General features: G+C 40.3%; 7 protein-coding genes across 14 annotated transcripts in view; 2 read left to right on the top strand and 5 right to left on the bottom strand.

Annotated features, from left to right (window-relative positions):
* eml1 (EMAP like 1) overlaps positions 1–9,281 on the bottom strand; it is a 37,236-nt gene extending 27,955 nt beyond the window's left edge. Inside the window, exons 1-2 of one of the 3 annotated variants that reach the window (XM_077621058.1) lie at positions 9,245–9,281; positions 4,357–4,525 (exon numbers count right to left, since the gene is read on the bottom strand). The gene's annotated coding sequence lies outside the window, so the exon portion shown is untranslated. Of the gene's footprint in view, positions 1–4,348; positions 4,526–9,244 lie in introns of all 3 variants that reach the window. The other 2 variants (XM_077621057.1, XM_077621056.1) reach the window with 2 other exon arrangements.
* A 13,653-nt stretch (positions 9,282–22,934) lies between these two features.
* pkdccb (protein kinase domain containing, cytoplasmic b) lies at positions 22,935–41,491 on the bottom strand. Of its 4 annotated transcripts, none has more exons than XM_077621192.1 (11): positions 40,758–41,491; positions 38,875–38,935; positions 36,355–36,435; positions 36,207–36,268; positions 33,685–34,407; positions 32,455–32,568; positions 29,185–29,456; positions 28,314–28,393; positions 27,381–27,488; positions 23,953–24,129; positions 22,935–23,867 (listed from the first exon to the last, which is right to left on the bottom strand). In XM_077621192.1, exons 5-11 carry the CDS (start codon positions 34,222–34,224, stop codon positions 23,776–23,778), a joined length of 1,383 nt encoding a protein of 460 aa, XP_077477318.1. In that variant the 5' UTR covers positions 34,225–34,407; positions 36,207–36,268; positions 36,355–36,435; positions 38,875–38,935; positions 40,758–41,491; the 3' UTR covers positions 22,935–23,775. The 4 variants fall into 4 exon arrangements, with proteins under 4 accessions (XP_077477318.1, XP_077477319.1, XP_077477320.1 ...); XM_077621193.1 differs by having other exon boundaries at positions 33,685–34,438; XM_077621194.1 differs by lacking the exon at positions 40,758–41,491 and adding an exon at positions 39,014–39,050.
* On the top strand, positions 37,587–46,779 carry disp2 (dispatched RND transporter family member 2). The gene is made up of 10 exons (XM_077621190.1): positions 37,587–37,829; positions 39,442–39,586; positions 39,734–39,990; positions 40,069–40,098; positions 40,792–40,915; positions 41,465–41,580; positions 41,748–41,839; positions 42,201–42,298; positions 42,684–42,842; positions 42,929–46,779. Exons 1-10 carry the CDS (start codon positions 37,738–37,740, stop codon positions 46,151–46,153), a joined length of 4,338 nt encoding a protein of 1,445 aa, XP_077477316.1. The 5' UTR covers positions 37,587–37,737; the 3' UTR covers positions 46,154–46,779.
* Positions 46,780–46,955: 176 nt separating this feature from the next.
* On the bottom strand, positions 46,956–49,738 carry rpusd2 (RNA pseudouridine synthase domain containing 2). Its single transcript, XM_077620959.1, has 3 exons — positions 48,948–49,738; positions 48,154–48,450; positions 46,956–48,075 (listed from the first exon to the last, which is right to left on the bottom strand). The coding sequence occupies exons 1-3, from the start codon at positions 49,683–49,685 to the stop codon at positions 47,323–47,325; spliced, it is 1,788 nt and encodes a 595-aa protein (XP_077477085.1). The 5' UTR covers positions 49,686–49,738; the 3' UTR covers positions 46,956–47,322.
* Positions 49,739–50,153: 415 nt separating this feature from the next.
* Positions 50,154–52,550, bottom strand: pcmtl (l-isoaspartyl protein carboxyl methyltransferase, like). Its single transcript, XM_077621619.1, has 9 exons — positions 52,460–52,550; positions 52,124–52,279; positions 51,550–51,654; positions 51,448–51,479; positions 51,241–51,345; positions 51,029–51,149; positions 50,782–50,867; positions 50,484–50,653; positions 50,154–50,419 (listed from the first exon to the last, which is right to left on the bottom strand). The coding sequence occupies exons 2-9, from the start codon at positions 52,239–52,241 to the stop codon at positions 50,407–50,409; spliced, it is 750 nt and encodes a 249-aa protein (XP_077477745.1). The 5' UTR covers positions 52,242–52,279; positions 52,460–52,550; the 3' UTR covers positions 50,154–50,406.
* Positions 52,551–52,562: 12 nt separating this feature from the next.
* On the top strand, positions 52,563–54,546 carry ccdc32 (coiled-coil domain containing 32). Its single transcript, XM_077621620.1, has 4 exons — positions 52,563–52,730; positions 52,812–53,066; positions 53,866–54,019; positions 54,091–54,546. Exons 2-4 carry the CDS (start codon positions 52,823–52,825, stop codon positions 54,254–54,256), a joined length of 564 nt encoding a protein of 187 aa, XP_077477746.1. The 5' UTR covers positions 52,563–52,730; positions 52,812–52,822; the 3' UTR covers positions 54,257–54,546.
* A 1,481-nt stretch (positions 54,547–56,027) lies between these two features.
* Positions 56,028–70,143, bottom strand: part of bahd1 (bromo adjacent homology domain containing 1) — a 31,834-nt gene continuing 17,718 nt past the window's right edge. For 2 of the 3 annotated variants that reach the window (XM_077620981.1, XM_077620983.1), the window contains exons 2-7: positions 65,651–67,326; positions 63,983–64,386; positions 62,640–62,799; positions 62,398–62,477; positions 62,208–62,299; positions 56,028–61,634 (exon numbers count right to left, since the gene is read on the bottom strand). In XM_077620981.1, the coding sequence (XP_077477107.1) occupies positions 61,442–61,634; positions 62,208–62,299; positions 62,398–62,477; positions 62,640–62,799; positions 63,983–64,386; positions 65,651–67,202 (2,481 nt within the window). In that variant the 5' untranslated portion in view covers positions 67,203–67,326 and the 3' untranslated portion in view covers positions 56,028–61,441. Of the gene's footprint in view, positions 61,635–62,207; positions 62,300–62,397; positions 62,478–62,639; positions 62,800–63,982; positions 64,387–65,650; positions 68,268–70,143 lie in introns of those variants that run through there. The other variant, XM_077620982.1, reaches the window with a different exon arrangement.

The raw sequence follows: 70,143 nt of genomic DNA on the forward strand, positions 1-70,143 counted from the left end.
AAAATAATCCAGTGGTAAAAAACATATGTTCAGATGATAGTTTAAGTTTTTCAGTCACTCTGCTCCTCACATTTGCTCCTGTTCCCAATTTGTTTGGTGATTTTTTCCCCAAATCCTGTTTTTCAGGACCCAATACCTCCTCAACTTTGTATTACAATGCATCGCACGATAAAGACGAGTCTCAACTACTGTTTTCCATTGAGTCAAACACCCTCTGCCAGATCGTGACCTTTAATTGCGTTACCAAGGGTGTCAGACTCGGGTTGGTTCGCGGGCCGCGTTAACGTCAACTCGATTTCATGTCGGCAGGACCATTTTAGATATAATATTTAGATTTTTTTTAATAAATGGATTAAAAGAACTGGATCTATACTCTTCATTTTAATTTAATCCTAAAACAGAAAGTCGGCACTCATGATTTACTTTCCCGGGCCACACTAAATGATGCGGCGGGCCAGATTTGGCCCCCGGGCCGCCACTTTGACACGTGAACTATACGGAGGCAAACTATTTGATTGATTATTTTTCTTAAACATTTTTGATAAACATGCATCTTTGAGTCTTGATAAATCATTTTTTCCAAAATACTTGACAAGCTTCAATCATTTAATTAGTGTGTATAAACTCATGATAGTAGGTTTTTAAGCATTGTATATCAGAGAGATTTGTTTATTAACTTACTTATTGCCTATCTATTTATGTCTAAAATGCCTTTCCTATTTCTGCATCCTCACCCTCTTGCTACTGTGACAACGAAATTTCCCGAATACGGGATGAATAAAGTTATCCAATCCAATATTATTCGAGTTGGTCACCATTTTCATATGAACAGAGAGTTTTAAGGGGAGGACATACTATATATTTTTCCATTCCATGTGTGTATATGGCCTCAGTGACATAAACGTAGCAGATTCAGGAAGCATTTTGGAATCACACGAGGTCGGCACTGCAAGTCTATAGGTCACATTGCAGCCGGCTGCCAAACGTTCAAGCGCGACATTTCCGGGGTCACTGCCCGGCCTCAACGAGATTACCATTCTGTCGTTTGTCTGCGAGTCTTATCGGATGTCGCAGATGCCTCAAACACTGAGGAATCCTTAAAACAAGGACAAGAGGTGGGAGGGAAAAGTGAAAGGGAAAGTGAAGGATAAAAGAAAGAGAAATAAATGGGATAGAGGGGGAGGGGAGCGAGGCACAGGAATAGAAAAAGAGAGCTTGGGGGGGAGCAGGATGTTGGGAGAAGCAGCAAATTAAAAAGTGAGCTGGGGGGAATTTATTGAGGGGAAAGGGTTTGAACTGAGTGCTTCTTAATTCAGAAAGGGGGTTCCACGTGCACACATGGGGTCTGCATTATTTATAATACGTACAAGCATGCTTGAAAAAATAATCAAGTAGGCTGTGTCTGTGGCCTATATTCCCCTTTACAAATCATTTTCAACCTTGACTGATTGACTACAATTAAGTGGTAACATTAAAAATACTTAAAGGACAGCTAGCAGCGCTGAATACACTTCAAGCTTATTTCTATTTTAAAACAGTGGTAACAAGCACACAGTGGTTGCTCAAAGATCTGACGATTATGACGTATTTATGAGATTTTTTTTATGAGACCTCACCAGATAATAATGTGAATTAGTGCATCAATGTCATGCAATTGCCATTTGCGCCATATTTTTAAACATGATTATTGATTTGTTAAATGAATTGATAAACGACAAATCTATCCTGCTTAATTGTTAATTTATTTCAGTTATCCTCCAAGAAAATAGGTTCGAAGTCGTGAAGCACAACCAGAATGTATACATAAAGATCATTGGTTAATAAGGCACATTGTCAATTTCAGAGAAATTTAAAGGATTTCAAGTGTCTTTTAGTCTGTGAAATACGATACACGTGATACTAATATGTACTAAATTATGTACTGAAATTCATCAATGATTGTATAAAAATGGGTAGATTTACAGTGCCTGCTTAAGACCACTTAAACTTCTAAAATATCAGAAAAAACACTCCACCCTTTTTTTTTTAGAGAGAATAGATATACATGCCTCTATTTCTAAAATAAATGATCATCCGTCACCAAATGTTGTGTAGACATATTGACTCAATATGAGGGTTCACAATAACAAGTGTTGCATTTTAGAGATTACATTGATTAGATTTATGAAGGCATTCTACAATAAAATGTATTATTGGTCTTCTGCAATTTTAGAAAAATGCATGTTAATATTAACATTAATATTTTACATTTCTCAATGTTTAAAAACTCTGTTTTAGTTAAACTAAATTAAAAAAAAAAACACATCTAACAAAACTTTACCACCAATAAAAAAATAATGAAAGAACAAAATGTTAAATGTAGGGGTGTTTTACTTTTAAATCAGTGATTTGTGGTATGATCTTTGGATGGAATGACAATTTTATTGTAAATAAAGGCAAATGGCTGACTGGTCGGTCGGTATGTTATTACACAATGTCATCCAGACGTTCACTAGCAGATCTATTCAGCTGTGAGCAGAGAGGATTATTCGGGGGAAACAAGGTATCCTTTGTACTTGGCTGCATTTACTTTTGGGTGTTACATTTGAGAAGCCACATGAAGCAAATCAGGATTAAACTTTGACTGTTACAACATTTCAACAGACCAATGAAGCATCTAGACTAGAGACATAGTGGAATACATTACTGGAATGTGGTAAAGCTTCCAGCACTATATAGTAGAGCTCAACACTGAGAATGGAATGAAGTTATTTCAGATAGCTTTCAATCTCAAAAACACAATAACCTTCAGTGTTCAGATTCACATTCATGAGTTTAATAGAATTGCTCATCTCAATAGATCATAGCACAACCATTGAATGCGCCATTGGGTTTTTTTTTTGTACGAGCCATGAAAGGTGTTTTGTTTAAATGGGCTCAAGATTATTGTAAATCTCTTTCTGGTGCACATTAGGAATCGGGATAATCATCTGATCTACTCTAGCACTATTCCCAGCACCACCCTTGCTTGTCCCCCAACCCACATGAAGAACACAGTGGGTGGCAGGTGGTGGGACCGAGGCTGCTCCGGGCCCTTCCCTCTGAAGGCCTCCCCTCCCTACCGTTTCCCCTCTGGCTGTCCCTCTCACACAAAAACAAACACGCGTGCGCACACACAATCAGAAAATAAATATGTGTGATGATATCCCAATGATAACAAATAATGAGTGCCTGGCCCATGTGTAATAAACATCCAAGATCAAGAGCATCCAAAGCCATTCAATTTGAACTAGATGCAACACAAGAAATGTTGGAGTTGTTTGCTGTACCAGCATTTTCTTGTGTTATCAAACATTGTATCTGGTTTTGCGTGACTCGGTATGAATGCAAGACCCCCTTCGCCTTTGTATTATGTCTAGAAAGAACAAATGAGCCCAAACAGGAAATTTTTCTTTAAAAAACAAAATCTGTTTGCTTATCCTCACAAGGATTGCGGGGGTGCTGGAGCCCGTGTGCATTCGATTGGTCGCCGGTCTTTTGGTCGCCCCGACCGCGACAACGGGCGACCAAAAGACCGGCGACTAAAAGACCGGCGACCAAAAGACCGGCGACCAAACAAGGTAAAACAACACGGTCTACGCATCAATAAAAGCCAACAATGGCCATGAGCAGTTTCACTGAGCCGACGTGTGAGTGTATAAGAGTTTGTATGTACATGCATTGTCCCTTTAAGAAGCTACGTCAGTCAGGGTCTTAACAAGTTCTCCAACAAAAAACAATAAAAGTCCGGGAAATTTGGAGCTTTTCTTTTGCCTAATAATTACTAGGGCATTAAGTATGACTAAATGGTAATTCGCAGTTTGTATTTAGGGAATTTGAGCAACGATTTAAATGGTAATTATCAATAACCTTCCGGGCGACCAAAAGACCGGCGACCAATCGACCGTGTACCCTGGAGCCTATTACAGCTGACTTTGGGCACGAGGCAGGGGACACCCTTAATTGGTGGCCAGCCAATCGCAGGGCATGAGGAGACGGACAACCATTCACACTCATACCTAGGGCCAATCTCACTAGCATTTGATCTAGTTACGAATATAGTAATATTTTACACTTATTTCCTTGATTATTCGAGCGATGAGGGGGAAAAAAAAGAGTTTTGCACTATTAAAAAATAACTCACGTGGGGTTCAAACTTGATTTTTACCCAATTGAAGTCACCAGCTCACATTCTGCTGTCGTAACTAAGCTTGAGTGGGTTACGCATTAAAAAAAAACTGGTCCTGGTGAATGATGTGTGTCAGGTGATGAGCCAATCAAACTAAACTAATGTTTGTTTGTTTTTCTTAAGGGACAAAAAAACAACAACCTACTGACGTTCTTTAAATTCCACAGATGATCAGTCAGTCTGCCAGTGGACCAGGATTAAACACAACCAAATCCTGAACGAGGGAGGGAACAAGGTCAATCCTCTGGATGATCCAGCCACCATCTGTGTGTTGTCCTGGTTATTGGGCCGGTTTACACCGATAATCATTAATCCAACCTGGACACAAAGTGATTCATTTAAATAGTGAACTTGGGCGAAGCCTGTTGTACAAATTTGTTTTCAACTCCTAACGAATGTTTGTGGGCAGCGCAAATCTTTAGCTGATTCAGTCATACACAGCATGTCTTGCTCATTTTTGACAAAAAGCCAGAAAAAAATAAATAAATAAAAAAGCATCATCCTCCATCATTTACATCACGTGTCAAAGTGGCGGCCCGGGTGCCAAATCTGGCCCGCCGCATCATTTTGTGTGGCCCGGGAAAGTAAATCATCAGTGCCGACTTTCTGTTTTAGGATCAAATTAAAATGAAGAGTATAGATGTATATTAAATTTCCATATTTACCCCCTTTTAAATCAATAATTGTCATTTTTCAATCAATTTTTTCAGTTTTCAGTTAAAAAATCATTTTGTAAAATCTAAAAATATATAAAAAGGCTAAAATAAACGTCGTTTTAGATCTATAAAAAAATGAATATTCAGGGATTTTAATCCAGTTCTTTTAATGTGCTTCATATAATGTTATACCAACGCAACATACCCCGCCTACATGGAAAGCTCTTTACCGGAATGCTAAATCTTGGGTATGGAAATCCGCAATATTTTCAGTTTATTATGTGGAAATGGTATATATTATATAAAAAAATAAATTTAAAAAAACAAGAAACAACTTAACCAAAACGACACTAAAACATGATGACAGTGTTTCACATATATATTGGAATTTTTTTCCCTTAAAAAATGCACTTCCAAGTGAAAATTTTATTTTTCCATGTTTTAATGAAACTGTATAGTGCGTGGAATAAAAAATATTTTTTAATAAGGAAACACTAAAGACTTGATTTATTTTAAAATATAATATCTCATTATTTTAAGTAATTGTATTGCCTCTATGCTTCTATGACAACAGTTTGGGAATAGGGCTGCACTGTAAAGGGCTCATTATATGATCTGAAAAGAGGAAAATATCGTTGTAATAAAAATAAATCATTTACTTACTGATAAGTTTCAAGCCATCCCCGTGAAACAAATGAGTATTAATACATTTCCTCCTCACAGTAAATTACAGGTATGGAAGGTATCGAGTTCTCATGACTACAATCTGTACGTTAATGAGCCTTAACCACAACTCAGGAAATCGTACAATATTCAACCCCATCTATAGGAAAAAAAACTGAATGCAGCCATAATTCAAAGCAAGAATACACACACACTAACTTGTAATGTTTGCCTGTTTGGAGGCACCACTGAGTATATGTCGGAGTGTACAAGAGCGTGCTCTCTCAAGCGGCGACAACATTAATCACATCTGACTTGGCTGCTGAAACATCCATGTTCACCCTCCCCCTATTTCCTGAACAACCTTTTTTCTCCTTCTCCCTGCTAAAGCTGAAGCTTGCATACCCTATGCAGCAGCGTCCAAATATACATTGCTTTCCTTTCACTTCTTCTACTGTTATAAATAGATAGGCTGTTTGATTTTATGCGCCCTGCTCTTCATCCTTTCAAAGTCAGCTTGAGTTGGACCTTAAATCAATAAAGCCTAAAGTAAACTGCTGTTGAAACCATTCACCTCCTCCGCTGTAGCCTAAACACAAATTCCATCAATTTGGAGGAACTGCCTCACCAAATGTCTTTGGTTAACGACAACATAGCATGCTCACTTACCGCCGTAATTTTACAATATACATAGCCTGTACAATTCATGTAGGTTCAAGACACCCAAACTTGAATTATAGCAATTGCTGACATTTTTCTATTTATCAGAGTGGAAATGTACTATATATAGTTTAAGATTTTTTTGAAAAATAGATCTATCATTACTACTCAAAAAGTAATTTGGACTAATCCCCCCAAACAAATGTAATACAAGTATACATAGATATATCCAACAAACATGCTACTCCTTCTCCACTCAATAAAAACTATATAAAAAATATAAGTTGACAATCATACCGTCAATCACAGTTCCAGACTTTGATGTAAATAGCCAAAACTTTACCATGTAACTCATTTAAATTCAAATCCATTTGAAAGTAAATGATTATTCCCAGTTTAAATGGATTGTGCATCTTTTACCATCAATGGCAGCCAATTAGTTTGAAGGTAAACAAATTAGATTAAATAACATATTCATGTTAGAACTGTGCAACATAACTTTGGTGCAATAACACTAATGTAAAGATTGTTTTAGTTTGGGCATTCAAAGTGTTGAGTTTAAGTGTTGTTATTTTGCCTTCTAAAGGAACACAAGTGGGTCAACATGCGTAACTTTCAGCACAATTTTTGTGCAATTATTTTGCACATGCTGCAAACTAGTGGACAGTAGTAGAGGTGCACCCACGGTGTTATTTATATAAACCAAAAACCCACATATAAAGATTGTTTTAGACAGATTTGGATTCAATGCAAGGATTGAGCGATGTAATATCCCCATTGATCGCAGAATCAATTTTTTAACACCCTTATTAGGCAATTACTATCCTTTGCTCCCGCCGGGGGCCAAGCCTCCCTTGTCCTCAGAAAACCTATTGACGCCCCAGCTACCAACACAAGCAAAGACCTACTATATGTACCAACTACTAGTATGTAAAACACAGTCCCTTACTTCTTTTTTTTTAAATCAAGTGACGTCCAACACATTTTTAAATGGTTTCCCCGAATTGGACTCGCTTTATAAAGCCTTAATCGTGCAGCACGACTATACACACAAATTTAGCTTACACTGCCATCTGCTGAAAAACAAATTAACTGCAGGGGCAACAAGCCTCAAGTGGGTGGGTAGGTAGGTAGCTTGGTGGGTAGCAATGTTCCCTCTAATTTTTTGTTTGTCTGGGCAGAAAGACAACCTCCCTGAGCACACTGAGTACCGGTGTGAGCAACATCATCATTGCTCGCTATGGGCCCACACCAGTATCACACCTGCCATAATCAGGTGTATGTCTACTACACATAAATGATTTAGTAATAATAAAATGTAATGATTAATATCTATGAATGGGCGGCCCGGCGGTTGACTGGTTCGCGCGTCGGCCTCACAGCTAAAAATAAATAAATGAATAAATAAAATTAAAAAGTTGGATTTTATTTTGTGCGCTCCATATGATTTGCTGCGCGCAGAGAAGACGAGAGTAGTGCGCAATTGCGCACGCGCACAACTTAGAGGGAACATTGGTGGGTAGGTAGATGTGTAGGTGGGTGGGTGGTTGGTTGGATGGGTGGCTGGGTTCATTTGAATGGGTAGGTGGGTCGGTATGTGAGTAGGTGAGTAGGTGGGTCGGTATGTGGGTAGGTATAGTTGATGAGGTTGCTATGGACAGACTGCTTTTGTCCTTAAAGGTTAAAAGTGGAGGATAAGACAGGCTACAAATGGAGTTGGAGATGGATGGGGTAATAGAGACAAATGTTAACAGAAAGAAACGAGTCAATCCTGGAGTGAGAGGATGAGAAAAACAATAGGGAAAGTTTCTTTTCACAAATGATTGTTGCTGTGAATCTGTCAGCCATAGCACGAGGTGATTTAGTTCTCCGTTTTCAACTTGGCTGCTCTCTGCAAAGATTGAACCTTTACGCTTGGTCAGCTGAGACACACAAGCAATCACGTGTCAGTGCAGTTCATCTTTTCACACATATCTAAGACGGCGTGAGAGCTGCCAAGTCAAACGCATAAGTCTTCCTCATGGTTTAGTCTGGCTGACAGCATTTAATGAACTTCTGTAGATAAGCAGGAAGTCCATCTCTATTCTGGAAAAGCCTTCAAGTGTCCATATAAGGGGCCAAAGCAGCAAAAATGAATACCTTCCTGGGGAACTGTGCTGAAAACAAAACAGGCCCACGAGTACCTCCTCCCCTCCTACTTTAAACACTTAGAATATAGTTGAAAAGACATACATGAAGAAAACTATAGACAGTTTCACACTTTATGCCCCGTCACACACATTCCATAAGGATCTGTGCAGACTTACCCATTGGAAGTCCTTCACCGTCAGACATGGGCGCAGAAAACACAGCCACTTACTGTTGTTTTGGCCTTTAACTTTTAATATCTGACTGCTACTACACGGTGTCACCACCCTTAGTCTGTTATAACTTTCTAACTATACCATCCCCTCTCTCTCTTTCTGTCTTGGCACAAAGAATCAGCAGTGGCCTGAAGACATGTCAATCAAATATCCCATTCTACGCTATTGGGCAGTAAATATGTAACCAACAAGCCCACCCGCAGGATACTGTTTCCCTTGGATGTGACAGATATAATTTCACTTGCAGCTTTTCCAAAAATATTCACCATCCATTTGTACGCATTGCATTCTTATTCAAACATAAAGACAGTTAATACGACTTTTTTTCTTATCAATTTAGTGTAACTATTGGAATAGTTGGGCTAAAAATTTGCTATTCTTTTACAGTAAAGCACAAAAATCTGATTGTACTAACTATAATTTCCTATAAGAGGCGCTCAAACTTAATAAACAAGCAACCTCAGATTACTTCTCTAGTGCTTTACATACCAGCAAAATACACAAGCAACATTTGAACAATTAATCCTAATGGTGTTTTTTATTTAATGAATTAAGCAGCGTTCAACATAAAAACTTGTTTACCATATTCAAGCACAGCTTTAAAAACAAGACTATGAAGAGAATTCTCACAAAAAAATAGAATTTCACATTTGCTGAATGACAGTCAATTGTATTTGTTTCTATTTACTACTTACCAGTGTCATACTTGAGTGTATCAGGCACACCTAAAAATATCTGAAAGACACCAGAAGAAAGCAAAAAAAAAAAAAATTCATAATAGTATTTTGTTTCTTATAATATTAACATAGATGACTAATTTAACAGGTTCATGCACTGCTATTAAACAAGAGGACAACAACATGAGGTTGGAAACTACTAAATAACTTTTAAAAATCACAGTCAACCAAATTGGTTCTAATATATAAAGAGATCATGAGTGACATTTATAAACAAGCTCATGCACAACTAGAAAACAAAAAGTCTGATAAAAGAAGACTTTTATCTGCTCAAAAGTGTAAGATCACAAACAAAATAACAATGCATTAGAATGTACTTTACCTTCTTTTGCTCCTATTAATAAATCAGTCAGTCTAGAAAAGAAGGAGACTATAAAGAGAATTCAGTTATGTTAGAAAGTAAACTTTAAGAGATTTTAAAACTAACACATTAATTGTAGCAAATGATCTAAGCGATGTAATATTAAAGTGTGGCCCAAAAACACAAGAGGGAACAATTAAGGCGAGACACCAGTGAAATCAGCAGGTGAAATTAATGTGTCATCACACAGACAAATTACACAAAGGAAAAAAGAATACTAAATAAATAAATAAATAAATATAAATAAAATAATACTAAATAAATGAATATAAATAAAAGAATACTAAATAAATAAATTAATATAAATTAAAAAGAAATCAAAATCAATAAATAAATATAAATAAAATAATACTAAATCAATAAATAAATATAAATAAAAGAATACTAAATAAATAAATATAAATAAAATAAAGCACATAGGAACTCAAAAATAAGACAATAGGTTTTAAAGCCTTAAATCCTTTACTGCCATTGACAGTTATAGACATTAAATCCAATGAAACTGGGAAAGATGAGTGATTATATTTCATTGCCATTCATAGCAATAGGGCTCATTCAATCGCTACTACTTTCTCATTCAAGTTGGATTGGACATCTATTGCCGTGAGAGCAGCCAATGAGTTAATACTTAAAAATAAAAACTTTAAAAAAAGACTTTTTTATACCCAATTTCAATCTACAAATGAAATTGGACATATTTCAAGTTGGCTCTTGCATCCATGATTTTTTTCCAAAAGCAGCCCTAATAGCACAAGTCTAGTAGTAGACTTGTAGTATTCTTTTGTCCTCACCATCTTTCACAACAATCAAGCAGTGAGTCACCAAAAGTACTCTGCTACTCTCCCTTCACCGGTTCTTGAGGAACTCAGCTGACCCATTGTCGCTTGACTGGGAGGATTACGGCAAGAGTGAAAGGTCTGGCATGTGACTGGAGAGGGGTCAGATGGAAAACACGTCTGAGGAATAATGCAAAGTCGCAGAGGTTAGGTCTTAAATGCTGCCAGACAATGCTAATCTTGAGATTCAACACCAGCGAAGAAGAAATGTGTAGGAGGTAGGGCTGGGGGGCCTATTATCTGCGACCGGACCTGCCCCCCACTTTCCCCAAGCCAGAGCTTGGATGTAACACAGCACCCTGGCACTGTTTGATCCCCTGCTCTTGTTTGCAGAGGAGCTGGAGGGTCTTTCCAAACATAACCCCAACCTTCACCCTGTCAGGACCCTTCGACCTTTCTTACCAAGGCACGCAGACAAGTCTGCCTGTGTAAATATTAATACTTTAGTTGACCTCATTTTATAAATTAAAGGAATGCACTAAATATTGAAGGACACTTGACTATGAAAAGGACTTGAGCAGGCCATATGCAGCCTTAAATTTAGCAGATGCCAATATATATATAGAGAGAATTTGACTCAGTTTGGAGTAAAAGTGATTTGCATGACTCACAGTTGAGAAGTTAAAGGGTCTTATCTTTTTACCTTGCTATGCTTGCTTTAGCTGATTAAAATCCAGAGTTTGCAAAAAGTCAGCTGGGTCAGCTCCAGTTACTTGTGATCATAATGAAGACAAGCACAATAAAACAAGTTGACTGGATGTTAGTAGTGACTAACTGTTATAGTACCTGTAAAATAAAACAAGATTGTTAAACACGTGTCCCGTGAAGAGGATCTGCAGGATGTTCACATTACGCCAGTGCATTTAAACTTAATAGTCAACAGTGTTGAACTGGCTTGATATTAACTAACAGACAGCATTTTAAAGAATGTCAACAGAAAAAAAATGATTGGGCATCCAGTGTTATCAATAGGAGCAAATACGTTTAAGAAAATAAATAAATAAGCACTTTAGAACATATCTGCAACATGAAAATGCCTTTCCTCTTTCTGCATCCTCATCCTCTTGCTACTGTGACAACGAAATTTCCCAAATACGGGATGAATAGTTATCCAATCCAATCCAGTCTGAAGTGACAACTCAGAAACAGACAGATTAACATAACGGTGCAGCAACACATGTAGAATGACAATATGACAATATTCAAAATCGATATTACCATCGCTCTCTGAGAAGTTGGGATCCCTCTGTGTTATCGCTAACTATGGGCACGTGTGCAGTCGATTGGTCGCCGGTCTTTTGGTCGCCGGTCTTTTGGTCGCGCTCTTTTGGTCGCGCTCTTTTGGTCGCGGTCTTTTGGTCGCGGTCTTTTGGTCGCGGTCTTTTGGTCGCCCCGACCGCGACAACGGGCGACCAAAAGACCAGCGACCAAAAGACCGACGACCAAAAGACCGGCGACAAAACAAGGTAAAACAACACGGTCTACGCATCACTAAAAGCCAACAATGGCCATGAGCAGTTTCACTGAGCCGACGTGTGAGTGTATAAGAGTTTGTACGTACATGCGTTGTCCCTTTAAGAAGCAACGTCAGTCAGGGTCTTAACAAGTTCTCCAACAAAAAACAATAAAAGTCCGGGAAATTTGGAGCTTTTCTTTAGCCTAATAATTAATAGGGCATTAAGCATGACTAAATAGTAATTCACAGTTTGTATTTAGGGAATTTGAGCAACGATTTAAATGGTAATTATCAATAACCTTCCGGGCGACCAAAAGACCGGCGACCACTGTTCCCTCTAAGCTGCGCGCGTGCGCAATTGCGCACTACTCTCGTCTTCTCTGCGCAGCAGAAATCCTATGGCGCGCAGTAAAAAAAAAAAAACAGATTTTTTTTTTTTTTTTTTTTTTTTTTTTTTTTTTTTTTTTTTTTTTTTTTTTTTTTTTTTTTTTTTTTTTTTTTTTTTTTTTTTTTTTTTTTTTTTTTTTTTTTTTACCCCTTTCTTCATGATGGGCTCGGTTCTAATGTCCAAAGAGCTCCAGTATTTGTATTTAATCATTAAACGCTGTTTTCGGCTGGATTTGACCGAATTTGAGAGCATTTTGAGCTGTTTGGCGAATGGACGTATATAGACGTTTTTTTGCCTCCATCGCGATATCATCACGACATTTTACCAAGGAATTCACTTCCCTGGGCTCGGTTCTAATGTCCAAAGAGCTCCAGTATTTGTATTTAATCATTAAATGCTGTTTTAGGATGGATTTGACCCGATTGCTGTCATTTTACGGCTCGGTTCTGCTACATCTGCCCGCCCAAGAGTGCTTATTCCCGGGCTGCCATTGATGGTAGACTAACATTGATTTTTACTATAATTTGGACAACACCGGCGGCGGGCCGGATTAAAAATCCTAACGGGCCGTATATGGCCCGCGGGCCGAGGTTGAAAAACTTGTACACACACGATCCGGGGGCGGGGCGAGCGCGCGAATCCCGTTTCGGCGAAACCTCCGTTCGGCCGAATGAACGTTCGGCGGAACGTCCATTCGGCGTCCTGCCCGTCTGTCAAACGTCCGTCGGCGAAACGTCTTTAGGCGAATCATCCGAGTACCGATGATGTCGCTCACACTGGTACTCAGTGCGCTCAGGGAGGTTGACTTTCTGCTCAGACCAACGAAAAATTAGAGGGAACATTGCCGGCGACCAATCGACCGTGTACCCTATGGGCATCTGGTGGGAGACACCCTGAATTGGTGGCCAGCAAATCACAGGGCTCAGGAGAGACAAAGAGTGCAAAATGGAGTGAAAATTAAGCATAAAAATAACTTGGACTTCAATGACTTAGAAAACAGTCCCCTCTGATTGACCATATTTCACTGAGAGTTTATAAACAAAGGTGAAAAGGTCAGGAAAGACACAGGCAGTCACAAGGAATTCCAAGTTTCATTTGTTGTGGCGGAATCAAACGTCGTGCTTTAAATGTTGGCGAAAAGCCACAAAATGGCTCCATTCAGCGCCTTTACATTTGTTGGTTTCAAATAAACCCCAGATAATTGTTAATCTGCTCCTATTTTGGCTGGTTCTTAAATGAAAAACCTGCAGTCTGTGCTAATTGGAATACCACATGTAAGAATGCATATAAAATGAAAGAAAAAAATCCCATTGTGCTTTTACAGGTCATAGCCAAAGGGTACTTAATTCATCTGAATAAAAGGGGGGCCTGTTTAATAGCTCTTTGTTAATGACCTTCTCAGGGCAGGAGCACCCGCGAATGCAGCAACTAATGAACTCTTAATAGTGTTAAATCTAACAGTCTCTGAATGAATCCGCTAACTGTTTTATGACGCTGTGGGCAGAACCCTAATTGGGGACTTGTGGCGGAGAGCTCAGTCGCAGCGTTCCATGCGTTTAACAACCTGAATGGGGGGGACGGGATTGTTGATGCTGCACCTCATTGTCCCCAAACACAGACCAGAGTACACAAACAATTGCTGCTTTTACAATCGCAGTGAGCCATTAAGTTAATTTCTAGCACTTGGCCATTCCAGACATTCAGGGATCAGCAGATAACAAGCCAATGTTAAGTTGCAACTATGCAAGTGGACAGCAAGCAAGTGCTGTTTTATAGTTTAAAATAAACAAGATGGCTCTGTTGGTTTTAGTATGTAGGATACAATTAACATTTACAAGACTCTTGTTAAAGGCACTTTTGATTTCTACTCAGACATTTATCAAAGTGTTTGCTCATTCATTTTCTTTAAGAGCATATACCCTTTTAATACAACAATGGAATTCATTTTTACATGTAAAACAGGATTGATGTGGCTTCAATTGGAAATAAATTTGGATTTCACACTTTTAATTGAGATTAATGATTTGTTTTTCATTTACGGGACACTCATTGAACTCATTTACTGCTCTTAAAGTCTAGTCGTTGATTGCATTTTGACGAGGAGGGGTGGATGAACGTTCACAACCGAAGGATAAGAGGGGGGACGATAGGCCGGATAGGGGGGTGATAGGGCGAGAGGAGTGTGCAAGTAATTCCAGTAGTGGTGGACCATCAGGGCCTGCAAGGCCTTCTCTGCTGGCGTAAAAAAAACTATCGGAATCACAGAATGATGTTAATTAATCCTTTGTCTATGAATACTTATCAAATAATTCCAAATTGTCTGTCAGCTTCCTTTCATTGCTTTTCCCCTGGTCTCATCTCATTTTCTGAAATGCTTTATTCTCATTAGGTTCGCAGAGGTTGCTGGAGCCAATCCCAGCTGTCTCCAGGCCTGAATCGTTGAAAAGAAGACGGACAACCATGCACACTCACACCCATACCTAGGGACAATTTGGAGTGTTCAATCAGCCTACCGTGCATGTTTTTGGAATGTGGGAGGAAACCGGAGTACCCGGAGGAAACCCACACAGGCCCAGGGAGAACATGCAAACTCCACACAGGTGGACATGACCTGAATTCGAACCCAGAGCTGTGAGGCCGACGTGCTAACCATCGTCGGGTCGCCGAGGTTATTATTGATGCTTTTTTTTATGTGTTGCGGCTGTAGCTGCAGTAAAGGTTTTATAGCCATAAAAGTAGGGATACTAGGATCAGGACAAATCACAATTCATCGGTTTACACCATACTTTTTGCTATACCAGGGGTGTCAGACTCGGGTTGGTTCGTGGCCTGTGTTAATGTCAACTCGTCTTCATGTGGGCCGGACCATTTTAGATAAACTTAGATAGACTTTTTATAAATGGATTAAAAGAACTGGATTAAAAGCCCTGAATATTCAGTTTTTTTTATAGATCTAAAACAATGTTTATTTGAGCCTTTTTTATATATTTTTTAGATTTTACAAAATGATTTTTGAACTAAAAACACAGAAAAAATGGATTAAAAAAATTACAATTATTGATTTAAAAGGGGGAAAATCAGGAAATTTAATATACATCTATACTCTTCATTTTAATTTGATCCTAAAACAAAGTCGGCACTCATGATTTACTTTCCCGGGCCACACAAAATGATTCGGCGGGCCAGATTTGGCCCCGGGCCCGCCACTTTGACACATGTGCGCTATACGATTGCTTTTCCTGGCACCAACAATTTTATAATATGAGTATCAGCTTCCGAACAGCTGTAGTGACCACTGTCTCTGAAAGGTTTAATATTTTGGGGGGGGCAGGGAAAATAAATTGACCAATTTTATTCCCATGCTTTCCCATTAAAAAACACATTTTCCACATTTTAAAATGAACCGTGGTTAACACTGCAGTTTCACGCCTTGCCATTTCAAGCAATCTAATCACCGCCAGCAAATCTTAATACCAGAAATAGTAATTGGTTTTGTCAGGATAAAAAAAAAAAAAGTCAAGCCACGTCAAACCTAGTCGGCCTCTAGCAATGGAAAACCGGCCCATAATTAAATTCCTGCATCAATTTCGAACACCCCTTCCAGTAACCAAATATGGTTCTTTTGACAGAAAATAACTAAACTTTGTGGCTTTTTCGACCGCCGCAAAATCCAGAATCCACTTCATGCATTTTGTGCATAATTCTGAAACACATAGGGGTTTCACAGGATGTATTTCTAGTAGATTAACTGTGGAGGAGGAGGAAGTCCCCCTCTGGCTGGGGAGCGAGAGTTCCCCCACCCCGCCACCCCCAACAGAGAAAAGGCCGAGGTGTGACGGAGGGGATTCCAGAGCACGCAACAAAAGGCACTTTGATTTGAACAGCAGTGGTAGGCCTACACACACAAACACACGCACACACACACACACATGCACACGCACACTCTTGATCCTCAACAGGCCCTGCCCTCAGGTCCCAGCCAGTTGAAAGAGGGGGGGGAAACTCCAGATTCCAGATGCTCCACAGAAGTTGTGAGCTGTTGCAAGAAAGGGAAGGGCAAAAAAAAGCCAGGGAAGAGTGACTGGAAGAGGAGGACACCCGCGGAAGGTTGGAATTAAGTACAAAATGGAAACGTTTAGCAGCCGTGGTGAAGGCTTAAATGAATAGTAACGCTATTTGTGGGTTTTTTGGCCTGCATGGAGCGAGGATGGGGGCAGTGACCGGCAAAAAGAAGCGCGAGGGCGGGGTTAAAAGAAGACAACCCCAAGATCGGTTGGGTTATGATAGATGGACTGTTGAGGGACTTCAAAAGAGGGGGTAAATAAAGAGCCGTGACAGAGAATGCGAAACAGCGGCACATATGGGAATCTCGCAACCAGAACGTTTCGCACTAACACCACAGTGTGGCTGCAAGACCAATTTATCCAAACACAGGCTCAGTGGAGACTAAACAGAAGTGGATTATTTTTAGTCCTTCTTTCTTTTCTTTTGAGTCAAACGTGCTGTAAGGCTACTGCAGCTGGATAATTGAGTAATCGCTGAGGAATAACAGAGGCAGTTGAGTGGCTTACGGGTTAAATCATTTGGAACTCAACACTCATTGAAGAAAAGACGACCATGTTGTGCTATTTTGAGATGTTGTTTAACTAAATTTGCTGATTATTCGTTGCTCGCCCCCCAAAAATTTGGTGCCTGTATTTCTATTCTATCTAATTCCAATAGTGGTGTGTATTACAATTTATTTCCTGATTTACAGGTCCAATCCGATTAATCCTGATACTACATTTAAAGATAATTATTGGAAAAATCTCATCAAAATGCACATGAAATTACATTTACATCAATTTAGCACTAAACCCTCATTAAACACTAAAGTAGACGTGTTTTGTTTGAACAGCATATGACCCTCATTCTAAGATTGTCTGTTATTAATCCAGAATTGCTTTAGTGAAAACCAGCTTTTGTGCAAACCTGATTGAAAGCAGGATTCTAAATATGAAAAAAAAACATTTAAATGAGGGACAGCACTCAATAATAAATAAAAAAATCAGGTCAAAACATTAGCTTGAGCATTCTGGGTAAATTAACCATCACAGGGCCAAAAGACAAAATGAAGTTCCTATTCAAATTAGAACTGTGCCATGCGATTGGCTGGTCAATGATTCAGAGTTTTTCCCACCTGGTGCCCATAGTTTGCTGGGATCGCCTCCAGCACCTCCCGTGATCCTTGTGAGGATAAGCGGCTTGGAAAATGAAGGAATGAAAAAGTTAGAACAGAGGTAGTAGATACTGAAAATTTGTTTTGGTGGGCATTATTGTAGCAATAAAATTTGCTATGGAATTTGTTCTGCCCAAAAAAAGATGGTTTGAGATGGAATTTGAATCAATACGAAAATTGTGCAACGTGATATCGCCAAATCAATTAAAAAAAAGAATTTCTAATGTGAAAATTGGTTCAAAACATCAACATTAAAACTGCAGTGTTTCCTTGCCTTTCTCACTGGATTTCAGACCTCCTTTCGGAGGGCTCTGTGGCTTTTGTGGCAGGCATAAACCTTTGGACTGGGGTTAACTTGGGGGCTTTTAAACACGATCCAAGCGCCACTCGGCCCCCTCCCTTCTCCTCCGTTAACACAGCTCTCGTCACACTGCGTTCGCCGCCTCCTCCGGTCCCTGCGAAAGCCATTATAGCTTTAAAAGAGATTGTATCGGCTCCAGGCAGACTGACAAATAGTTAGTTAGGTATACAGACAATGACCTGTGTGTGCGCTTCGAGGCATCTGTGCCGGGAGTCTCGGAGGACGAAGATTGCTGGGACGCAGGAGCTAAATGTTTGACTTTTCTTCAGACAAACTCAGGTGTGACCGGCCTACCTCAAGACAGACAAAGAATTGTTCCAGAAGACCCGACCGGAATGAATATCTGATCTCACGCGGTTGCAAGACCTTCTGACACATGACAGATCTGCATTTATTGCAGGACTGTCACCCTTTGGCGGACATTTTTAATCTGAGCCAGGGTCAAAGTGTTTGCCAAAGAGCTGCCTGTTTCTCTTTGGATTTTCAGAAAACATTTTCATGATTAACTTTCCAGTTGAATGCATAAATTGCAATGCAATGAGGTTTACAGACAGGATATTGGGGCATGGAAATTTCCCTTGACGAAGACAAGCACCATTGAAAAGCTGTCATATGTCTGTCAGGTTTTTTTTTTTTTTAGAATGTAGAATGAAGGGTTTAAAAGTACATCCATTCATTTTCTCTATTCTTGGGGTGTCACTCAAGCTTTGGAACTGGAGGGTCTCATACCGTAAATCTTGTAGATGTTGGGCAAGGGTTGCTTCAGCGTGGGAAAACAGGATGTTATTTTGGGATCTTATGTTACGGCTGTGAAACCGCAATTCTGTGGATACTACTTCCAAAGTTGGTAAATTCCAGGGGTAGAGGGAGCAGCACACTAAATCGGCTTGCAGAACTAACTCATGGTGCACAAACTCTCCATATTTATTCATACTATTATTCAGCGTTTTTTTCAAAAAATATTGAAAATCTTTTTAAATAGACATAAGCTGTTTTCGAGTGTATTGAAGGTACAAGACAACTTCTTTGGAACACAATGCATTTGTTGGTCATGAAATTTTGCGTATTCAATTTATATACCGTATTTTCACGACTATATAGCGCATCGTATTTTAAGCCGCAGTATCAGTAACGAGTGCTATTTCTGTATTTGACACACACAAAGGACGCACCGTTTTTATAGATGCAGCCAGGCATGGCAAAACATACACCAGCTTAAACATACATGCTACACCCACACGCTAAAAACAGTTATACTTTATTTAGCCATTTTATAATGTACTCACATCATCATCACCCACAAATCCATCAAAGTCCTCATTTTCTGTGTCTGAATTGAACAAATGTCCAAATGAGTAATCGAAAACGCCAAGTTTTATACGTTCGTCCAGGCGGCCACAATCCATTCGCAAATAGTAGCTAGTGTAACTATTCCAGCGCTGCCTTCCACGCTTCGTAAAGCTGGGTTGATGTCGATGTCCAGGTCATAATCCATTGGGTGTATTGACAAAAGAACTATATATCCCAGCAGTCACTGCGCGGTACTTTTTCTACGGGGAAAATAGTAGAGTCGGGGGCTGCTTGCCTTAGTTGTGAGAGCTGTAGAGGATGGTGTACCCTATCGACTGATTTATTTTATTTTATCGTGATAACAATTTTAGTAGTGGTCCATATATAACGCGCACTGGATTATAAGGTGCCCTGTCTATTTTGGAGAAAATTTAAGACTTTTAAGTGCGCCTTATAGTCGTGAAAATACGGTACATTGCATTGCAATGCAAAATGATCTAATGTAATGCATTTGTGCATTTTTGATAACCAAGTTCAAATAAAGAATTGAATCAATGTCTCAAAACAGCAAAACAAGATAAAGGACTTGACATGCATGGTGAAAGGGGCTAATGTTAAACCTGCATAGGAGACCCTAATGCGCCCCCTCTTCACTCACACATGTACACAAACGATGCACTCACACGCATGCAACTCTTCCCTAAAATTGCTGATGGCTTGTTTTCATGGACATATATTATTTCCAGATGGAGGTCATGAATAAAAGTCGACGGAAACATGTTGGGTGAAACGGGAAACCTAAAAAAAACAGAAACGGGGTCTTGGACTGACTTTTGTCCTCCTCCCCTTCTCTTTCCCTGAACCTTAAAAAAAGAGCTTGTTGTCAATTACACGGTTAAAAAAACACAGAGTGCCACACACACACAAACACGAGCGTGTTGTGACGATAGATTTTGACCGCCTGGCAAAAAATGAAAACTTCCCCAGCGCAAAAGCGACCTTCATATCAAAACAGAGAAAAGCTTGAAGCGGTTGAAGCGTAAATGCACCACGCACATTTCCAACTAAATAAACATTGCCGGGAGAAAAAGGTTGAACTAGGAACGTAAAACAAGAGCCCGAACTAGAGGATGAATATACACGATATAATCTTTTAAATGTACTTATTTCAGGAAGGAAGGAAGGATCCCAATTAAAAAACCCACAGCTAACCAAATGCAAGAAACCGTAACTGTGATGATGTATAAGAACAATATGACAATATGAGTTAGCATAACATGGCTTGCACAGTAACATAGAACACCCATTAAGTCGATTCTCAAACAAAAGCCAAAACAAACTAGACGCCAGACTTTTTCTCCTCTTTGCTGATGTGGAGGAGGATGAACCGCAGCTGCAACTTCCATAAATCACCACTTATTACTGGAAGAAATATCAGAATGTGCGTTTTTTTCCCCTCCAAAGAAATACCTCAGATTTTTTCCATTTAAAAAGGGAGCCACGACTAAGTCTGGGCGGTCATTAACGGAGATGGACGTGGAATCCATTTTAACTAGGAGGAGTTGACATGACTGCATGTCATGATAACGTTTAGCCGCTTACCATTTTCTTTCTTTATAGTCCGAGTTAGATTCACTCTTACCTTGTGCAATAATTGTAAATACTGTAAAATATTTTATACACAAAACAAAACCCTTGTAACATCAGTGTTGTTTTTCTTTTTTTTTCTAAGATATCACAAATTGAAAATTGATCTGTAAGTGGAGCCGATCAAACATTTGTTAATTATTATTATTGATGTATATGGTGCAGAAAATCTGAAAAACACATTTAATCCTGGTTTTAACACAAGAAAAGTACAGGTCTTGCACTTTTATTGCCGTTACAGTTCAATTAAGAACGTCTAAGTAAAACTAAATAATCCGAAGACAGAATGCACTTCCAGTTTTTTTTTTCTACCAATTAAAACGATACATGATTGACCTTGTTTTAAATGTCCTATAATAAACAGGCTCAACACTTATTATTATTTTTAATTTACAATCTTTTTAGGATGGGAACTTGACCATTAATTCAAACAGCTATTATAAACTAAATAGTGAACATGCGTAAAACACCGCAGAATGACTTTATTTTCCTGTAATCGTGACTTTATATTTCACGAATGCCTTTAAATCATAATCTTGTATGGAGATTTTCTGTCAAATTGATTTTTTATTTTTTCTATCAATAATTGATTCCTTTTTATTTGTTGTAGCAATGAGGGAAAACGACTTCACCCCCGTATTTTGTTAATTTGCTACTACCATTCCATTAGTCCTCCAGTTTGTCTTGCTGAGTTGCTCTGTTAAAAAGAAAAAAAGAAAAAAAAGACTTCTTATCTTAATGGCAATCTCACTAATCAACTTGCTTTGTCCAGACAACAAGGGGCCAATGAGAGGCTAAAAGAACCTTTGGGGCTTTCTACTGACGCCACTAGAAAGTGTCATTTCTGGGTCAGACTGGCCTTTTTTTTCACTTCAGTGGTAGAATAAACAGATTTTTTTTTTAAATCCTATTTTTGAACCGTGTGTTTAATTTTGGGACAGCTAGCTGCTGTGACAAAACCTTCCTAATGTGGTCACCTTTGCCCTTATCTCAACCTCCGAACCATTCTTGTGCAAAGATTGCCCCCCTGCAATCATGAGAAAGAGACAGTAGGTGTGCTCATTTACATTAGTATTAATTAAGGCCCATAATGAGCTCAGCATGATGCGGCATTTCAATGCATTCCTGAAGCTTTGTGCAAACTCTGCAGCACTCCAAAGTTGGGCTAACTGAGCCTATTTGGCTGTTACTTATTGCTAAAGCTCATTGAATAAAAATGCAAATGAACGGAGGAGCAATTTAAGTAGAAATTTATGAAATAAGACTCTGCTGTTACATTTGGTGCAGCATTTAAAAAAACAAACGACATAAAAGTGACTCATTTTCCATTGAAAATAAAAGTTTCACCCACAAGGTGCACTTATAACACTAAAAGCACAATCGTGTAAGAACAATTAGATTGGAACTTGGTGAATTAATTTAGGTCATTTACAACAAAAAAAATGCAACAAACTGGAATGATTTGAAATAATTTTGGCTGTAAATTTTTGGTAGTTATTATTCGTCCACCGCCTTCCTTCAAAAAAGAAAATCTGATTTGAAGATTTGAAAAACGGTTGTGTCCAAAAACAGCGGAGTTCAGCATTTAGTCTTCGAACGAGCCAAATGTCAAAAAGATCACTTGGCTGCAATGTTCCCTCTAATTTTTCGTTGGTCTGAGCAGAAAGTCAACCTCCCTGAGCGCACTGAGTACCAGTGTGAGCGACATCATCGGTACTCGGATGATTCGCCTAAAGACGTTTCGCCGACGGACGTTTGACAGACGGGCAGGTCGCCGAATGAACGTTCGGCGGAACGTCCATTCGGCGACCTGTCCATTTTTCATGTAAAACATGCTGTAAAACACGAAAAACATAAGTGGACAGAGCTACTGCCACTTGCTGCCGCTTAAACGGCGCCATCATGGGGAAAGGGGTAAAAAAAAAAAAAAAAAAAAAAAAAAAAAAAAAAAAAAAAAAAAAAAAAAAAAAAAAATTCCGATTTTTTTTTTTTTTTTTTTTTACTGCGCGCCATATGATTGCTGCTGCGCAGCGAGGACGAGAGTAGTGCGCAATTGCGCACGCGCGCAGCTTAGAGGGAACACTGCTTGGCTGTGAAGCGCTGCGGTTGTTTTTCCTTTAATTTTGGTAACATATTGGCCAGAAAAGGTGCTTTTTCTAAGGGTTTCCCCTTATGGCATCGATTTCACTCTTCAGGGATGTTTCTTTAGAAAGTGACATTCACAAACTACTGGCCTGGCATGCATAAACTATAATAAACTTTACATATAAGTAAAGAAAAAAAATTACTAGGTAGTTGTTGGGACTGATTATTCCCAGGGGTAAGGAATAAAAATCCATGCAGATTTACAAAAAAATCCTAATCTGCATTGCAGGCAATTTCACAAAAAAAGATATGAAAAAACCTGCCTGCAAACTGACTGGATTTTTTTTGACTCCCCAAGTTAAAAGCGATCTTGTAAAGGTCCCGTTGACATCACAGTGCAGCTTAGCTCCAGAGCCGTGAGAAAACAGTTGGCACCTCTGCGCATCAGCCTGAGCGTGTACTTGTGTAAGAGCTTTGTTTTCTTTCCTGGTCCTCAGGCTTTTTTTTTTTTTGCACTGAGCTGCCACAGTTGCAATTCTTACCTCCCAGCCATCGGCGGGGGAGCTGGCTTCACAACAAGCAGCAAATAAAGTCAAGGTAGCAAAGTAAAAAGAAGAAGAAAAAAAAGCACACGGCTCTCCTTCCTTAATTCTTCCTTAAGGGAAATCCCTTGAAATAGCAGTTGGCAGAGGTGCGAGTGCGAGGGCTAGCAAATCGCCTGGGCCACGACTTCTCTCCCGCTAATCCACCGCGGAACCCGTCTAATTTAAGCGCAACGACTTGCTTTTTGCTTCACATCATCGGGAGTAAATGAGCTCGCTCTAATATTAAAGTCCGTGCGTCGTATTTACACGGCTGTGCTTTTCTTCACGTACACCTCAGAGGTTTGGTCGGGCACCAGAAAACTGAAACTGCTCCTGAAAGTGGCCAATGGGCGACCTGTGGGCAGGGGAAACATTGATTTTTTCAAATGTTTTGGACATAATGGTAAGAGAAATGAAGTTGGAAAGTCGACTTGACTGACCAGCCCATGTTTTCTGTCCAGTCAGAGTGAAGCTGGTGCACTGCGAATGTGAGTTGCAGATGTGCGCTGCCTCCGTGGCGCTGTGGACTGACAGCACGCAGCCTTGCTGGCTGTAGGACGGCCAGCAACGGTAGTCCTCGTCCCCCGACGTCGTCATGCCTCGCGTCACGTTGTAGTCTAAACGCATCGACGTGACATGTTGTCATGTAAGTCTTGAGCAACACCCAAAAATGGATGCACTTTTCACTGTGTAATACAGGGCACGGCAGCCTTTGGTGTGGCGAGTATGGGTTCAATTCCCACTGGGTGAGAGTGTGATTGTGAGCATCCAAATTTTGTCTTCAAGACTGCTTTGAACCGTGTGCGGTCGATTGGTCGCCGGTCTTTTGGTCGCTGTTTGTATGTACATGCGTTGTCCCTTTAAGAAGCTACATCAGTCAGGGTCTTAACAAGTTCTCCAACAAAAAACAATAAAAGTCCGGGAAATTTTGAGCTTTTCTTTAGCCTAATAATTAATAGGGCATTAAGTATGACTAAATAGTAATTCACAGTTTGTATTTAGGGAATTTGAGCAACGATTTAAATGGTAATTATCAATAACCTTCCGGGCGACCAAAAGACCGGCGACCAATCAACCGTGTACCCTGCTTTGACCAAAAGACAGATGACGTGTGGCCAATGCAGTTGGATTGTTTTTTTGGGTTAAATTGCAGTCAAATAAACCAGTGCTTGAATTTATATAAGATTTTAAATGATTTAAAACATGTTCTTTTCTCTGGCTCGGCTCTCCCAGCAAGTTTGACGACCGTGGAATTCCTGGGTTTCCGAACAAATCCAGACATACAAATTCTACTATACTTAAAACATTGCCTTTGTATCCAAAGCCGTTTTTGACTGCAGTACAACTAAATGACAAATACCACATTTGAAACAGATTGTTCGAATGCGGTTGCCATCTGACCACCAGAAAAAAACAAACTACAATCAAAAATAATTCTTAACTTATCTCCTTTTAAGTGGGCCTTTTTCATTCCCTTTACTCAACATGTCGTTAGCCTTCCACCACTTTTTTTGTAATTGCGCCATGCCTCTCCGGAACATCTTGAGCTCTCCTTTCCCAGTACGCCGCACCACATTGAACGCATCACCCCAGTCCGACCTAAACATTTGCCTTACATTAATCATTCTAATTCTTCCAGTCAGGCAGCCTGTCTTAAATCATCTGCTCCACATTAGCCATGAGAAACACACATACTCCGTCCGGCACAAAGCGAAGTCTGAGAGTTCACAGAGAGGAGACGCTGTGTTGCAAACTGTTAACCTTTTGAATAGTAAGTTATGAGTGTGTTCATGGTCGAGGAAGAAAAAAAAAATAAGGACACGAGGATCAGACTTCGGGGGATGAAGGGAGAAGAAGAACAAGGAGCGTTCAGAAAATCGAGGCCCTGTTGTGGAGGGGGAAAGGTGGCCGACCTCAGCTGTTTGGGCACCAGAGACGTATAGATGAAAGCTCCCTTTGTGTGCCACATGGACGGCTGGAATTGGTCTAATGTATAGAGAAGCCGTCTTACAACGCTTCACTTAAGTTCTCGTATTAGCCTCAGTTGCGGATCTCATCTGCGAGGAATGTCCTTACATCTGCGAGCCATTTCAAAATAAGACTTATTACCTGTTGACACTCAGCCTGTCTCTGTTGAACACATTGGTTATTACACTGATGTCATCAGGATTTGCTGACTTGCTTCATTGCCAGGAAAAGTGGGTATATTAATCGATAGCACAGCTTGAAGTAAAATGATGTGTATTATTTGGCGATAGAAGCAGCTGTGCTGTTGATTTAGTTCAACTGAAAACAGACGCTTTTCTGTTCAAATGAAATACGTTGACGACGTGTGTATTTTTTCCTGATTTTGGGTGATACCTTAACGCCTTATAGATCAAGTGACTATTTTTGCTCATTTAAAAAAACATTCTGATTAATTTACATTATGTTTACAAATTTCAGCTGCTAAATGCAGGTACCTATCAGAGGGCTAATGTTTCTTAAATGATCAAAACGAGGATCAAAAGTCTTTGAATAAAACATGGTTTCTAAGGACTTTTGAAAGGTAAACATTTCTCATCTTCATCCATTTACTCCGATTTTATTATCTTGAATTTCCTCAAATTTGAAGGACAAAAATATGATTAGTTCTCTAATTTTGTCAAATAATTTGTCAAAAGCCCCAAAAGTATAGAATAAAATCTTATTTTTTCTATTTTTGATACACAAATTCACTAATATGTAGTTAAAAGTCAGAGTCTAGCTAAAAAAAACCAGGAAACTAGGTATATATTTATATAACAATAATCCACTGAATGGACATGTAAGTAATAACCCTTATATACTGTCAAAAGATGTGATATTACAACATGCATAGGCAATTTAGATGAACTTATGATGCCTATTTTAGAAAAGTTGGAGAACACGTATTCAGACATTGTGTAACGACAAGGTAAATTATTAATAAGAAATATTAAAAAAAACATTTAACACAAGACAGCATTTAGGGTTAAGTGAATGTGGCCAACTGGGTGTCATGTGACTACTTTCGACCTTCTCACCTTACTCACGGAAACAACCCGCTCATTCAACTTTCCCACTGCTTGCCCTATTATTGAAAAAAAAAAAAAAAAAAAACTGAGCCCGCATAATAACTTGCTCCAGACACCCCTGGTGCAAAACCTCCCCCACAAAAATGTGAAATAATATACACATTTTTCAGGCTCTCTTATCGCTCTTGCAATCAGCCGAGCAGAGGCTTGACTTGTAGCACCTCCCTGCGAAGCTAAAACATTCCCCGCGGGTGTTAGCTTCGGCGCCCGCGGCCTCTTTCCCTTCAATCTGCGATTAAATTCACAAAGAACTGCTATATAAACAGTCCGGCATCTGGGGGTGGGGTGTGCTTGAAAAATTTCACCACAGGAACCCTGCCAGTCGTTCTGTTATTAATATTTCATAAACTACGTGGAGGGATGGCCTGCAGCGGAGTTCAATGTTTACAGCGAGGGGATACAACAACAAAAAAAGAAGACTTTATATGGCAAACTAAGTCACGGCATAGACTTAAGTGGTTGTTATTTATTTAAAAAGTGGCCAAACTTTCCGTGTATCCCAGCAGACTTTCTGAGCCGGAGACACGCAGGATTAATTCCACTCTGTTGGTTTTGTCCTCTCATTCCAGCCGCCTAATAACCTGTCAAAACAACCCAAGCGAGCGGGAGACCACCGGACCCCCTCCCCCTTGCGCACACACCTCTCTCAACCTCCGAAACAAAATGAAAACAGTGGTGGAGCCTACGTCGAACTTTTCAAATAAGGCCCGGCATTGTGTCCGACGAGTGGGGAGGGCGGAGGGGTCAGCGTAGCATAGAAGAAGCAGGCTTACCTCGGAGTGCGGATGTAGGCAACTTGTCCAGGTGCAGGCCAGACTGGTAAAGTTGCAGGATGTGCTCGAAAGCATCTAGCGTCTCGTTGATGTCGGCTTTTAGCTCACCTGCAGAAGGACGATGCGTTAAACGCATGCAGGTAGGAGGAAAATTGATTGACATATGGACACAAGGAGAGAAATATGGGATGTATGATTCAGACAAGGTCTGTCTTCTATTCAGCTACTTCCTTCATTAACATAGCCTGCTAAATAGATTAGATATCTGTCGTTGATAATGGATGTTTTTATTACAAAACTTTAACTACCTATCGTGGACGTGTACTGTGAAAATACTGCCAGTTGAAATGGATTTGGCAACCAATGAAGTAACTTAAAGACGCAGACACCACCTAGTATAAATGACATCCATATGAAAGACGGTTGGCTTGTTTTAAGTATGCAAAATGATCTTTTAAAAAATTAGATAATGGAGAAAATAAGGTTGAAGCATAAAAAATGACACTTTTAGAAAATTAATAGGTTCATTAGTGTGGTGGGACTAGAAAAAAATGCTTTTGCAATTGCAAGGGCAGGCATGTTGCAAGGTCAATTATATCCACGCACATAAACATTGTTAAAGCCTGTGTATTAATGACATCACTAAGAAGGGTGAAATCTGGAATACTTGCATTTGATTGGCTAATTAGTACTGGCATTTTAAAATGTCGTGGAAATAGTGTATTTTTATCGTTTTCTCCACTATTAATCATACCATTTTAAATGATTTTTTCCCCAACCATTAAACACAATTGCTTCCGCTGGGATCATCAAGGTGTTGCCTGTTCTTTTAAATCAGGGGCACGTTATGACAAGACCGCAACATCACAATAAATTCACTCCATGTGTGATCTCGTGCAGGCCGTCATGTTAAGGCGTTGCTCTTTTGCTCACCTGTGGCGTTCATGATGCGCTCCACCAGGTGTGTGAGGCCGGGCGGGGCCTGATGAGGGAGCAAGTAGGTGAAAAAGTACCTGGGAGCCACGAGAAGAAAAAGAAGAAAAGAGTACATCCATCACTGAACATGACTTGAAACTGTAAAGCTGTCAAAGATCTGAAGGGCTGATCAAACGCGACAGGACTCGCTTTTCACCGCTTTATGAATCATGCCTGCAAACCGCAAATCTGAAGGCCTTGGGTAACAACATTGTGTCAACACAATAAGTGTCATTTTCAGGGAGCTGTACTCTGCTTGTTTTTACTTTTCTGGCATGTTTTTAACTTTAATCCCCACCTCCCCAGTGCTGTAACAGAGGTTAGTATTTAAGCACAAGGCAGAGGTAAAGCCAATAGTATGGATTGATTGTGACATGGAGGACTTAGTTTTTTTTTTTTGGAACTTCCAAAATCCAGATTCAGAATATTAAAAAATACTGTTTCACTTGTCCTGAGAGCCAATGTAAACCATTAAAAAATCATAAAAATGGAAGAAAAAAAAAGCTTGAAAACATTTTGTAAAATACCAAATCGGTCTGTAAACCCCCCCAAAAATGTCATTTTTTTCTAGTCCCACCCCACTAATGAACCTATTAATTTTCATATTTAAGACTTAAAATAAATTTTGAACTTAGTTCTTTTGGATTTATTGTTGTCTCACATCTAGATATTGATCTAATCACGCTTTTAATAGTTTATTACCTGTTATTAATGAATATGTGACCGATAAAATAAAGGAAAAGCTTAGTTTATAAGAGTTTTGATAACCTAATGTGCTCCGATTCCAACTAACTCATCCTTAGCATTGAACGTTGGAATTTAGACTTACCTATATGCGTTGTAAATGTTCATCTTCTCATTGAGTCCCTCACACAGTCCGCGGGACGAGCAGGCCAGGGTGAAATTTCGATGTGGAAACTGCAGGAAGCAGTCAGCGTGGCGGCCACAGGGCGTGGCGGCCACGCTGGCGTCGTCCAGGTCGGTGAGCTTGAGCTCGCCCGATACCATGACAAACTGGCGCGGCTGAAAGTCCAGTAGGGCCACCGATCCGAGTGGAGAGCGTGACAGGAAATGGAGGAGGCGAACCAGGTCCAGACACACCTGGAGGGATGCAAAACAAAACCCTTCTCATTATCTGCTTCGTTGTTTGCTTAGCTGCAGTGAGATAATCCTTTTAAGATGGTCTAATGAGATTGTAACGAGAGGATTAATCAAGTTGTTGACTTTAAATAGCAATTTACTGTATCTATTTTCTACCCCCCTTTGTAAATACTATCAGGTTTTTTTTTGCATCTCTTTATATTGTTATAAAATTAGTCCTTTTGAAGGGGACTGCAAGAATGTAAAAATAATTGAGGCCTCCTAAAAGGGTACAGCAAAGCACTACTAATGTTTAAATTCAATTCCTAAATTTAAAAAAAGGAAATTAAAATAAAAGCAAGGGGAAAAAAACGATGATTAGATAAGCTTTTCAGCCTCCAAAGTGTCAAAGTGGCGGCCCGGGGGCCAAATCTGGCCCGCCGCATCATTTTGTGTGGCCCGGGAAAGTAAATCAGTATAGATGTATATTAAATTTCCTGATTTTCCCCCTTTTAAACCAATAATTTTAATTTTTTAATCATTTTTTTGTGTGTTTTTAGTTCAAAAATCATTTTGTAAAATAATAAAATATATTAAAAAAGCTAAAATAAACATTGTTTTAGATCAATAGAAAAACGGAATATTCAGGGATTTTAATCCAGTTCTTTTAATCAATTTATAAAAAAAAAAATCAATCAAAATATTATATCTAAAATCGTCCGGCCCACATAAAATCGAGTTGACGTTAATGCGGCCCGTGAACCAACCCGAGTCTGACACCCTTGCAATAGAGTATGCAGATTTTAATTGAAATAATACAGTTACCATATGCGAGTGCATTTCATCCGTAACCTTTACAAATTAACCACCAGTTATTTGCGGGATTTGTAAAAACGCTTGAGTGGAAAAAGGAACCAAACAGAAGTTGTCATGCTTTTTTCTTAACTGTCAAATGTGATTAATGAAAGAAAAACAAATCTGATGTCAAAATATTACTTTTTTTTTGTTTCATCAGCTGTCCACTACCAAGCCATAAAATAAACGTGTGCGCATGCATTTACAGTAAAAGTACAAGTATACTGCAGCTAGGGTTGGGTACTGTACAGGACTTTGACGTCACCAACACAGTAAAAACGGCAGTAGGTGAAACCGGACACGCCTGGATTACTGTAGGCCTCACACATGTAGCTGACATTGAGCGGGCTGCACCAGGGAGGTTTTTCCCTGACGCCTCTTTAGTAGAAAAAAAACTGCAAGGAGTATAGGATAGCATGATTTTTTTCTCTCTCCTCAAATCATTGTTTCTGCTTAAAGTTCTTTCAAACCACAAGGACACAATAAAGGCCGACAGTATTTCCTAAACAACAATGCTGTCCTGTCATGTTCATGCCAGGCCAGTACTTGGCAATGTCACACTAAAGAAACGCTGCCTTTCTCTTGGATGTGGGTTCAAAGTTGGCCATGATTAAATAAGTAATGCCACACAGATGGGTGTATAATAAGGTTGCATGGACATTATAAAGACAAAACAGCACTGTGGGCCAGACAGAACTTGTTTTGCTTGTTGTCAACTAATGTACTAACTAACAGATTGAAGAAACTTCTTAAAGAATTTTTTAACACGACGACAACTTGACAATGTTGCCATAATGATTTTCTAATATGAATAATTGAGGCCGCCTCCAAAATGTTTGGAATGCACTAACTAGCTTTCCACTGAGTTCACTTAGGAAAGTCCTAAATTTTAGGTCTATAACCTCTACTTACTTCCTTGGCAAAGAATGACTACTTTACTATTCAAGGAATAGATTAAAAAAAAAAAGGAATGAATAAATTTCTGAATGAACCCAACCCTTCCTCTCCTTTTCCTGTGTTTGGGTATGTGAATGCATTTCTCATTCTTGGTACTCTCCAAAGCACTAATGAAATTTCTCAAGGGGGTACGGGCTGCTTCCTGACATGATTCGTGTAGCCACTTTCTTCCACTCCACAGAGATGTTAGTCAAAAAACACAGCAAAAAAACTCAGAATACTGTACATGTCAGTGGAATGGAAAAAATATTCCATTACAATATGGTCCATTTGATGTCATGCTAATGATGTTCCATTCCATGATTTAGTATCACCATCAATAGCAGCATTGAGCTAACTATCTTCTTTTATTTACACCATATGTTCGTGTTGTGTAGTGATTTATTTGATGCTTGATTTTGTGGTATTGGGATACACGTGGTCGTTCTGCATCATTGATTTAAAAAGTACTGTGGAATTGAAGACATAACAAACTACTAAATTTGATGAGTGACAAAAGAAAGAAATGAAGGTGCCTTCTAATTTACTGCATCATTTTGCCAATATACAGTATAACCTTATACCCCATCTCTATTATGTATGCCAGGCCAGTAATTGGCCAGCTTGATCACTTAAAAATGAAACATTTGGTTCAAACACCATGTCACGAATCCCTTTTTTTAAAGAACCTGAAAGCATTTTATATATTTTTATTTTACAAGATTGAACATAACTATCTAGCCTGTTGTCCTGTATTTTTTATTATCACTAATATGTACAATCCTTACCTTTGATCTCAGATTTAAAAAAAAATTACCCCTCAAAAATGGGATTTATACTACACTACGACTTATATTTCTTCCCGCTCTTAAACATTCTTGCCCGGTGCGACTTAAAATAAAAAGTCTTTCAAACATAGCAGTGCACACTTTCACACTTGGAGCCCTGCTGTGTAAATTCGCCCTCTTTCGACTCCCACTGTAAGCATACCTGCGATGGGGGTAGAGCTAAACTTGTGTGTGTGTGTGTGTGCTACATTGGATTAACTCCCAGTCTCATCTCCATTCCAAGCCCGGCCTGATCAAATACAGCGAGGGGACAGATGTCGGCGCTCCTAAAGTTTCAGCCTTCATTTGGAGGTCTGCGCACGCGTTCTTGCGAATACAGGCAGCGGGCCAACTGCAGTGCGGTTAAGCAACAAAGTAGGGGAAGAGCATCAAGAGCTTACCCTAAAGCGGTCCTCCCAGGGGCTCTGGAGCAGACGGAGCATCTGGAGAGGGGTCCCCTGCTCCAGGATGACGGTCACTCGGCCTCCCGCGTCTCCGACGCAGTGACCGCGCAACTGGTGAAACCACATTAGAACATCAGAGACTGATATGAAGCAGCCCTTGGTCAGATTTGGGCAAACTAAAAGTGGCTTTAAGTGCGGAGGGAGTAGTGGGAGCGAGCACAGAGGCGCATTGTCTGCTGCGGAAAAATTTCACCCTAAAGGTCCAGGAGAGGGTCAAGGGATTTAATTGAATTAGATGGGACCGTCCTGCTACAAGCAGCTGGAGTATTTGGCTTGCTTGACTAATTTGAGATGGAAAGATGTCTGCGTGTCTGCTGATTTTGTGGAAAATATCAAAAGAAATGTCCTTTACGTTAGGTCCCTGTACTGTTTACTCATTGTGTATGAGGTTTATATGCGATTGTTTAGTGTTTTAAAAATTCAAAGCAATGTGGGTCTATTTTTTCTATGGAGCTATAGAACTTGTTTATAGAGTGGGTGGCCTATGTTTAAGGCCGCCATAAAATAGTTTATGCTTTTGAAACTTTTAAAGGGAAGGCTATATATATACTAATCCCTTGACTCAGGTTACTAAAAACAGTGTTCTATCATTGCCGTTGTGCATGTTTCGTTCTTTTTGTTTGACATTCATGCAAATGTATGAAAATTACAAGTAAAGTTTTGACTCAAAGTGTGACCTAAACAAAAAAAAAATTCATATAATGTTATTTTTTTGTTTGCATAACAAGGTCATATGTGCGTGCGAATTCAATGGCCTCAGGTATCCATTAAAGAAATACAAACTTATATGTATTTTGTAAATTGAACACCCGTCTAGTGATTTTTTTTTTGCTGTATGAAAAGAATAATATGAATATTTTTAACTTTAAGTGCACTTCAAAAGACTTTCCCTGCTTTTTCGCTTTAGAGCATTATTGTATTTAAGTTGCACTTTAAAAAAATACAACTTTCCTATCTCAATTGAAGCAATTTCTAGACTTTTAGACATATTTAGGAATATTGATTTATACATAACTTTGAGATCATTTCAAGGAACGAGAGGGGGTTTTCATTCAACATTTCTTGCTGTTTCTCCCTATCAACCATTTTGCATTCTCGAGCTGTCCATTGAATCACTTTACTTGCGCAAATAGTACAAAAAGTGCAGTTATATAGTACTTGAAATACCTTGATGACATTGGGATGCCGCAACCGGTGTAGTAGGACCACTTCCTTGCTGATCTTGGAGGAAACCAGCTGACGACATCCATGGAGGTCCTTAAACCCCTCCACGCACTTGCCCATGTCGATGCCGTTCTCGTTGACCATCTTGAGGGCCACCGGCTCCCCACCAGCCAGCGTCACCTTCACCACCAACTTGGTGTACCCGGAGCCGAGCACCTCCAGCGGCTGCGCGTCCCGCAGAGCCCCGCAGCCCAGCGGAGCCCTCGCGGCGGGGCCACGCGTCAACTCGTCCCGCAGAAAGGACTCCCAAGCGGAGAACGGCTCCTCGTCGCGTCCGGGCGAGAGCAAGGGAAGGATTTCTTGGCGTCTTTGCGCCAGTCGTTGGCTCAACGCAGCGCGGAGCGAGGCCAACTCTTCCTCCGGATGTGCGTGGCCGCTCCCGAGGCGGTGCACGCTGCCGAGGAGCAAGCACACCAACACGGACAGGACCGCCACGGACAGCACGGTGGCCGCGCGTAACGACTTGCCCACGGCGGCGGGCATGTTCCACGAGCGGTAACGAGCGAGGGAGGGAGGGAGGGCACTTGTGGCGACTACTGACTTGGGTGCAAAGGGTGTTCACGCTGATCCTTCCCCACCTCCTTCTCCGCGTGGAAACTCCCACTGGAGGTGTGTCCTGTCCGCGCGTAACTTTACACCCGGCTGCACGGCTACCCAGCATGGTTCCTGGGCGACAATCCATCACTGTCATCATCATCTGTTTCAATGCAATCAATGAACATTTCTGGACATATCGCGTTTGAGACATGCATTAATTTGAATTATTTTAAAGGGTAATTGAATACTTTTGATTATTAAAAACAACAACAGCATGGCCCCATAAAACCTGGTGTTCATGCACGCGGCTCTCGAGCTGCGAGCGGCTCCCGGCTAAAATGAATGCAGCTTTTTTGCTTCCTATCATATTTTGCTCTTTGCCTCGTTTCATGTTTCTCTTATTTTTTTATTCTCTCTTAAAACGCACTCAAATTCATCGGGACCATTAAAAATATATTTTTTTTTATTATTAATTTGTCATATTGGATATTTTTTATACTTTCACTGAAGTAAGGTTTGGCTCATTGACTCTCAGTTTAAAATTTTATCTCTTTGTGTCTAACTTGTTCGCCACATAAAGTTCTGTGCTGACCCTTGTGAGGATAAGTGGAACTGAAAATGAATATATTAAATTACCTGAGGTGTTCCATATAAAAAAAAAAATGTTAACAATATTTAATGACAATCAAAAAGAATGAAATAATTGAATAAATGAGTTCGACTTTAATTCATATGCATATGAATATAGTATTTTTTTACCCATAGATGAAAAAAATTATACTTGAGACTCGGTCAGATAGCATTGTTAAATGCTTGTCTGCATGTTTTAACTACTATTTGTGTTAAATTCAAAGTTGTTTAAATTATGATATCTGCGGTAATATTAATGATAATTTTAATAGCCTGTATACGGTATTTCCCATCATTTGGAAGAATTAAAGTGGCAAAATCTTGGGGAAAGATATGTGTTGTAGGATTGCTTTTCCCCACTTCACTTACATGGGAGTTTATCTAAAAATAAATTTTCCCATATTAATTTAGATTTTTCTCCCATTCAAAGTTGATGACCGATTTTGTGATCATTTCTCAGTCTGGTCAGTAGACGGCAACAAATCCCCATTACACGAAAAATAAATATGTTTTCAAGTGAGCATTTTCAGGAGATCCAAAACAAGATCTTTAACAAAACCACGTCAACTAGATACGTTTTCTACATTGTATGAAGCTAAGGTATTCAAAAATATTTGCTAGGTAAATATTGTGTACTTTCCTGTGTTTAATCTCTCCAAACATAATAGCAAAACGTCCACAATGGTGTCCCTTCACAGCCTAATTGCAAATCATCTTATTAACGGACACTGTTTCCATTTGTTCATGTTTGTTTATGAGACCTCAGAAGATTTGGGACATGCAAACGAACACGGCGGTCACTCCATGACCAGCACCACCCATGTTTGTGCGTATAGGACTAAGTAATTTAATCAATGTCTCAGGTTAACAAGACATTAACCAGCCCTGCTGCATCACAGGATGCTTTACAGGGGCAAAGAAGACAACAAATTTCATTATGCCTTCAAGAAACGTGGGTATAGCATGTCTAATATATACAGAGAATATAAATATATTTTATACATCAGTGCCAGACCGCAGTGAAATAAAATAAATTTCTATCACCGTCAAAAAAGTCAATAAGTTAAAGTGCCTCACTATTTTTAGGTTAACATGGTTTTCATTACAACCGATAAAGAGAATACATTTTAACCCCCACAACAAAAAAGTGTTTTCAGAATGATTATTGATGATTGATTAAAGAGAAGTAGCATTCAAAGAAGAAGTGAGAGTGCAGAAGTTCATGCTTATAAAGTATATGGTTTTACATTTTCTTGTGGCACATTGATTATAATGATAGTCTAAAGTGGTACATTTACCCAAGATGACTGGCCTTCAGTCCCATTCACGTTTCAGTTCTTCATCGTGATTCATGGAAACGCTAATAGATAGAAATTAGGTCAAATTAGTAAGACGAAAAAAGCTCTCCACCCAACTGTGGATCTCATTTAGAAGCTGTAAACTGACTTTGATCTCTCCTTTTACTGCTTCATGTCTTTTCAAGTTGCTCCAGTGAGACCGCCAGGGTCCGGTCCAGTGCCAGGATTCCTATTAGGAAGAAGAGTCATAGTATCATTCATCTAGCATGTCACACTCGTGCTTTTCAAATGAAAATCACACCCAGCAGTGGCATTTTTTCCATATAATGTAAGGCAGCACAGTTAAATCTTGTACCCGGAGCCGAGCACCTCCAGCGGCTGCGCGTCCCGCAGAGCCCCGCAGCCCAGCATTTAGTTCATTGTCCTATTTACATCAATCTCCGAAAAGATTCATTTTTTTTCTTTTTGTGTTTTCAAAATGATTTCAGCTGCATAAATGATATGTCAAACCCTAAGATGCTTAAGCATTTGCAAACCACATTTTTCCAGATGAATGCCCATCTGATTATAAGGCGCATTAGTACATCAATGTAGTACACTTCTAATTTTTTCCTTATCTTTTAACATAATTTAGATTTTTTTTCTTAATCGGATTAAAGTAACTGGATCAAAAGTCTTAATATTCAGTTTTTATGTATCTAAAACAATGTTTTTGAGTTTTTTTACTAAGGGAAAATGTCTTTTAACTATTTATTTTTCATTTTAAAAGGAAACAAAATATTTTTTGTTATGTTAGATATTAAAGTGGAAAACAGAATTTTTTAAATATATTTATATTTAACAAAATGTTTTTTGAACAAAAAACAAAAAAATGGATTAAAAAATTGCAATTATTGATTTAAAAGGGGAAAATCTGGAAATATAATATACATCTATTATCTTCATTTGAATTTGATTGTAAAACAGAAAATAGGCAGTCATGATTTACTTTCTCGGGCCGCACAAAATGATGTGGCGGGCCAGATTTTGCCCCCGGACCGCCATTTTGACACCAGTGCATTAGACTATAATGCTATGCAGGTAAATTATTAAAATCAGTGCATCCTACTCTAGAACATAACAGATTAGATTACTAATAAGAATCCATTCTCAGATTGAAAAGAGCGCATTTTCTGACACTGTCGCTTTGCAACTAGTATTCCTAATATTGTGCGCATTTCAAAATGATACACTATTTTCTTGCCGTGCTGTCAACGTAAATTGGGTTAGTAACATCATCGCTGGTGAATCGTTAACACGGAAGCAGCGGTTTACTTGGCGACCAATTGGCAAGCAGGCGACCACCGATCCGCCAATCGGAGCTCAATTCGGGGCAGATGAAGCCGCAGAGCCCCGGTGTTGCTCCGTACTCGTCACCCCGGTAACAAGGCTCGCGCCCGAAGCGGAGTGAGACCTTCCTCCCTTTATCACCTGGATCCACATTGTTGTTATTATTACAATTTTTAACCGGCAAATGTAGACGAGGGGGCTCATGGATGCTCACTCGACCACAGGGGACAGCACGGATGCGATAGTGATGGAGGATTCTCAAGAAGAAAGGGACACCCAGGAGGCTTATCATGGGTGGGTTGATTGAATAATTATTTTTGCTTTATTATTATTTTTTATCTTGAGGAAACGACCTTGCTGTATATATTTGTGTGTATGCTTCCATTGTTTTACCTCACTGGACACTTAATTAAGCACACTTACACATCTTATTCCTAATCAGAAAAAAACCCCAACAACAATTACAACTAAAAATAATTTCCATTTGATTGAAGTCCACATTAAGACAGTATTTTTTCCCCATCTATTTTTGTTGTCATTTTTTTTCCTGTCTTGGCGCAGTATTCCGAGGCAATTCAATACTAGAGCTCACTAAATATGCAAGTGACAATCTCAGTTATGCATTCACAAGGCTTATCTACGCAGTTTTTAACAACAGAATTTGGCTGAGAGGTAGGATACGCCCTGAACTGGTCACCAGTCGTCAAACACAGGCACAGACATTTCCCCGCTCAGGGTCCATATCCCAGTTTATTTGCTTTCTCAAGATCTGAAATAACAACATGGATAGCTTACAAACCTGGAGTGCAGCAGCCAGTATTAAGCTTGTTGTTTTGGCTGGTATTCCTGCGTTCTTAAATGTGGAATCGGGTTTACCTAATGTCACCGTGCAGTAAAAAAAATGTACATTCAAATTTGACACCTTTGTAGATTATTTTTACACTCATCATCTGAAATATTGATGAGTTGCTCCTATTGCTGCCGTTAGATCTTTGAAATACAGCAAACATAAAACCGTGATATCATATAAAACAATAATTTAGTATTAGGTAAATAGACTGCTGTATATTAATGTTTGACATCCATTAGTTATGGTCACGGTACCTTTTAACACCATTTCGACTGGAAGAAAGGAGTTTTCGCAGTCCAAAATGATTGGACGTCTGTTGCTGTCAATGGCAGCAATCCGAGTTCATATGGATTTGATGTCTATCGTTGCCAATCACAGTGAATGAGTGATGAGTTAATGTCAAACAAACAACTAAGACCATTGCTGCTGTGCCTTCCTGCATCACTGCACCTTATTAGAGGACACATTAAAGAGGGTGAGGTCACTTGCCTTTGTTGATTTACTGTGTTACCATAACGACAAGACGGGAAGTGCGGTTGCATCTTGTCCACTGTGGAAAAACAAACATGTTACACAACTGTCACATTACCACTCACAATTGCAATCCCTAAAATGGACTATTTATCACCCTTAGTTGGTGCCCTGCACTCCTTTAAGGAAAAAAAGTTGCAAAAATAATGACGAAAAAGCAAAACAGATGCTCTAAAACTCTTTTTCTATAGTGTCTGAGCAACGCAAAAACAAATCAGCCTACTGCTTGCTGGCACTTAGTTGAATAATTAGTTTACAAAGATCGAAGAAGAAGACACAACCGAAGCAACCACTGGGCTGCACATAATAAGGAAACACACTCCATAAATCAAAGCTACTCAAATTTACCTTCCCATTTTTCTCTCGTCTTACTAAAAGTCTAGTTTTTAGTTTTCAGTGTACAAAAATATTTGCATGATTAGTTCTGCCAATGGCAACAAAAACATAAAATCCAAGTAAGAATAGAAAGCTAAGAATTCCACCCTATTCACTATTGTTATTCTCTCTGCTACTCGTTCCCTACAGTGGGATCCCGGTGCTGTCGTTGTGCCCCCCAGACAGCGCCTACCCGGAACAGAGCAATCTGAATACCCTCCGAGCTGAGCGGGAGATGTGTGACAGCTGCAGCAGCCTCGACAGACCTTCTTCATCTGGCAAACTCTATCACCAAGTATGTTTAAAAAAAAAGCTTGCAGTGAGTTTTATAACATGCCGCCTTATTGGAGAGAACGATGAACTGGACTTGGGTAAAATACTTCAAGGCAAAAACACTTATGAAGTGATTGAAACCCTTCATTACTCCACTCCTGAAATTTAGGTTCCCACAGGTCAAGCTCAGCTCCATAAATGCTCCCACTGCAGCCCCTACAACACTCTCAAGTCAAACATGTGCTGCGAGCCAAACAGCACCAGTGGCCCTTACGCCGAGCCGGGTATGGAGGTCCAAATGGGCCACAGCTGTAGTTTTACTCACGAGGGACCTGACCAGCTTGGTCTGTCGAGGTGCCGCTGGCTGCATGGCTCAAGAGAAGGTGGCCTGCAAAAAGCCACACAGCGCCACGTGGTGACAGTTGGGTGTGTTTTCTGTCTTTATTTTTATTTCTAACATCTGTGGGGAGCCATTTCTAAAATACGTATTTGTCTCACTAACAGGGATGGAGGACTCGACTGCTTTGTGAGAAAGTAAGAACATTTTTTTTAATTCTGGGTTCAGACCGGCCACGTTTTATTGCAGACCGACCTTTACGTCGCCAACAGTTGAAGTCCCCGTATCCCAAACAACTTTAAGTTAAAATTTAAGTAAGATAAAGACGTAATTTTACAACTTTCTTATCCTCATCATTCCATCTCCTAATATTAGACCAAAAGTCCTTACGTCGACAAAATGAAACAAAATTCCTGGTTCACGTAACGTAAAATAAGCAAGAAATCAAGCTCAATATCATTATACTATAATTTTAATCCTGCATATGACAATGTATGACTGATTCACGAAAAAAATGACTTCTCTCGTAGATCTATTATTTTTCTTCATTTAGCTTTGACAACTGAGAAAAGATACTTGAGTGGCTGCTTCGTCATTGCCGAAATCTGTTCAAGAAAGATAAACTCAGCTATCTTCTCTGAACAAACTGGTACATTGTTTCACCCCTGCCCGTCCTTCCACACGCAATTACATTCACTTTGTATGGAAAATCCGTGCGACAAGAAAAAAAAAACAGCGGCCGGTCTGAACGCTGTTACATGTGCGACTTACTACTGAAGTTGTCATTATTTATATATATATATATATATATAAGAATTACACAAGTGTCAAATACAACATAAAACAAAATACTTACTGCAATTGAGTACGTCTTCTTTTTTGTTCTTCAGTTATTCTCAGATTCTTGTAGACTACCCTTTAGAGGTCCTACTGGGATGTGCATTGGTGCTCCTTGCATGTTCGCTGGCTGGACTTTTGATTGGACCGCTGCCCGACTTCTCAGAGCCACTGCTGGTGAGTCTGGTTGAGAAATTAGTCTGAAGAATTTTATTGTCGCACAAAAACATAAGCAGTGGATTTCAAATTTTCAACTTTCGCCGTTACAACCCAAAGTTCAAGTATACGTATTTTTGAGAACACGCAAATGTGTAATGGTTTCACATTAGAAATAGCTCAGTTATTTATGGCTGTCAATAGCAGCCAGTGTTATTTTATTCTAGAGTTAAACTGCCACAAGCATTTTTTGAAAATGAAACTCCCCTTTGTGCCTCTCTCTCTTTCAAAATGAAATATGATGCTTCCCGACCACCTCATAGTGATTGTTCATTATACTTTTTCCTGAATGACTTTAGTCTCATCTGAGTCACCTCCATCATCTGTCATAATAATTCACTATATTAGATCAAATTACACCCCGTTAGTATCATGATGAAATTAATTAACAGAAACAGTATAACCACAAGAGACTAATTATTGGAAAAAAAAGAAATGCCCTGCACTGAATGTCAATTAAGGACAATTGATATATCATTTAAGCATAATAATTTTGTTTTGATTCTTCAGGGCTTTGAGCCACAAGGCACAGACATCGGCGTTCGGCAGTCCAGTTTGTCAAGGCTGCGGGAAAACACCGGTCCAGGGAAACCATTGTCTTTTTTGCCCCAACAGCTCAATAAAAGGTCAGCAGAAAGTTAGGGCAAAGGGCATGATTTCAGGAAAGCAATCTCTAACATGATTAAATCATCCCTTGGTACTGTTGATTCCATCACTTAATTTTGAAACATTTATCTTTACATAGTAAAGCGGGAAAAATCGGAGATGGTGTTTTTGTTTTTACTTCGAGTAGTGGAGAGGAACGACATAACACCTCTGGATTTCGATACAAGAGGATGCTAGCCAAAGATTCGAACTCAGATTCATTCCTATGTGAGGGTCCTGGTGAGTACATCTTGATGAGAATCTTTCTAAAATGACATGTATTTGAATTAAATAACGATGTGTAAAAATAACATTTTTCGAATGTTCATTTTCTTAAATAATGTAAACAACAACGAAAAAAAGATTCTAGAATTGTATTTACTATATTGGATTTGGAAGACTAAGTTCGTGTGGTTGTGTGATTTTTTTCAATGGTTGTCATTTCAAAAGGCCACACAGGTTTAATACTACATAATTTTAGATATAAAGATAGTTTTGTTACACAATCCAATATTCACAGAAATATTACAAGTGCAAGAATAAAAGGATGATTCGCATTTTGCCGTATTGTATCTGAAGACCATCTGTCTACGCTTCGCAGGCCAACATTTGTCGCAGCTGGTGTTCCGCTCAGAAAGCTCAGCTAGTCTGTGGAGCCTGAAAGCCATCCGTGCCATGTGCGAGATGGAAGAATCCAGGGTATGATCTGACCTCTACTTGCCTCTATTAGTCATGTCCCGATCTGATACTAAGATTTTTGCGGTATCGGACAATATTGGGTTTGGTCAAAAGATCGGATCTAATCCCGGTGCCCCGTAGTTAGCTGGGATAGGCGCCAGCATCCCCTGTAACCCTTGTGAGGATAAGCAGTTCAGAAAATGAATGAAAAAAAAAATCTGATTCAAAATTTTAAAGTCTTAATGCACCTTTAGTCTTCACTTATCGTATTCATCCCCAGTAAATCAATCATAATCTTATTTTAACAAGCCATGGTGGAAAAACTCAGGAAAATTGGCTCCAATGACATTTAATGAGATAATTATTTGTTTACGGTTTGGAAAAACACCTCCCCTGTTCATCTCAGATTCGCTCCCAGGCTCAGTTCCAGGACGTGTGCCAGCAGCATGTGAGAGGGGAGGCCGAGTCAGTATCCAGAAGCGGCTGCTGTCCCAGCTGGTCCTTGGGAAATTACTTGGCCTCCCTCACTAATGCCTCGGGCTGCTTCGACCTAACCTCGCAACAGGTAGCGGATGCATAGCTGCCAACAAACAACAGATCCGAAGGGTCTTTTTGCATCTAATCTTTATCTAACGTCTTTCTTCCCCTCAGGTCTCTGAAGCACTTCACCTTCTCCGGAAGTGTGCGCCACACTACCATAACGGACATCTAGTGGAGGCCTGTTTCCAGAGACCGAAATACGGCAGCTGCTCTTTTGTCCCGTCACGCTGCAAACAATCCCGCATGGTGTTCCAAATCTTGCACTTCCTGGTTGATAAAGATTTCCTTGGCCCGCAGACCGCTGAATATCAGATCCCCACTCTCAAGTATAGTCTTCTGTTTCTACCGGTGGATAAGGGGGAACACATGATGGAGATCTACATGCGGAGCCTAAAGAGGAGCGATTTGACGTATAATAACACGACAATCACAGGGATGGACCTCGGGATAAAGCAAATGCTATTCAAGCATTATCTATCGAGAGATTCCGTGTTCCCGGTCCTTGCAATCATCTTTCTTCTTATCACAATGGCCCTCTACCTTCACTCTCTCGTCATGGTGGCGGTATCAGTGGTAGCAATCAGCGGGTCCCTCCTCACTTCCTATTTCCTTTATAAAGTAGCATTTCGCCTGACGTTCTTCCCGCTGATTAACCTCTCAGCTGCGCTTATTCTCCTTGGAACATGCTCCAATCAAGTTTTTATCTTTGCTGACTACTGGAATATGCTGCTGTCCCAGAAGCCCACAGTGTCCCTGGGGAAAAGAGTACATAAGGTTTTGCAGGAAATGGGTTATTTGATTTTAGCGTCAGGGTTGACCTCCAGCGCAGCGTATTGCTCCGGTTATCTCAGCAGCATTACGGCTATCAGATGTTTTGCAGTTTATCTCGGAACCGCCTCGTTTATCAGTTCCCTTTTGGCGCTCGTGTGGCTACCGTGCGCTTTCGTCTTGCGGGAGCGTTACGCGGAAACGTCCGCTTCATCGCATGGATGGAAGCCCTGCTGTGCCAAAAACGCCAGTGCATTCTGGGAAGAGAGCTCACGCAAGAGGTGTCTTTTCACATTTGGCCAAAAGCTGAGAGAACTGAAACGAGGTCTTGCCAACACGTCCAGTTTAGTATTTCTCAAAATCCTACCTTGCGCGGTGGTGAAGTTCCGATATATCTGGGTGTGCTGGTTCGCAGTGCTGGCCGCGGGCGGAACGTACATGTCCTGCTTCGATCCCGGAATGAAGCTGCCTACTCTAGAGAGCGGCATCGCTCAGCTTTTCCGTTCCAGTCACCCGTTTGAGAGATACGATGCGGAATATCGTCACATGTTCATGTTTGAGAGAGAGATGAATGGAGAAGATAGGCCGGTGACACTGACTCTTGTTTGGGGCGTCAAACTCACCGATAATGGAAATAATTTCAACCCCAAAAGCAACGGCTCCTTGGTTCTTGATCCCGACTTCACAATGAGTCAACCCAGTGCACAAGTTTGGTTGAGGAACTTGTGCGGGGGTGTCCAAAACCAAAGCTTTTACCTTTCTCCGCCTGAGGACAAAGACGCAACAATAGATGTCTGTTTCATGGAGCAGCTCATAAACTGGGTCTCTCTCAGAAGATGCTCAGAGAGTGATGGCAAACTACGTGTTTGCTGCAATAATGTCACATTTCCCTTCCGTCCTCATGTTTTCGAGAACTGCCTGAGCGAGATGTTGGCAGAGAGGTCCTCCGAGGGCTATCCAACGCATGGCGGCGTGCACTACCAGCCAGAGGGCCGGATTGCTGCTCTCGTATTGGCGTTCAAAACCTCGTATCGCTACAACTTCAACTTCAACCAAACAAATGTTTTCTACAGGGAAACCCTGGCGTGGTTTAACAAAGAAATATCGGGAGCACCGCCCGGGTTGCAAAACGGCTGGTTCGTCAGTCAGCTGTCTCTTTACGACTTGCAACACTCTTTGAGCTCAGAGATGTTGCTGGTTGCCGGATCCTCGGTGTCTCTTACATTTCTTTCGCTGCTCTTAACCACATGGAACATTCCATTAAGCATATACGGGACCGTGGCCGTGGGAGGCAGCGTGTTTGTCACTATCGGACTCCTCATTCTGCTGGAGTGGCAGCTAAGCGGCATCGAGGCTCTCTTCATCTCATCTGCAGCTGGGTTATCGGTTGACTTTGTAGCCAACTATTGTATTTCGTACTGTTTTGCACCTCATTCGGACAAAATAGGGAAAGTGGCTCATTCCACTAAGAGGATGGGATGTCCCGTAGCAATAGTTTCTGGTGCGTTTTTCTGCACAGGGATCATCATGCTGCCTTCAACCGTGTTGCTGTTCAGGAAATTGGGCATTTTCTTATTTTTGGTCAAATGTGTAGCTTGCGGATTCGCGACCTTCTTTTTCCAGCCACTGTGCTGCTTTTTCGGTCCTCAGAAAAACTGCTGGAGGGTTCCGCTTCCGTGTTTGTCAGATCCGTCAGACGGCATGCTGTCATCTTGCTCAGGTGGAGAACCGGAACCATCCTCTGCTAATGGGGCTTTAGGTAGGGGAAGAGAGAAGAGATTCTATGACAAACAAACAGGTGACTACCTTTACCCGAATCAACAAAAACAGAAGGGAACAGGAGGTGCGGTCAGAGGGCCAGAGCAGTACGAGCTGCAGCCTTTAGCTTATCGACTCAGCGATAGTTTTGAAAACAGCACTTGCACCAGTAAGCTGTCCAATAGACCATCTGTGCTGTCCGATGAGATTGAGTATTGCGGGAGGGACACATTTTCCGACGGTGAAAGTGGGGAGACGTGCGGTCGCCAAGCGCCTCACGCTCTACAGACCTCATCGCCATACAAAGAGAACCAAACACGATCAGACATGATTGCTGGCAAGAGAATGTGTAAAACCTGTCAAGATCGTTCCAATACGTTGCAGCAATGGACCAATCAAACATTCTCATCATCCTCTAGTATGGATGAAATGATAACAAACCACACAGAAGAGACCACAGAACAGCCATGTTTGTGCACAGAGGAGCGAACCACAGAGGATCGACTTCTTCAGCCCTCTCAGTCAATGAGCTCCTGCGAGTTTCTGGACGATTCTAACGAAACGTGCTTGAGCGACATTGAACCCGGGCCTTCCAATGGACAGCAGAGCGACGCAGAAACTCAGTTACAACCGGGACACCTGAACGGAAAGAGAGACACTCTGCGTCTCTCACTCAGAGAGACTGTTTACGAGATCTGTGGAAAAGGTCACAGCAGCCAGACTGAAGAAATGGTCATCTTACCCAACAGTAAACCAGACCTCCCAGATGTTTGGATAAAGAGAGCTGGACAAAGAGATGATACGCTTTAACACAAGACTGAACATAACAAAAACTGTTACCACTACAATTAAGAGTGTGGAGCAAGTACACGTTTATTATATTTATTTTTGATTGATGCTGTGCGAGCACAATGTTTGTCCCCGGTAGCCAATGAGGAAACGATTCATTAAGTGTCTGTCAGTTATAGTGTCAAGATTTATAAACATATATTGCTCCACAGACAACGTCAAGACAGTTTATACTTGTGCCGTTAACTGAAAGTTTAGGTATTTATGAGAGTCTGTGCATAATAACAACAATCCAGTGTGTGAGTCATCATGATACTAATTTAATTGCTGAATATCTTGCATTTTTTATCCTACAAAACAAGGCAATTTAAATGATCTAATTTGTATTTCACCAAAAAACAGTCAGGAAGTAATTGTGCCAAATGTTTTAACTCGTATGCAAAAAAATGTCTGGTGTGTGTTTATATGAAAAAGGTAAATTAAATTGTATGTTTAATCGTGGTGTCGAAATTCAAAAGTCTGAGGTTCTAAAAGAGAACTGTAATGCGCGGAATTATTTATTGCAGGTTTTTAAGTGAAAATTAAGGATTGTTTCTTCCAATGGAATTAAATTCTTAAATCAGTTTAAATTAAAGATTTTACTGCAGTGTGAGTTTTATTTACTTTTGTTGGTCAGGGCTAATTTTGCACATACTAAAATTAAATTAAAAAGCATTACAAGATAAAAAGTTATCCTACTGTCCAGGTACGACATAAACCTACTTGGAGTTTTTTTCTTCTTTTCTAAATACAGTGTTTTCAATAAGTGGTAAATGACACCATCTCTTTAATAACTGTTTTATTCTTCACCAATGATAACTTAAAAAAATCTCATTTTCATTATGTAGATTATTTTACCATCATATCATTGACTGCTTGCAATGTGGTAGCACTACCAATATAAACTTCAAACGAGATAAACATGTACTTCTATAGTCTATTCACAACATGAAAAAAATCTGCCGTTTTTTTTGTTTTCAATGTTCAAATTTGGCATAGTAATTGGGGCACAATATGCATGATGCTATTGACACACCTGCACCGAAAAACAAGATAAAAAAAACAAAAACAAATGATATTCTCTAGTTTTTCCCCTCCAACATCCACCTAATTTGTAAGGCAAATTTGACATCTTCAGCGGAGTCCTTGTATCAGTCCACTTCTATCCAGTCATCTTTGGCCCACTCGGGTAACTGTGTTGAATATTCAAAGTCTGGACCTTTGTAGCGTAAGGCGTGGAGGTACATGATAAGTTCATTTTCCGTGGGGTCAGCCCGTGTTAGTTTACACTCGCTACAGAGCGGGTCTTCAGGAAACCTTTTTTGGCTTGTCTCTACTTTATCCGTTAGAGGGTCTTTAGATTCTTCAGGTAGGATATTGCTAACATTTGAATGTTCTGTCGCAGCAAGTGGTGTTATTTCAACACATTGGGACTGCTGGGTTTCTCCAGTATTGCCGGCTCCTCCGTCTCGATTATCCTTTAGTCCCCCTTGTGATAAAACGTTGCCGTTGTCAGAAACCTCTAGCAAATTGAAACTCTCCTGAGCTTGGTGTTCCTCCACCAGAGCCTTGAGGAGCTCCTCGTCACTCTTTCCCACCAAACCCCCTTTCCCCCTGTGAGGACCCCAAGCGTTTGCCCCGTAAATGGGATCGTTGAGGATAGGGAAGCCCAGGTACTGGAGGTGCACCCTAATCTGATGCGTGCGGCCTGTCAGTGGCAAACAGCGCACTATGCTGGTCTTGCCGTTAAAGTTCAGTCTTTGGAACACCGTCCGACAGTCTTTGCCCTTCGGGTCGACGCGGCATAACCCGATTTTAAAAGACACAGCCAGGATGGGCTCCTCGCAGACCAACTCACCTTCTGGAAACTCACCTTCGACTCGGCACACGTACTCCTTTTCCAGCTGGAGAGACAAATTTCCACATTTAAATGCTATCTTGTGCACAACGGGAGGGAAAGAAGCCTTGAAGAAAGAACCTACCTTCCTGTCTCTCACTAGCTGGTCCAATTTTTTGGAGATCTCCAGAGTTCTGGCGAAAAGCAGCACTCCTGAAGTGAGTCTGTCCAATCTGTGGACCGTGTGCAACTCCGAGATGCCGTGGTCTTTCCCCAGGATGAAAATCACTGTGTTGTGTCGGAAACGACCGCAAGGGTGGACCGGGATGGAGGCGGGCTTGTCCACCACGAGGACCTGGCCATCATCCACCAGGACTTTCATAGGCCTGCCAACGACGGGGGGCTCGTGACGATGGACGGTATTTTTCATGTGGTCATTGTTCTGCGTCAGTAAACAATAGCACACAATTGAAAAATCATTGCTATGTTACATCACTGATGGCTTTTTATTAAATTTGCATTATTTAAAACTATTTTACATATTACTATTGAAGTACTTGTCCGCCCCCAAAAAGAACCTTTAATCAATTCATTTTATTTAATTTTTGTAGATACTTTATATTGGAAAATACGTGCAAGCAGCACTAATACCGAATGGGACGCAATTGGCCCCAAGGTCCCAAGTTGCAGACCCTTGTCCTGTATGAATATAATCAAACAAACATAAATCATGCATGAAAAGATGAAATCCATTTCAGCTACTTGGATGCCAATGGCGGCATTAGACGTCCAATCCTTTTCGAGTCTGGCAGCGAATAATACTAATTCATAAAGTAAAAAGTCCACATTGAAATTTGAAGTATTTTAAGGGGCAGATGAACACAAACATGATCCAAACCAGAAAGAAATGGAATTTTTCGGTGACAGAATGGCACTAACCTTGAGTACTATGGACAGGTCCTCGACGGGGTCTCCATTTAAGCAGATGCGACCCTCTTTGACAGCCTTCTGGTAATACTCAATGGATTCTGATCGGAACTCACTCTCGAACACTTCCATAAGGCTCTTTCCTATCCAACGACCTTTGCAGTAGGTCTTGAAGTCAAAGTAATAGGGGCGCACTTTACGCAGCCCATTTTCAAAGTAGTACGAAGTTTCGTCGAAGTGTTCCTGGCTGAAACTCACACCGGTATGTCGCTTCTGCGGAGGGGGCACGTATCTCTCCCCGGCACGGAGCTTCTTTCTTCGGGATTCTCTCTGATTTTTACTGAAGCCGCTCGCTTCGTCGCTTTTCCGTTTGCCGGTTAGATTGTCTTTTTCCAACGTGGTTCCTTCTGCCGACACCGGGCTCTTTTCTTCCACCGGCGCAGGAGCTGACAGTTCCATGGATGACACACTACGAATTAAAACGTATTTATGTCGAAAAACTGGGGAAAGATAATTTAATTTGGCATTCAATCGTTTGCTCTGGATGGAGTCACGGTGTCTCGAACAATCCCATGTAGTATTATGGCTGTTACGACGAGGAAGAACGCATTTGCAGAAATTAAATAAACAAGAGTATAGAACGTATGTAGATTTGTTCACTAGATGACTTGTAGCTCTAATGTTAAATAAAAATGAAAATTGTGGAGTTGATTTTACAAACCCTACAACAGTTAAGCCCTCGTGCAACATTCAGGAGGCTAAATGGTCCTTCAAGAAGAGCTGGCGCAGTTTAGTGACGTCATGATGTTGTCTAGAGGAATAAACAAAATGTAGTTTTGTTGACAAATCGGGGAAACTAATCTAACAAACTAACTTTCACTAGTGTACAGTTACTAAAAAAACATATTACTATTATTCATTGTTATCATTTTTGTATATTATAAAAGTTAAGCCAATCACACTAAAATAAAAATAGAAACAATAAAGAAAAAAGCCATAATTTTTTTACATGGGAAGGGTTTATAAGTATGTGGATTTGCACCTCAAAACAACAAGTGTGTATGCAAATTTAAGTCTAATTTAAAAAATGCACAGGGAATTGAATGAAAAATACTTTTAGGTTCACATTTACTCGACTTGGTGTTTTTTGCCGATATAGTACTACTAAACTAATGATTTCCCACAAATAATATTCAAAGAAATCCACACTTGAAGATCTAAGTTCAAACTTGTAATTTGTGTTTACCCCCAATACCAATTTGACCCCGAAATTGCCACAATTGCACACTTTAAATTTGTTTTCATGCTTTAGGAAGACAATGAAGAATACAAAACACAGCCTGACGCTCTATGTGCATGTCATCAGTTGACAGTTTATCATGAAAAAAGTGAAGATCAAACTGCAGAAGCCAGCAAAGGAACTGAAGATGTTGGAGACATGCAGCAGCATCCCACGTGAAGCACACGGAAATCAGAGCTCGCCTCTAAAAAAGACAACATCATGAATGCTGTGGAAGAAGGATGACTTAACAAAGTGTTGCGATATACCCTGGCCACTGTCTTCTCTTGTCTGTCAGGGGGACGTAAACCACTCCCATCAGTGCTCTTTTGAGGAAGGTGCCGTCAGTCTGTCGGTCGTACTGTTCCAGCACCTGACTGCCACCGTCTGGGCCGACTGGAAGCACCAAGCGCCCGCCTGGTTTCAGCTGCTCCAGTAGCTTTAGAGTAGGAGGGTGTATTTTTCCAGAAATTGTCAGTTCAAATCTACAAGTGTAAAACTTTAAACTCAGTTGACATTTGGAATTTCAGTGCATGTCATTGATGTGATCCTCAAATTTGTACGTACAGCTTTAGGAACAGTAGGCGCAGCTGCCCCCACGTGAATAGCATCATAAGGGGCTCTCTCGGGGTACCCATGCCTTCCGTCACCCACTGTGGACATGGATTTATTCTTTTACACCATTGGTATTTCTGCTTGAGATTTTTTAAAATATTTAATCATGCAAACAAGCTGTTAGCTAACCCTGTAACAGTAGAAACTGCTATTTTTTCTGTCAAAACTGCTTGGTAGTTAATGGATCTGTTCATCTTACCCAAGAGTCTGACTCGTCCAGATGTAATAAGTTCCGGGTCGTCATTTTGGACATTTTCTATTGAACTATGAACGAGTTCATCAATGTGGTCAACTCCCACCACCCTCCCACTGCTTCCTGTCTGGTAAAGAAGAGACGAATGCAATGCTGAGAGAACCGAATGAGTGACGTGCACACACTATGTAGCAATCTGACCTGCTTTTAACATTTACCATTCTTGCAAAGCAGGCTGTGAGATAGCCACTTCCTGAGCCCACATCCAGGGCAGATGCCCCTTCTGTCAATTTGTCACTCAACAGTTCCAAAGCATGAGCATGCTGTCCGGGTAAAAACAAAAACAAAATAACAAATGACTTAATTTTTGAAACTTTTGTTTAATCACAAAAGAACATTAGGGCTATTTTCATAAATGCACTTACCATGTGTGGTGCACTGATGGTGGCTCTGAAGCCTGAAGAGGAAAACACATGATTAGTTTTACCAATTGATGCATTTACAGAGAAAAGCTAATAAAATGAGACCTATGCCCTGCGGAGAGTCTGCATATGGATAATCCCTGGTGTAGATTCCTCTGTCTGTGGCCAGCATGGCACTGAACACTCTGTCACTGTGGATGACACCATGATCTGAAAATGTCAATGGAAAGCATAGAGATTATGATTTGCCATCTAGGAGATGGCCTTCAAGGTTTCCTCATGAGAAACAAGCTGCCGCAGTAAAGTCAACATCATGCAGGGTTATTGTAGGTTCCAAGCACTGACAATAATATATTTTTAAGACAGAACACAAGTCAATGCTAGAAATATGGAAATCTCCCCACCAACCCCACCAAAAATTCAGTAATTCCTAAAATATAAAATAATTGATTTTAGTCATTACGGGGTGAACGTGAGAAAGTTTTAGGGCATGTCGTTATGTATTCCAATCGGCATTTAATGCCTACAATGACTTTTGCAGTCAATTTAAGAGCTTAATTACATGGATTTTAATTCAATACATTTAAAGGACACACTGTGATGGGTGTAGTCCGAAAGGGGAGAGCCGATGAAGTGCATTTTGACTTTTGATAGTCAAACTGCAGAGATTGCATTTTACCTCTAAGCCTGGTGATGAGCTCTTGGTGTGTCTTCCCACTGGACATCCACGCCATTGTCCGGGAGAGCAGGACCCCCATCGGGACCGCTACAAATGCCAGACGCAACGCAGCGAGCATCTCCTACACCAGATTTCTTCAGCACTCACATGGTATACCTGGTAAATATTATGTATAAAAATATATTCAGTCTCAAACAGTTTCAACTGTATGGCAAAAGGCTAGATTGTCAACCCACATTCCCCACCCTAAGACATAATACACTTAACATAAGCGTTTGGATCACCTTAAGACAAATTGCACGCAAATTACACTTTAAAAGAAGTCTGTTTGTTTACCTGAGCAGTCGTAACGTTGACCGTGGACTGACTTCCGGTCAGCTAGCCAATCAGCTGGTTACCTTTTCACCGGAAATCAAAGTGAGCCAATCGCAAGTACGTTTGTTCTGGCGTCCAATCATCGGTAACAAAATACGGAAGCGCTGTTATTTTGCTCATTTATTAAAGCTAGTAAATCATGGAGAAAGGAAGCCACTAAAACAAATCTTTTCGAAACAATAAATCTATAAAAGCTGAGGAAATAGTCGATCTAGTGCATAATCCCTTCAAGGTAAGACCTGTGTTCATTTTGCAATGAGGGTACTCCTGTAGCTCAAAATTGAACTGATTTTGACGTATGTTCGCGGTCCAGACTGCAACAGAATGATCGACGACTTCGAGAAACAGGAGGTCCGAAGCAGCGTGGATCTCTGGTCCCAAATATGTGGTCCCAGCCTGCCCGAAATGCGGACCGAACCCTCCCCAGAAAACAGCCCCGATTTCCAGGACTCTTTCCAGCCAGTGGGAGGGCAGTGCAATGGCCAGTCTAACGGGACGAGCACCACCAGTATTCCCAGTGCTGAATGGGAACCCATGGAGGATTCCGAGACCTACATCGCCAGTTTAGGTTTCTTTTACTTTATCAAGTGTTGTGAAAATTATTAGGTCATTATTGAACATTGTGCCAAAAATGAAATTGTTGATTTGTTCATAGTAGGGCTGAACGATATTAGGGGAAAATGGTAGGTACATTTGGTAGTAAATGTATGCATTCATTCCAAGAGAGTATTTTTATTTTATTATTATTATTTTGCCCCGGGACTGATGAGATTAATTGCACAATTAAAATTGTGATGCTTCTCTCAGAACTGATTAGTTTATTGCAGACTTATTGTTGCTTGTAGGTACCGAGTTGGCCAGTAGGGGGCGTGTGCACTCTGCAGTTGTGATTTTAATGTCTCTGGGCTGATGAGACATTGAGCTAGTTGTTTTAAATTCTGTGCAAATGTATTAGGCTAACTAGATTCGATTCGGCTCCATTAACCCTTTATATATTTATATAGGGTAACCAGAAGAAAAAAATGTGACCCCATAAAAAACCTGGCACTTATGTGGATAGGCCACAATGTTAACATTTAATCTTGACCCAAAATGTGATATCCACATATTGTTTGTGAATACCAGGTCTCAGTTACAATTATATGATGATGATTATTTTTTAAATGTATTAATCATTATTCCTCCCTGTAAAACGACCATAAAGAGTTAGACCCCAACTATACAATAGTATATAGTATACTATGTTCGGTTTACGTCCGCCCAAAATCTAAAATATTTAATGAACTTTTATTCATTCACTTGCGTGACAATGCTCTATCATTGTTAAATGGTCAGAATCATTGTTGTACATCTTTTTTTGTCCTCAGAGAATCGCTTAAAGAGGCTTAAGGGTCAGTCAAGCGACGTCACCTCCAGAGACATACTACGCTCCTTGTCTCAAGCCAAGAAGGAGTGCTGGGATCGATTCCTGCATGACGCTCAGGCCTCGGAAATCTTCCAAAGCAGCGATATGGATGAGAGGTATGAAGAGCCAATGATGCCCAGAATGACTTCTGTATTTAAACAGTTGAATTTTGTGCAACTCTTCGCAGTGCCGTTGAGCACTTTAAGAGGTGGCTGGTTCCAGAGAAGGTGGCAATCAGTGCGGAGGAGCTGGAATATCTGCTGAGGCCGTCTCAGACCAAAGAGCTCACCCAAGTGGACCAGCAAGAGCACAAGGATTCTGAGGAAGAGGAGGTTCAGAGCCCTGACAAATGAATTCGTCCAAAAAAAGAAAGAAACTAACAGTTTAACATGTCATTTGTGCTTTACTCTTGATTTGTTCTTTTTGTCTGTGCTATTTGTATTTTTACATAAGCTGATGAAGGACCACCTGCAGTACAAAAATGTCAATAGTGTTCACTTTATGTAAAAGTGTTTCATAATTTGAAGGTATATATCGACATAGCGTTCATGTTTGACCCATGTTTTCAATAAAGGTTCAATGTCAACAATGGAATGTGATCCACAAAGTGAGACATTTTGGTATTAAAAGATTCTAGGTGTCATTGAGTACTAGTTTTCTTCTACATAAACCTTGGATGGGGTCAGTATCCCAAACTCGTCGTTTAATTTAGACGTTTCTATCTAGGAATGTTTTGTGCAGTGATTTAAATAAGTGTTTTTTAAGTCCGAGTTCCATATTATCTTTAAAAAAAAAATCTAGTAATATTTCCCTACTAAAATGAAAGGAAATGACACTCATTCCACTCCCTTCCCTCCTAGAAAAAAATACCAAAAAAAACTTCTGTTGCAATTCTTAAATAGAAAAACAAAACCTTAAAATATAATGCATAAACATTAGTAGTATTTGCCTTTTATACATAACCTCCCAACAGGTTAAATAAGTAGTGTGCAAGTATTGTAATTGCTTCAAACCAAATAAAATGTGCAACAGCGCCACCAACTGATATTGCCTTTCCATTACAAGCAAACCAAAAGTACTTAATGTTGACCTATGAGTAATTTATACAATTTATATAACGATTATAGCACAATATGGACAGACGTTTATCAATACGTGGGTCTTATTTCTCTGTGATTTTTTTTTACATTTAGGATGTTCTATATTATTTCTCCTTTCCATTTCATTTTCGACAGTACATACGTAATTGCTCCAATGGCTTACGAATATTTATTAAATGTGAATTCAGGCACCAAGGAGTTAATTAAACTAATTACTATAACGATTTTTGGCAGGAGCATATCGACAACCGGCAATGAAACATGCTCATTTACTTCAAACCCTCCAAAATCCAAACAATTGTCGTCAATGGCAACCTATGAGTTGATGTTGTCCTCATTTTGTATTTTCTTTGCGATTTTTCTAAAAAAAAAAACACTTTCAGACATCTTTAAAGTTCCTATTCCCTATGCTATAGGTTTAAAAGAGCCTCAGAAATCAAACGCTTTTAGCACTCTGCCGCAGATGTGACATTTGATGAGTAAACTGCACTATGCTTAAATGTCAACCAAAACATCGCTTATTACCGTGTTCACAAGCAATGCCTTCAAGATGGCAGGGGCAAATTGACAACTTCAAGATTGCGAGTGTGCACGATGAAATAAAATGAGTTGAAGGATTTCTACTGGGCTTGTCGTGCACCAACTAGTGTGATCTGAATGTGTGTATGTAATTAACTTCTTGCACAAATTAAATTTGGATTGGCTCCTGCTCATCAACCTATCCAAGTTGAACAACTGCAACAAAACAGATTCTTGCGGCTAGTACTGGTTGCTAGAAATATAAATTGAAAATTCACCCATCCATTTTTTAACGGTGGATATCTTGATTGCGGTTGACCTTCGGTAGGAGGCATTATGGTACTTTACGTCGGTGGCCAATCAGAGGTCAGACATAGCGAACTTAAAGACGTCATATTCATGATGCACAATTTTGCAATCCCTAAATGCACAAAGAAAACCAAGATAAGTCATTATAAAGAGAAGCAAAATGTGAACAGGATTGTGAATGTGAATCGGCACACCCTTTAAACGCATATATTATTTATTACAATTAAATATTTTCTTATATTACAGAGGTCCATTTCAATCAATACAAATAAACTGTGCTGTGATTAATATTTCCAAGATACTTCCAAAATGCCATGCAAGAGAATATAAACAAAAAGCTCACACCAGAAAAAAAACCCACATGTAGCTGTAGGAATGATATTAATAGGTATTTTCTTTCCTATTGTCTCCCTTTTTGGGCTGCAGTTCGACATTAAACCAGTGACGTCTGACTTGAATGACAGAAAAGGCATTTGGAAGTTACATAAAAAATAAACAGTAACTGCTCACATTTCTCTTCTTGGAAAAACACTCAGAATATATATTTCTATATATATATATAATATCTTTATTGATATAGATTTTTATTAAATATGGGTTTACAGGAACAGGCACAGAGGACCAGTTAAGACATCTAGTATCACACATATTGATTCATAAGGAGAGCTGAGTGACTTCTAAGGCCATACTTCTATCTACTGTACTCGTACTGTACTTTGAGAACACCCAGAGGGATTTTCATCAATTGATTGGCGCTTTAAGCAAAACAGTCGCGCCTCATTCATCCACTGCTATCATTCATCTAAAACCACAGCAATTGCTTGTTCTCACTGGAATTTAAGTAGGAAATCTGACCGAAAGAAAACATCCAAGATATACCCATTTGCCATTTAACATCATTTAGCATTATTGGTCTTGAAAATCAGCAAGGATTAGAATTTTAGTTTTTTTTAGTATCACTTTAGCATTGAAAACACTATTTTGTTACCATTTAAATTGACTTATTTACAGTGGTACCTCGTGTTACGAAATGCGCGTGTTACGACATGCTCGTGGTACGACGAAAATTTCGATCGAATAAATCGCTCGCGATACGATTAAAATTTCGAGATGCGACCAAGCCAGAGAGGCTGTTTATCATTGTAGCGCACTGTCTTTTTTTGCCGCATCTCTTTCGTGTATAACTACTATATCTACGAGGACTGAACGATTTATTCAGACGAGTTTCGACCAGGAAACGTATAACGCGCATGCGCGGGCAAAAAGAGGGCTTTCTGGGTAATGAAGTATACTCATGCACACAACACCCATAGGCAATGGCACCCTTTCTCAGAATAAAACTTCATTACCCACAATCAATACGGCAGTAGGCTGAGCTGTTGCATTTCCTGTTATTCTTTCTAAGAAAAGAAGCTCCCGCGATCTTTCTTTCAAGACTATTTCTCGTTGGCAAGTGGTTGCGCGTTATCCTATTGTGAGGACATCTGTGTGCATCATTTTCGGAATATTTTGAAGGCAATCCAACAGCAAACAGTCCATCGATAAGGAACGTGACGGTGGAGGCGTGGCAAACCGCTAACCCGGAAAACGAAGGTAACAAAAGATTAAGACAAAACTAGAATTCAGTTTTGTGTAAAGTTACATTAAATGTATGTTTGAGTGTGTCTGTATATATTAATCCAAGTTAATTTAAATTTGTTTGTTCGTTTACAAGTGCCGTGGATAAAGTCCCCCCGAACAACCCCCCCCCTCGCCTCCGTGTATGTCGCTGTCTCTACCCTCCGCGAAATGCGTCTAATTTTACATCTATTAAACACATTTTATTACTATTAAACCACTCGTTATTTATTACTTTGTTAATATATAGCGAATTAGAAGAAATAAAACATTTTTTCCAATCCAATATCCTGTTTTTGGTGTTTTTTCAGAGAGTTGGAACGAATTAATTTGTTTTCAATTCATTTCAATGGGAAACGTTCACTCGAGTTACGAAGAGCTCGACATACGATCTCAGTCTCGGAACGGATTACGATCGTATGTCGAGGTACCACTGTAAATAAATCATTTCATCTTAGACGACTGGAAAGAAAAATACCTCAAATTGAAGGCTATTTTTCAGCAATTTTTGGGTGAGATTAAAATTTGAAGATGTTTAGACGAATTAACCTCAGATAATACTTCATTAGTCCATCGATTTTAATCTTTTGACATTACTAACCCATGAACATGGACACATATTCCACATAAATGATTAAAAACAAAGTTTTCACACTTGCCGACTAAATTCTGATCAGAACAATTAATTGAATAACATATTGAAAGCGGCTTCAGATCTGTCCAATAAAAAGTAACCATCACCCAAATGTAGTCATGGCGACAAATGGCAACTATATATAAATTTGTGCTCTCTGTTATGTATCAAGAATATTTGTTTCTCTTTTTTTGTAAGAGTATCCAATACGGGGAGTTGCCAAAAGTTCCAATACCGAAAGCAAAATTTGAATTTTTCAAATATGCAAGTACTAAAAAGTAACCAAATAAGAATCAGTTCAATAATTGATGGTATTTATCATTTCCAATGTTATATTTTAGGCAGCCTTCATTTGAAATACCCATTATTTAATTTTCAGTCTATCAATCTGCACGTTTTAGGGCTTCCTTTGACAGAAATATCAAACTTCTTTTTGTTACAATATATTTCCACAAAGGGCTGCACGGAGCCTCATTAACTGTTAAAATAAACGTCTAGGAATGTTCCATAAGGCAGCAAGCTAAAGGGCACGGTCTTCAAATCTGAGAGGAACCAAAAAAGCTAAGCAATGTGTAAGAAAAGGGGAAAGAACTCAGACGATGGATTATAAACCACTTTCAGAAATTCACTGTGAAACAGTGACTTGCTTCAATCAGGCAATTCAATAAATCAATCCCGTATAAACGTGTGCATTTACATACAAAAGTCTGGGATTTTTGGTTTTGGGGTAAAAATCTGTGACGACTAGTGCATTGCTCTCATCTAAAATGCCTTTTAAAAATGACCTCTGGAGTATGAATCCAATTTTTTCCCTCTCTAATAAATAAACACCATGACTTCTTTCAAACATAGAGGAATGAATCAATGACCACGTTACCTAAACGCTACCTACTGTCTACATTTTGACTCCGCACGCAGAGAATAATATACTGTACTAAGTGCCTAACTGATGCTGTCCGCTGTCAGACATCAACGTAGATAACATTCAAATACACAGGCCGCCTTTTCACAAGCTACGTCTGCTTTTTTCCATACTGCATCTTAACTCAATTGGATGTTTGAGTGCATGTGTGCGTCATACAGTGGGAAATCTCTTCTGAGGTCACTTTAGATGTGACATCGAACTTGAACATGAACGCTATTTAGCAACTACCCGTACATGAAAATACTTCATTAAGATTATTATCAATGGCTTTTTTTGAAGAGAGTTTGTTGGGTCATCAAAACGGGTTCTTGATGCTAATCTAACGTATTGTCGTTGTGCTACGCAACATCGCACATTAGTCGGGTTGTTGATGATTTGATTTGCTGAATTCTTCATTTCATGTGGATGCTACATAGATGAGTAACTTGTGAAGCCAGTGATCATACTAAAATTGATATTTGTCAACAATTGACCTTGCGCAAAAGATCCACCCCCCGTTGCTAAGGTGACAAGCTTCCAATGACACAAGCCATTGCAGGCAGACGTATTAAGTGTTTTAAGTGATGTATTTTTAGCAGTACCAGTGCAACATCCTCTAGATTGAGGAAATGGGGTTTAAAAATACGCAACAGAGGGATATATTGGATTTAAAAACATTAAAAAATTGTAAGAAGTGATCAAAGCAAAAGCATACAGGTTTGGGATGGTAAGGTTTCCATTCATTCCTGTTCATACATTTGCTGTACCGCTTATCCTCACAAGGGTCATGGGGGTCTGGAGCCTATCCTAGCCAACTATGGTTGCCAGATAATCGCAGCGTTTCAGTTCGGAAAAATGTATAAAAATAAACAAACCAATCAAAAGTTCAAGGCGCTTATTAAGATGCAGTTTACTTTAAAAAAAAGGAAGCATCGCTTTTATGTTACCTACTGAAAACATCAAGTTTCAGAACTTTAGTTTTTGAAGCATTGATACTAAGACATTATAGCGATGATAGTTTTGATATCCAGTTTTAGGAATGTTCTTCTTGCCCTTCCCTACTTGTGCAAGTTAAGCAAGACAGCTTGCTGGTTAACCTCTGGCGTTTGCTTAATTATACCTGAAGAAAACACATCTATATGCATGTTTATTTTGGAGATATTTAGCTGGGAGTGACGCCGTCTAAATCATTTAATTCATTGGAATCCAGTTTTTTTATTGGCTTTCGGAAAACAAAGAACCACTTTCCTACTGATGAACTCCTAGAGAACATCATGTTCAATTTAAATATTCACTTAAATATTTCAAACGTCCGCAGCCCGGTGATCCTTTGTTTTATTCTATTAGGTTTTACGACAGGGCATCCAAGACTGATGAATGATTGGTCAATTGCTCTTTTGGGGCGGAGTTTGCGAAAGGTCAATTCAGCAGGCATTTCCATGATTTTCTAATTTTTGCAAATATGAAACACCAATTTTAAGTAAGTTTTTTTTAAAGTATCGCCACTGGACGGCTATGAATCTCGATATCTGCTTCAACACGTGAAAACATTGATGCGGATTTTAGGTGTACATCAACCAATTCTTGTGTCCTTCCTCTTTTATTCCCCCCTAAGTTGCTCTGTTACGACACCCTCGCGAGTCTACATCTGGACTATTTGTCATTTTTGAGAAACCTGGACGCTGGATGTGCCAGCGACCAATCATCAATAATGTAAGTTGTTTGGTCATTCATTCAGAATGTTAGTTGTATTCCTGTCGTTAAAATTGATCCCTTTTCCAAAGCATTTCAATTGGTCTCCAAATATGTTTGCCAAAATACTAAGTGAGGGAATTTGCTGTCCAAACAGATTTATTTTCTTCTAAGATTTTGGAAAATATATTAAACCGCATAATTAATTCATTGATTTATTTTGAGCTACGTCAATTCTGATTAAATATTATCACAAATACTTTAGCGGCAGTTCTTTCTCTCTTATATTACGATCTTTATACGATTGCAGGATACTAAAGCCCAACATTCAATTCAAAAACAACTTTTTTTAAAGAGCAATGACAGAAGTAAAGGCCTCTTATGTTGCATCTGTGTGCGCGTGATAGGCAGATAGCTCCATTAGTCACATATAAGCTCCTTCAAATCCATCGAATGACACATTTCTAAGACCACCAGGATAACGTTTCACGCATAGCGCACTCAAAAACAGGAAGCCATGTTTGATTAAACCCATTCCGACAGCTATTATCGCCTCAATTGGACGTGTCAGACCTTTACGCTTACTTCATAAGTGTGTGCAGTGTGTCAGTGTGAAATTACAGAGAAACTAATCTCCCATTTCTTCAACCGCAAATCTCCAGACCCTCCCTCGCGCAAGCAGTGGGCTCAGGGCTCATTTAAGTAGAAGCGGATGAAACCACCTTATCTCACGTCTCTGTTTCGTTCCGTCACTCGCCCGCCGCTACTGCAGGTTCTTGAGGAGGCGTCCATAGCGGAAGTCGTAGACGTGGCGACAGAAGAACACCAGCTCTGGATCCACGTCATCTGGGGCACGCCGGTGGCTGGGCGCGGCCTGGCCGACGGCGGGGGGGACCAGGAGTGAGGCGGTTTTGTCGGGTACGCCTTCGCCTCGCCGTTTTACCAAGGCACAAAATCTAGGAATGGGAAGTTAACGGTGAATGAATTGTTTTAACTGACTGAGGAACTGTTCACATTATCTGTGTGACAGGCAGCCATTTGAACTCATTAGCTGTCACTGACGGGGATAGATGTCCAAACCATTTAGCGTGGGTGAGAGGCAAGCACACTGAATGAATGTTTACATAACTCACTCACACTGCCATCGATGTTGATGGATGCCCATTTTAAATGTAAACAATCACTGCCAACCCCCCTCCTAACAACAAAATTGATGTTCATAAATGTCAGTAGCAGTGATTAAGTCCAATGTGGTGTTTGCAGAATGTTACAATTGTGTCATCTTATAATGAAATAATAAATGGATTGTTGGGAAAAAAATCATCACTCTCTGGGTTTTTCATGTATTTCATTTTATGTCATGGTATGACAAAACCAGATGATAAAATAATTAATTCTTTTCATGTTATCACACGGACAAATTTTTCAGAATCAAAAGTTAGGAGAAAAAAATAGCTTTCTAACTTCAAATCAAGAGATAAAACAGTGGTGTCAAGAGATGCAGGACAAAAAAAGGATGCATTTCTTACCGACAATACTGTGCCAGTGTCAGGACATAGCATTTGTCTTCAATACAGGCCACGCTGTTCACATCCTGGTGACGGGATGCAAAGATCTCGTTCTGAGAATAAAAAAAAGAAGTCTAAGACAAGGCGGTACATAATCAACCCATTTACAAAATGGGTCTTTATTGCAAAATCAACCGAATGTGTTTGTCACCTGACAGTGCACATTGAGGTTTCCTCCTCCTTGTGTGTGTTCTGGACGGTAGTACCAAAACAAACTCATCATCAACTCTCCTGGGAACGAAAGAAGATTGAAAAAAAAATCATAAATAATATATTACTCACAAAAGACTTGGAAAAGTCAACATTTCAGGTTCTAGTGCACTTCATGCTCTTTCTGAAACGACATTTTATGCGATATGATAGAAGTACAAAAGTCCCCAGTATGTCTGCTACCTGTCTCGGGTTCCTCCCACAGTGCTGAGATCTTTGCCACATATGGCAGAGACTTTTTCCTTGGCCCAGACTTGAGCAGAACCGTGTCCCTGACCCGGATCAGATCTCCATCTCGCTGGACGCCCTGAAAACACTTCCTCAGCACCAGGGCTTCTTCTCCCTGGGATGACAGAGGTAGCAGGAAACAGAGTTGGGTTGTCCGACAACGACAGGATGAGATTTTAATCTGAGCGAATCCTCTACATGAACACAAATGAGACTTAACTGCATCCTTGAGAATACTAGTGACATAACCCGAGTTTTTGCAAGTCCAATGTGCTCTATTTTATCAGAACCCTGCAGTAACGCAGCAGCAAAGCCATAATTCCAGGCAAAATTTGGACCCAAATCAATTCTTAGTCAACATATAAAACAATAAATGTAAAACAAAAGCATGGTGCTAGCAGTATTTCTTCAGTTTCTGACAGAGATGTTCAAAGATGATCAGATCAACTTGTGAAATTCATCTTCTGCTTTGTTCATTGACATTAATTTCACTAGTTTGAATGTTCTTAGTGTTCCAAGCTTACGCACATCTTTCTAACACTAGACAGCATATGTTGATAAAGAATGCCTTAGTAATTTGCACTTTGCACAGTGTAAAATCACCCTGTATCCAATACAGGGAAGCAGCCATAGCAGAACATAACAGAGCCTCCTACAATTTTCACAGATTATATTCTTTTCATTCCTTTGTAAACATCAAACTGGTGAAACTTGTCCGAAAGCTCTGATGTTGTCTCAGCCCAAAGAATTCTTTCCCAGAGGCCCTGAGGCTTGTTATGATACTTTTGGTTTCCGATGACTCTAAAAGATTATTTTTGAGTCATTACTCTGTTGCCATGAGTGTCCTCTACTAAGAAAACATGTTGCATTGTGAATCATAATTTTGACATCTTTTACATTTTTATCACAAATCCTTATACTCGGACCTCCTCCAGAAACCTCCTGTTTACAAATACCATAAGATGCTATGTCCATTATAATTAGTTTCTAAAGAGAAGCAGTCCAATTTAGCGGACATGTTTGATATACAGTACCAATGAAGCCAATAATACTGAAAACACACGCGGCATCTGGTTCGGATTCAATCTTTTGACTAAATCATACACTGCCTGACACTTGAAAAATAGCCATATCGGGAGCTGATATTGGGTACCAGATCGGGACATCACTAAGCTACATGCTGGGAAATGAAACGATACCCAGTTAGGAATGGAGGTTAAGCCAAAAATTGAAATCCAAACAAAATGAGGCCAAACAAACAGCGCAATGAAGTAGCAAAGAGGCTTGCATCTGCATACCAGGGAGAAAACTTCTTTCTCAAAGGAGAGGCCGACAGGCCGCCAGCCGTTGGTGCTTTTTTGAGGTCCGTTCTTGGGCTGCTTGGTAAGTGCTTGCCCTTTGGCACCAGCGTTGCCCAGCTTCTGCTTCTTTTCCTTTTTGAGTGGGAACACAGGCGAGCTGATAGAGCCTGCGCTGCGGACGCCAGACCGGGAGCCGCTGGGAGGCTTGGCGCTTTGCGGACTCTCTTTGGCCACCTGCAGCGGGGGCTGCGGTTGGCTGGGGTCGGACAGAGGCGTCTGAACGGGGGGCACTGATTGGCCGGCTGGAGGCACTGTGGGAATGGGGCAGCCAGTGAGGATTCTTGGGCTCGGACAGACGGGAATGGAGGCGTGGTGGTCATTCAGGGTTTTTGAGTAGTCCTCTGAGGGAGGAACAGAGAAGGCAGACAGTCAAAAAAAGCGAACACTGTTAGATAGAGCTGCACGATCTAATGACATGCAATACAAAAATCTATAAGAAAAAAATATGAATGATGATTGAGGCAGTAAATTAGTTAATTACTATGGAGAATCTCATTCTCATCTCATTTTCTGAACCGCTTTATCCTCATTAGGGTTGCGGGGGGTGCTGGAGCCTATCCCAGCTGCCAGCCGAACGCAGGGCAAAAGGGGACGGACAACCAGGCACACTCACACCCATACCTAGGAGCAATTTAGAGGGTCCAATCAGCCTACCATGCATGTTTTTGGAATGTGGCAGGAAACCAGATCATTCACCTTATCGACTAATAGGACAATTAATACAAAGGTTAATCGATTAAGCAGATACATGGCACTTATTGTGAATTACCTTCACAATTCAATAATAGCAATAAATAATAAACCAGTTAAAACATACCTAAAACAACTTAAGTAAACATGACGCCAAAATGAATGGCGGAATCGGCCTAAAAACCAAAACTGGCAAAAATCAGACCAAAATATTTCTGCCTGTATAACTTAGATTCGGCACTCACTTTTTCTCAGATTGAACCCATGTGTTCTGAAAACCTATCACATTTAACATATAAGACGATAAGTCGATTCCTAAAATCAAGTATTATTGAGGTAATACATAGTTTACTGAGAGAATAAAGATCTTTGTATGCCGAGAAAGAGCTAATTTTTCATTGGAAGTAGAGAAAAGAGCCTTTGCCACATGGTGATTTTCGGAATCAAATGATTTAGAAACCAATTGTCCTAAGAGGTAACGGTAAAATGTTATGGTAGATTTTCAAAGAACAAAAGTACCCAAAAATAAATAAATAAAGAAGGCTTTTTCAATGGTATAATAATAGTTCTCATTGAGAAAACTGTTAAGATGTCTGTCAACATTCTGTAACAGATGGTTTCTCTCTTGACGCGGTGTCTAATTTGCAGAAAACGCAAATTCATACTAAATTGAGCAGAACATTTTAATTAAAAAAAGAAAAAAATGCCAAACTGAGCACTTCTTAGAATGCAATTTAGTACTGCCAGTTGGGCCCCTTTGGATGAGAGGATTCAGGCTTGAAAGCAGTAGCAAATGCCTTCAGTGGTACTTTGCCCTGATGCATAACTCTTGCTTATCTCCACTTCCCCTCAAACTGGATGTTTATTTAGGCCTGATACAACAAACCAGTTACTTTTACTGCTGTGTGTACTCACCTCTGTTGATGCCATGGGTGCATTTGGTGCAACCTCCTCTGGCAATGGCCGGAATCACATTGCCGTAAGTGGAATAGCCGTTAATCCTGCAGTGTTCGCCATAGCACGCTTCCACAGAGGTGCAGCAGTAGACTGGATGGGAAATCCCTGAGCGCTGAGGGACAGAAGCAGGCAGCAGCGTGGGTCTCTTGCTACTCTTTGGGCACAGAGCCAGGGGCGTCCTGGGGGACGGCGAGGTTTCCGGATGGCTGAAGTGGACGCAGTAGCTGGGGAAGCAGGTGTACGTGTGCGGCGTGATGGTTATGGCTGCCGGGTGGTGGAGGTGATGATGGTGATGGTGGTGGTGATGGTGGTGGAACACCTCGGAGAGCGATCCTTGCTCGTCGGGCTCCATAACGGCCTTGTCCTTGAGGAAGAGGGCTAGTCTGTGACAGTATTCCACACATCTCTCCTGGCTACAGCAGTAGCAGGACGACACATCCGTCTCCTCCTGCTCTTCTTTGATTGTTTTTAAGGAGAATCCGAGGGTGGAGCCACAGTGGAGAGGATTTTTTAAACAATTCTGTCCACCAGACTTCCACTCGGGATCCAAAGCTTGCGTTTTACAAAGACTACAGAATCTCTGGGCCGGAGAGCCCGGATCGTCTTTACCCTGTTTAATGTGCTTTAGCTGCTCATTGTGTTTTGGATTTGTTCTTCTTTTGGTCCGCAGTGATGCTCCACTTAAAGGCTTACCGCTAATCTCAACCTGAGTTGAAGCCTTAGCTTTACTTTCACTGGCAGGCTTGGTCTCCTGCTTTCTCTGCCGCTTGCTTCCATAGAGGGAACCGGTGAGTTTGAGCAGGGTAGCAGCGGTGAGGCCCGCCTGCCGCCGAGGGGTCGGGGCAAACAGAGCCAACCAGTCGACTTGCGGCGCCTCCGCTTTAGACCGTTTCTCTTTTTTACGACTTTCCTTTGGGTCTGCTTTCCCTTCCCGAAGAACCTTTTTGGCTTTATGAGGTTTGCTTTCACCTTTCGACGGCACTTCATTCAAAGACTGCTCTTTCTTAACGAGATTGGATGTCAAAGGGTCGGCCCTGTAGAGCAGCAGGCTGTTGACGGCCTCTGCATTGAGAGAAGCCATTCTTCTCCTGCGAGGCTCAGGAACAAACGGGGGCCACGTAAGTGAGGTGTCAGACTTGCTACGTTTTGGTTCCAGTGCTTGTTGAGAAGCAGATTTCTTTAATTTTTGATGAGATTTCTCCATTTTGGTCCTGCTTTTAGGAGGTCGCCCTTTCTTGCTGGATGTAACACTTGGCTTGCGGGCTTTCTGGACATCATTCTGCTTGCCCGCAGCTTCTTTTTCCTCCAAACGAGTGAGCAGGACGCAACAATCCAGAGCCCCTCGAACTTTTCCCGACAATGTCTTTTTCCGAAATGTGTGTAACTCTTTCTTCTTCTGCTTCTTTCTCCGTAGTTCCTTTGCTCTATCTTTGTCTTTTTTTTGTCCGCCTCCCTTTTCTTTGCCTCGCTTTCCATTTTTCTCTGGCTGGTGTTGCTGAGCTTTCACCATGGTCTCGTCCTGGAGCGGAATGTCCGCTTATCGCCCTCATCAATGGGTTCCTATGATGGCGGTTGGAGCTCAGAGTGGACCGCCAATCATCTTGGATCGTGGACTGGGGCCGCACACAGACTCTCTGGAGAAAGACAGAGGGAGCCACTTAAAGATTATACTGTGACTTGACCGTATCTGACATTCATGATTTAGCAATAGATTTCACCTTATTTGCAACCAATTTCAAGATCACCCCCAGTGGGATTTGGCCCGTAGGCTTACCATGTAAATGTGTGCGCATGATAACATTATTCCATTAGAGTATAGATTAACACCTCAGGCCATATGCTCTTCCCTCTCATTCACGTGCCTCTGTGATGACACTGCTGCCAAATGCCACTACTGCCTTTTTATCATTATTTCCAGCTCAGATTGATGATTCAAATACAACACAGAGAAAACCTTTCACTTACACAGTGGAGCACAAGAGTGCACGTCAGTGATCTATTATTATTTGTTTAAAGTGATGGGAGCTTTTAGTGATGAATTTGGATCTGCGCTTCAATGCCATGCTGATTTAACTGACGTCATATATACACACATTCCCTGCAGCTGAATGTCTTAAGTGGCTTTCCAAAGAGTGGCTCATTGGAAATTGTAAAAATACTGCGATAAACTGTCAAGACCAACATTTTGCATGGTCGACTCAGTTGAAATGATGTCGTATAACATCAGTGATTGGCCCTTCGCAATGAGCTGAAGGATTTATGAAGTAATCCAAAATTGGCTCCAAAAATAGGATAACCACGGCTATACTTAACGGAACTAAGATGGAAACAAAACGTATCAAATAGTGGATCAAAGCAGTCAATTAAGAACAGAATAGTGTATCATAAGGCAGTGAAAGCAGCTGTACCTTTTGAGCTGAGGGTGTGGGGGAGGTTATTTGCTAAAGGGCACCTTGACAATGGCTAGAAAACTATCTAGAATGACTATTACAAAAAAATTAAACTATTTGGAGTCCCTACATTTTGTCATAGTGGGACTCAAACATCCTTACAGTTGAGGTTTATTCATCATGTTCACACACAACCCTAAAAAACAATTTCACTAAAATAATTTGACATGACAGTCTCCAATTATGCTTTATCGAGCAGTGGCAGCCTTTTTCGCATTAAGAATGATTGCCAAAATTCTAAAAGTTTATAAAAAGTACTGAAAGACATCGTGAGCGCCCACCGACTGTTTTCAAAGCACGTAATGGGTGAGATTGCTCTTATTGTCGCGTGACTCGGTGAAGTGTGAAATGTAATTTATCAGAGAGAAATGTAATTTGAAGATAACAAGAGGACATGGCGGGACCCTCGTCAAATTTCTCTGCATGGATATCAAATCAAAGCGTTACTGTTAAATAGCACTGACATGCACATTGGAAGGACAGCCGCTCATTAACCGGTATCATTTGTCAAAATTACACTGCTTACTACTGCGGTCATACCGAAATTACGCCGACAGACGTCCGATCAGTCTGAACTGGATTAGACAAGAATCGCCGTCAATGGCGCCGAAACATGTTTGTTCCCCGCCTGCCAATGCGGGGCTCAATCAATCACAGGACATAGTAAAACAACCACTCTTGTTTATCCTTTCGGTAATCTAAAATACTTCACTGGACATAGGGAGAATATTTGGGGGATTTTTGCGAACGTGAAAACTGCTTGGTGATTTTCTATCAGAGATTTGAACCCATATCTTCTGGCTGTGTGGCAGACATGCTAACTACTGTCACTATGCTGCCAGAAACACACCTCTACTATTTTCTTCAGGAAGAAATATACTTATATTTATGCTTGGTGAAAGCCTGTATTGATTTAATTACAGCATTCAGTGCTTTCGAGTAGGAGTCTGAATGTGTCACTTTGTGAAAACGCCACATAGCCCCATTTAGGTTACTTTGCAAATTTTCAATTGCATTTCAGTCTGGGATGGTGACCAGACCCTGAAGTCAACGATCGATTCGTAAAAATCTCAATGGTACAAAAAGATTGCCATTTTGTGAGAATAACTGCATGGGGGTTTACCAGGTTTTTTTTGGGTGGGGGAATTTTATGTTGTAAGATATACTTTGCATTTCATTTACATTATATTGATTCTGATACCTCAGTATAATTTTATGTACACTCCAATGTGTATTTTGGTTACAAATCACACAGACAATCAAAGTACACACACACACGCAGGCATGGAAGGAAATATGTCAGAATGATGTGGCGCACAAACGGTGACTGTGGCCACGCCATCCCATGTGGGGGATGGGAGGGGGATTCCATCACTCAAACTAGTTGCAATTACTTTTCCCTATAAACTTACAGTTTCAAATCAACCGTGAGCTACCGCCACACCTAATAGGATTTCATTCTAGAAATATTTAAGGGAATTTACCAGATCAGACTGACATGTGATCAGATAAGAAGGCCTTTATCGTTCAATTTGTCTCCATCCAGATGATTTTAAACGCTGCATTCCAAAAGAGCGTAAACAATTGTACATTTATGATTACATTGATGGAAAGTGTTTAGGATCAGTGTGACAGCAGCTGCAGTATTAAGGCTGGTCCAGGGTTTCCACATTGCACGACCGCAAACCACTCTGGACTTACACACAGACAGCAGATGCATGCAAGGTTTCAGTCATACTATATTTTGGGTTTACAGCAGTACGTTCTCCAAACAATAAGATGAAATAAACACATCTCCACTGTTTTTGTAATGTTGGGGATCGTTCACGCCAAGGGTTTTAGGTCAAGGTTTCAGTCATACTATATTTTGGATTTACATCAGTATGTTCTCCAAACAATAAGATGAAATAAACACATCTCCACTGTTTTTGTAATGTTGGGGATTGTTCACACCAAGGGTTTTAGGTCATTTGGCTGTTTTGTATTCTTTGTATTTTCTAA

The sequence above is a fragment of the Stigmatopora argus genome, chromosome 15 (genome assembly GCF_051989625.1).
Source record: "Stigmatopora argus isolate UIUO_Sarg chromosome 15, RoL_Sarg_1.0, whole genome shotgun sequence".
Lineage (NCBI taxonomy): Eukaryota > Metazoa > Chordata > Actinopteri > Syngnathiformes > Syngnathidae > Stigmatopora > Stigmatopora argus.

Coding starts and splice junctions, on each gene's coding strand:
- ccdc32 (XM_077621620.1), top strand. CDS start 52,823: ATGATCGACGACTTCGAGAAACAGGAGGTCCGAAGCAGCGTGGATCTC. Junction 53,067..53,865: donor GACCTACATCGCCAGTTTAG/GTTTCTTTTACT, acceptor TTTTGTCCTCAG/AGAATCGCTTAAAGAGGCTT. Junction 54,020..54,090: donor AGCAGCGATATGGATGAGAG/GTATGAAGAGCC, acceptor AACTCTTCGCAG/TGCCGTTGAGCACTTTAAGA.
- disp2 (XM_077621190.1), top strand. CDS start 37,738: ATGGATGCTCACTCGACCACAGGGGACAGCACGGATGCGATAGTGATG. Junction 40,916..41,464: donor ACTTCTCAGAGCCACTGCTG/GTGAGTCTGGTT, acceptor TTGATTCTTCAG/GGCTTTGAGCCACAAGGCAC. Junction 42,299..42,683: donor GCGAGATGGAAGAATCCAGG/GTATGATCTGAC, acceptor TGTTCATCTCAG/ATTCGCTCCCAGGCTCAGTT.
- rpusd2 (XM_077620959.1), bottom strand. CDS start 49,685: ATGTTGCACGAGGGCTTAACTGTTGTAGGGTTTGTAAAATCAACTCCA. Junction 48,451..48,947: donor ACCTGTCCATAGTACTCAAG/GTTAGTGCCATT, acceptor TTACTGACGCAG/AACAATGACCACATGAAAAA. Junction 48,076..48,153: donor AGCTAGTGAGAGACAGGAAG/GTAGGTTCTTTC, acceptor TTGTCTCTCCAG/CTGGAAAAGGAGTACGTGTG.
- pkdccb (XM_077621192.1), bottom strand. CDS start 34,224: ATGCCCGCCGCCGTGGGCAAGTCGTTACGCGCGGCCACCGTGCTGTCC. Junction 29,457..32,454: donor CCTGGGAGGACCGCTTTAGG/GTAAGCTCTTGA, acceptor GCATCCCTCCAG/GTGTGTCTGGACCTGGTTCG. Junction 27,489..28,313: donor GCGCATCATGAACGCCACAG/GTGAGCAAAAGA, acceptor GTCCTTCTGCAG/GTGAGCTAAAAGCCGACATC.
- pcmtl (XM_077621619.1), bottom strand. CDS start 52,241: ATGCTCGCTGCGTTGCGTCTGGCATTTGTAGCGGTCCCGATGGGGGTC. Junction 51,150..51,240: donor CAGCCTGCTTTGCAAGAATG/GTAAATGTTAAA, acceptor CTTCTTTACCAG/ACAGGAAGCAGTGGGAGGGT. Junction 50,654..50,781: donor CGCCTACTGTTCCTAAAGCT/GTACGTACAAAT, acceptor CCTACTCTAAAG/CTACTGGAGCAGCTGAAACC.